This window comes from Cucumis melo, chromosome 9, assembly GCF_025177605.1.
Source record: "Cucumis melo cultivar AY chromosome 9, USDA_Cmelo_AY_1.0, whole genome shotgun sequence".
NCBI lineage: Eukaryota > Viridiplantae > Streptophyta > Magnoliopsida > Cucurbitales > Cucurbitaceae > Cucumis > Cucumis melo.
The window spans coordinates 7,975,367-8,047,455 of NC_066865.1; the positions used below are offsets into that span (position 1 = coordinate 7,975,367).

Here is a 72,089-nt window from a genome sequence, read left to right on the forward strand (position 1 = left end):
CCATCAAAATGAAGGGGCTATAAAAAGGTGAAAGAACTTGCTCATACTCTTTCTTTCATCGTCTTCCTCATCAATCGTTTATATCCTAGTAACTACTTCAACAAAACTGTCGCAATCGACGATCTAACTTGCATACAAAAAGATTTGAATCTATATTCATTTCGATCTATCTTCATCATCCACATATATCTAGCACAATCTATATCACATACAAAGAGATCTTAATCTATATTTATTTTGATCAATCTATATCTATCGCGATCTATCCCAAATACAAACATGTCTGTTTCTATATTGATTGTATATATTTCATTGAATATAATTTATATTAGTCTTCTTTTTTACAAGTAGATGGTGAGCAAGAATAAAAAAGGTTTGGGTCTATATTCATTTCGATCTATCTCCAACATCCACATATATCTAGCACGATCTATATCGCATACAAAGAGGCCTTAATCTATATTCATTTCGATTAATCTATATCTATCACGATCTATCCCACATACATACATGTCTGTTTCTATACTGATTGTATATATTTCATTCAATATAATTTATATTAGTCTTCTTTTTTACAAATAGATGATGAGCAATAATCAACAAGCATCGTGTAGCAAATCAATAAGGTGTAAAGCAAAAAGACAGAAGAAAGAAAAATAAAGAAAGAAAAAGGAATAAAGGTAACAAACTAGAATGTGAATATCTGTCTGTATAGCGTTGTATATTTGTGTATCTTTTTCTTTATAGCGCTCTACATTTGTAAATTTGTTTAAACTTACCCTTGTTTGAAACATACTATTTATTATGTCATCTAACAGGTGAAACACTATCCAAATGACATTATTATGGAAGATGAACAAAAAAACCTTAGAATTACTGTATACTACAGCTTAGAAACATTAAATCATATCAAGTCAAAAATAGACAAAAGAATTATCTCTCGAGTTTTGACAAACAATCCTTTTGGTAAATTTCTTAATATTAAAATGGCCAAAATACCAACACAATTCTTGAATTTTCTATTAAGAAAACAATGTCATACAAAAAAAAAAAAAAACTAATGTTCTTGCTTTCAACTTCAATGGACATATAGCAGAATTTGAGCTGAAAAAAATTTGTTTTATGACTAGACTAAAAGGTCAAAAATTCCCTGAGTTAAATCTAGGAGAAAGAAAAGAAAATAGTCTGGAAAATGCACTTTTCCGTCATGATGACTTTATAATAAGAAGAGATATAGAAAGAACTTTCATATATCCCTCACCCGCTTACTATGAACTACTTCCCCTATTCACCTTGTTCATAGCTCATGCAAACACTCTCCGAATGGAGTCCGCTCCTATGCACGGCCCAAAGCCCTGCATGAACCTCACGGTGTGAACTCTTGGGGCCGCTAGAGCTAAAAGTACGATACTTTTCTCCAGTTGAAGTGTTCTAAAATGATTTTGGATAAAATAATCAAGATTTAATTTAGACTAACTTAAACAAATCCTAAATCTAGGTAAAACATCCAAGTATAACATTTGTACTGGATTTTAACCTACGATGTTTAGGTGATAAACCAATTTTATGACCTTACATCTCTTAAGCATGCTCATAAAACTAAGTTAACTAGGCTCAAGAACCAATTATGATCTCCAGGTAGGAGGTGTTCCGTAAACCGTCAACTTAAAAACCTCCAATCCTTAGTCATCTTATCTAACTTGTTAACAAAATCAAATCAGGTGAGCTCTTGTAACATAGTTTTACAAGATATCGACCTAAATCTAATTTTGGAAGATATGGTATTAACCTAGGTGAGCATGCATCTTATCTTTGTTATAGATTTTAATGTCTAATTCATTTTATAACAATTATAAAACTCTTAGACTAACCTATAACCATTCATCTAGAAAAACAACAAATTAATATGGCATTTTAATTTATTTAACCTTTTAAATAAATCAATTATTGATTAATTTTATTAAATCATATTAACAAAATTAATTCAATTAATCTTTAAATTAATCATATTAATTTAACAATTAATTAATCACATTAATTAATTTCTTAACATGCATGAACATGTTAACCTATGGTGGGATTTTAAAACTATATGTCATACAATATGCACATACAAATTTAGTAATAATTAAATTATACATCACATGCAAGAAACACCCTAAAATAGATTGATTTTGGCTCTCTAAATTTAGTTAAAACTAAATTATTACAATAATAATTTGATGGAGTACAATAATCGCTTGAAAAATTTTGCACGATCATTGAGCAGTCAGACGACATTCACGGGCATAGGCGATTCGCATACCATATGCGATCGCTTAGCGAACCATATGCGATCGCTGATCATGTACACGATCGTTTATGGGTGCCAGTGACAAGCGTACCATACGCAATCGCTTAGCATGTAAACGATCGTTTAAGCGCTTTAGCGTTACACGTACCTTACGCGATCGCTTAGCGGATATACGATCACTTCAGAGGTAAACGATCGTTTAGCACTAGCATAACACGTACCTTATGCGATCGCCTAGCGAGTATACGATTGTTTCTTATGCAAACGATACTCGTACCTTATGCGATCATTTAGCATATAAACGATAAAGTCATCCCAACACGATATGCGTACCATACGCGATTGTTTAGCTGGTAAGCGATGGAGTCTTCTTCAAACAATATGCGTATCTTACGTGATCGTTTAGATGGTAAGCGCAATGTTCATTGGCCGAAGCGATACGCATACCATATGCGATCGTTGAGAGGGTGAACAATAGGCTTGATTCATCTCCTTCTGAGCTTCTTAAACAACATCATCTTCTTTCCGCATGAAAGATTTACAGCCTAATCTCAACTCTAATGACTCCAATAAATTACAGACTCTTTGCAAAAATAAATTAAGCCACCAACAGGGCTAATTACAAAGATTAAAGCAAATAAACAACTTAATTTAGAGCCAAAACCAAAACTAATCTATTTTAATTTAGCCATAACAATTTATCACATAAATCGTAAGAACCCACCATATGCATATGAGTGAAAGCTAAGCATGCTCTAATGCCACATGATGGAAAAAACACTAGAGACATGCAGAAGCAGAATTAAAGGGATCATGTTTTACTCTGTATGCATCTAAACGATTTAGAAGTTAACATGCATCTACTATGCGATGGACTTAAACGAAAAGCCAAAAGGTAAACGATGTTCTTACCTTTGTATTTCTAAACTTCTTCTTTAATCCAACGCTTCTTCGCCTGAATATCACGAACAAGGACAACCACCAAGCTGACCTACTATACTCAGGACCAAGAACGGAGTTGTGGGACTCGGTTATGCAAAGAGATATTTAGAGAGAGATGGGAGCGTATCGTTTAGGTGTTCCTTTTTTAGATAAAAAAACATCATCATTTCTCATTCGGTAATGAGAAGTTTTTATATGAAATTTACATACAAATTGCATGTAGATTATTTCATATATAATCAACACCTAATCAAATCATTAACTCTTAATGAAATTAGTGGCCTTTTAATTCATAATCGGTTGCCACATCGTCCACTAACATTTAGTATTTAAGAAATTAGTTAAAGGGGTATTTTGGTCATTTGACCAATCTTAAGTCAAAGTCAAACTTTGACTTTTCTTAGTCAAAAGTCAACTTTTTTACTTTTTACTATTTTACCGTCTTGACTAATTCTAACCTCCCGAATATGAATCCGTATTCATTTCTCGAAAATTCAAATCATATTTGAATATAAATCCAGTCAAAGTTCAAAATCAACAAGTTGACTTTTGACCGTTTTCTAAACTTTTCAAGCTTTTAAATATGAATCTATATTCATATTTATTTAAATCATATTTAAACACAAAACTTAAAGTTTATTTCTATCGACTTATATCTTATATATTTGTCAGTTTCTCTCTCTTATCTTTATTCGAACAATTCGAATTACTTCAACATATTTGTTCTTAGTTGAATCCATATGAGCTAGTAGGGGAACCTAATGGACCTATAGATCATGGGCTCCAACGATTCGAGATTAACTGGCTAAACTCTTTTAGACCAAAGCTAATCAACATTCGTTAACTAAAGAGTCATTCCACTAAAGACTCTTAATTGCACTCCCCTCACTATAGATATATTTCTGTCCACCTGATATAACCATAATGGGTAAGTCAATCTTTCACAGGTTATTCGTAATCTTGGCTAGGTCAAAATACCGTTTTACCTCCAAGATTACATCTTACTCCTTAACACCCACTGATCCACTATTAAACAATTGGTTTTAAGGTCCAACCTATAAACCAGAATCCTTCTCGGGCCAATGAGAAGGTGGGGCCCCTTGTTTAAGACTTGGATTCAGTCCTTAAGGGAACAACCTATCTATTATTCCAGAAGTGGGTAGGAGGAATTCCATCTTGCACTCTATGTCCTTAGCTATCCACTCGGTCTTACCCCTGAAATGCGAGGCTTATTGGGCCAGCGATGTTAAGCTGCCCTCACCTATGTAGATCTAAGGATACTATCGAATGAATAGAAGTTCATAGTTAGCTCAGGATTAAGATCAAGTTACCTAGGTCATCATATTTGAAATAGTCAGGTTATAGTTTACGGTGTTACAACTAAAAGTGCCTACTTCGTGGTTCCAGTCTTATGCAAATCATTTACATAGAATGCCCCCATTCCCATGTCTCTACATGAACCATTCCAGATTACATTGTTTATACTAACTACGGAGCGGACCAAACCCATAGTGTTTATCCAGAATAAGGCGTCCAACCTTATTCACACACTATAGACTATTTGAGCTATTTACTTGAACTTAATCCATGTTTATGTCTACATAAAGTTCAAGTATATTTAAAAAACTCAGTAACATAGCCTCAGGACCTTTATTTATTGGTTTTAAGATTATAGTATTCAATAATAAATTTTATTGAATCAAATAACAAAGTATGAGTTTTAAGACACAAATTCCAACAACCTTGACACTTATTACCTATCAAATGGAAGCTTTTCTTTTGACAACTGAGTTAAAACTTAACACGTTTTGCATGTCAAAGCTCTTTCTTTCAAATAAAAAATTGTAGAATTTGAGACACCCATATAATTATATTGCACAAGCTTTGAAGTCCAACAATGACACACAACCCAAATAACACATAAGTAATTCCTTTAAGGTTTCATCAAAGTTGCTAAATTACACATATTAATTGAACAATTTAAGTTTCTTAGATCAACACAAACTTTTCGTGAAAGAACTAACAAATTGCATATATCATTAAATCATACATATAGTTGGTCATTACATACTTACAATAGTCCAAAAATCTATCATATGAACAAATTATTCTACCTTTATGTCGAATATGAACAAAATATATATGTCTAGCCCAAAGTTCAATTTATCAAAAGTTTTACTATAAGAACATTCTACCCCAAATCAATATTTTGATTCACCTATATCCAATATCAACAAAATATATATGTCTAGCTAACCCAAAAAAACTCAACGAACCCTAAAAATATCATTAATTCACCTAAAACCAAATAAATATATATGTCCAGCTAACCCAAAAAAAAAAAAAAAAAAAAAACTCAACTATGGTGGCCACCCAAAAATTCAGCTAGCTTCATTCGCACTTCATCTAACTCGAATTAACTGTATGAGCTCCTTGTATCAATCTGATATAAAGCCTAAAATATTGAAGTTACTACTTTGTTTTGTTAAGTTATATACTACTTGAATTTTATAAAATAATTCAAATAATCATTAAACACAACATACCAAATCTGTAACTACTATGCTCCATTTAGTGATTATATCTTTCATGTCGTATCTCATCACATAGTATCTGCATTCAGTGGTTCTGACTTGTAAAGAACATTGTAATACATAAATTACCAAAATACTTAATGTTGCAAATAACTCATATAAGTATACTTTTAATTAACGAATAAATATGTTTACACTTACCTTCATTATTTTCCATATTGGTTGTTTTTTACCTTTATGAATATTTTTCTGGACTCGAAAGATCATAATAGCCCTACTGCCAAGAATCAACTACATGTTGTAATAAAGTGAACTTTAAGACAAAAAACATCATATGAAAGGAGCTCACACTTACATGTTTGTTACAAATTTAATATCTGCTCTAAATGTTCTTCTAAGTAAGTCAAGATAATAGACTATCTCATCGTATGTGTTTATAGCAATAAGTGCCCAATGACCACTACATAGAATACAAATAGGTTGTTTTCACTGTTAATGCAATGAATTTTTATGTATTGATTAGTCACTACAAGAAATCTGGCCTTTAATGTCGGTTTAAAACCGACATTAAAGGCCTTTAATGTCACTTGGCGACCGACATCTTTGTAAGCGTTATTAAAGGGCTTTAATGTCGGTTGGGCTTTAATGTCGGTTTATAACCGACATTAAAGATGTCTTTAATGTCGGTTATAAACCGACATTAAAAGCCTTTAATGTCAGTTTTCAACCGACATCTTTGATAGTGTTATTCAAGCCCTTTAATGTCGGTTGGGCTTTAATGTCGTTTTTAAACCGACATCTTTGATAGTGTTATTGAAGCCCTTTAATGTCGATTGGGCTATGATGTCGTTTTAAAACCGACATTAAAGAGGCCAATAATGTCAGTTTAAAACTGACATTAAAGGCTTCTTTTTGTCCATTTTTAGAAATTTATATTTATTTAATTGTTGTATTATTGTCCATTTTTTATAAACATTGAATCAATATAGATAAATATTTTTTTCTCGCTCCAACAAATTAATAAAATTAATATTATTTTAGAAACTATAATATTTATCTTTTACATTTGTATACACAAAATGAAAACTTAATATTGTGTTTATATATACATTCTACAATAGTACATAAAACAAGATCCTAAGACAAGACTTAAATAAGAAATCCTAAACGCCTTCTCAGTCTTCAACCTTCAACGATCGCCTGGCTATCTACACAATCGCTTAGCTTTCAATCTGATGACTTCAATCATCCTACAAGCAATATCAAAATAAACCATTTAATCTGATAACTTATGATTTCTATCATCTCCATTATTGCAAACAAACATGTCAAGCATAGTAGTAAGCAATTCTATAGCCTGTGGGGACTCATAGGAGAAATAAAGGGTCCCCTGAAAAAGGAGGAATTAACAGCCAAAATCATTGACTTTCATTTACACCACATACAGTACACACAGAAAGTTCAAAGGGTCTCCCAATCAGGTTCAAAACACAATGTTCAACTATGTTATGTCCACAAGTTCTTCACTATTTAACTAACCATCAGCATATGTTGCAAAAACATTTACTCTCAATGTAGTATAAGCATTAATCTATTGAAAGAATGTTCAAAGAAATTTTGTCATTTTCCTCCAGAATTTGGAATTACCTCACAATTCAATGGTACTTTGTACAGATCATCGATACCAGTAAAGCCTATAAAAGTTTGAAGAGATCATCAAGTAAATCTAAGGAAGATGATAACAAGTTGCAGTGACCTTTGATCTTCCTTGCCCATGCAAGCTTATACAGTCCTTTTGCATCTCTTGCTTCACAAACTTCAAGAGGAACATCCATGAACACCTATATATTTTTAGCAAATTTTTGTAAAATATATTTCAGATGCAAGGTAAGAAACCAACTCAAAATCTATAGTACGCAAAAATGAAGAGATACCTCAATAAAGTATCCATCAGACAAAATGGCACGACGGGCATCTCGATCCCTTCGATATGGAGATATCACACTAGCAATGCAAATAACTCCAGCGTTTGCAAACAATTTTGCAACCTCACCTAATTTATGGAAGAGGTATACTAATTAGAAATCATTAACAGAACAGGCTAGAGTGTTATTATAAATGATAACGAATCAAACTTACCTACCCTCCTTATATTCTCAGCACGATCTTCTGCTTTAAAACCAAGGTCGCGATTCAGGTCATGCCTCACATTGTCCCCATCGAGGATATAAGCTAACTTTCCTATTTTGTATAAGCTTTGACTCAAGGCACAGGCCACAGTGCTCTTCCCTGCAAATTAGCTAAGTATATTTAGAAAATTAGGCCAGGTCCAAAAAGTCCCAAACCCAACTTAACTATTTCAGGCCAAGTTATTTTCTATCCTTTTCACAAAATCTTTTAAAAGAATGACCTCAAAAATCACTCCCGACTTCATCTTATTCTCTGCAATAATGATACTGCATTCAAAAAAACCAGTAAAAGAGAATTCTGTTGAACTCAGTTCAGTTTTAAAGACAACTACGTCAATTTTATATGCAAATGCATACAAATAATAAGGGCAGGCAAGAGCAAATGAGCACCAGGAGAGCAGGGCATTTTTTATGTTGTACTTGATGTAAAGAAAAGTAAGCCTAATTACAGTATCATAGGCCTTTCAAGAGTCTAAGCATAATGAAATAAATAAAAAATAACAATAAACTTACTTTTCTTTAAAAAATGATGATGAACTATGAAGTGATGTAGTCTAAGATCGAACTCTGATCAATGAAGACCAATCAAAAAGTATAAAAATGCAAACTAAACCCCACAGCACAAATCAGGGCAGGCAAGAGCAAATTTCTCTGTTTTCTTTTTTCTCTTTCCAAATGAAAGGCAGAGATGCTTTTCATAGATATATTGAAAGGCTAAATGCAAAAATTACAGTCCCTCTTAGGAGTTCCAGAAAAAACTCCTACAGAAATTAATTGCTAAGAATAATAGTGCACATTGAGAAGAATAAATCATCAAACCATATGCATTTGGTTTAAGGCATAATCTCCCACGTTCTTCCCTGTTGTTAATGTAAATTTTGATAGTTTCTCTCCAAGCAAAGAATCCAAGATATTACTTCAACCGCATTAACTCAAATGATCTTACACTTTCCTTAAAAGTTACGTCATACGCTGGCATTTCTTTTGTAGTCTCACAACCGTATTAAGCCATCCATGGCATACCCACCAATTCACCTTGTAGAATTAGAAACTAAAAATTGATTGCATAGAGAGAACTTTGTGACTATGATAATGTAATTTTGTTTGCATAGAGGTATAACACTGACATGGGAGACGCGCGGAAAGGTACAACTAATAACCAATAGTTCTATTTGCTTTGTGAACTGAAATCATGTTGAAATTCTCATCTGCCAAAGAAACTATCAATGGACCTTCCTACAACAAGCAAGATACCCAAGATGTATTTACTCGAGGATTTTCTGTTGTAATCCAGTTTAGCGCTAACTAGAGGGCTTGAACCATTAAATTTGGAATTAGAGGTAAAGACAGAGAGCACCTCCAAAGTTATATTCAATCACTTTTTTACAACTTTGTAATCCAGCTCCAAACTTTAAATATATGTGAGGCACTGGGCTGCCTTGATATGAACCAAAATTGTGGCCCCACGCCCCAGTCACCACCTTTATCTTCCTGTATCATTGCTCCCAGTCACCACCTTCAATTCTTCCTTTATCTTCATGTATCATTGCTCCCTTTAATCATTTTCAACAAACAAAAATTTCATTCATTATAAAAATAAACTCAAATGATTTTCCATTTTTCTCTGTGTAACAACTCACTCTTATTCCAATCACAATAAATAATTAAATAAGAAACCTGTAACATGTAAGTGACAGTTTCAAATCCTCTATGTGTGGATGATCAGGAAACCCACCGGGTGCACTCATTACAATAACAAAATTTCAACTTAATTTCCATAACACAACATTAAATAATTAATTCAAAAATTTAGAGATTTGTAGAACTGGGGTTTACCAGAAAACTTATCAAGAACAAGAAATGGATCGAAGTATTTAAGCTCAAACCTGAAAAATAAAAACAAGAATAAGAATAAAGAAAGAAAAAATCCATTAAAATGGAAATAATAAAACAATTACGTCTGTCGATGCTTCTTCCAACAAATATGTTGCTATTGTGATGGCGGAGAATTGAAACCCGAACATGGCCAGCAATAGGCTAAGAACTGATCCCCTGCTTCTGTGTGCATTTCAAACCACTATTTCCTTCGTGAACACTAACCTCTGGCTTCTGAAACCGCCAAAAACCAGCGGCGAGTTTTCTCTCTGATACGATCACATGTCTTTCCCGACTCACCCGATGGAGATCTTTTCCTCCGTCCTTCGATTTCAACTTCTTCTCATCCTCGTCCATTTCACCTCTACCATCGACTCTATCCTCAACCTTCCACTTCAGAAGCAGAGTCTGTGGCCGGCTCCTCCTGTCGAATGGCGCTAGCTTCCTCTTAATCAACGAAATGTTTTGGATCCTCCGTCGAGAATCTTTACGAGAACTTGGCGTCTGTTTAAATCCAACTTTGGCGATCAGTTGACTGACTTAGGATAGAGTGAAGAGGTGAATGTAGGGATCTACTAAAGACTTACGATGGAAGATGGATGAGAATCAGCCGCAGCTTCGTCTCCATCTGATGGGAAGATGGATGAGAAAATTACGAGTGATTTGGGGGATTTGAAACCCTAAGAAACTAAAACCCATCTATATATATATATATATGAAACCCTAAAAAAATAAAAACTATTGTCCTTAATATATCCTTAATGACGGTTCTAAAAAAGTGGATCTTTAATGTCGGTTTTAAACCGACATCAAAGATGAATGATCAATGTCGGTTTTAAAACGACATCAAAGATCCGCTTTTTTAAAAGCGACATTAAACGTCTTTGTTCATTTTTTCCAACCGACATTAAAGCCCAATTTTCTTCTAGTGAGTAGAGTCTTACTTACCTTGGATTAAAAAGAGTCAGAACGGTTTGGTTTTGTTGTGAAGTCATTAATCTACTATATAAGTGGCAAGCTCTAACTTAATTCCTAGGTGTTGTGTCCAACTGATATAAGGAACCGGTCAATAAGAAGTAATTGTATAAAATCCTCAACTAGTGGTGCTAAGTACGTGCCGATGTCATCCCCTAGTTGCCTTGGACCCGATATCAACATTGATAATATCATGAACTTTCTTTTCATGCACAATCATGGTGGAAGATTATAAATAAGTATCATTATGGGCCAACAACTATATATTTAAAACTCCTTTCACCATGTGGGTTGATTCCATTTAGCTGACGATGCTAAACGAATATTTCTAGGTTTAGAACCAAAGTCTGGCCACTTCAAATCTACTAACTAATTCCAGGCTAGAGAGTCTACAAGATGTCGTAATTTCCCATCAACTACTCATTCAATAGAATGCCAAATCAAATCTTTAGCACAATCAATACTTTGAAACAATCTTTTAAAACGCGGAATTGATGGAAAGTACCATACAACTTTTCTAGGAATCTATTTTTTCCTTCGTTTCCATTATTAGCATACTTCGGTCACCTTGACTCACCACATCTAGGATATTCAGTTGCATTAGCATATCCTTTTTTGTACAAACAACAATCAATAGGGCATGTATGAATCTTTTCATAATTCATTCCTAGTGCACCTAAAGTTTTATTCGCTTCGTTCATTGATGTTCAGATCTTATCGGTAGTAGAAAAAATTTCCTTTTAAGTTTGAGTAGTTCTGAAAAGCTAATATCACTTCATCCACGCTTAAACTTTTAAATTATACAACTTGACTAATGTGGACAACTTGGTGAATTTTTTCCATCCTTCATATAATGATTTTTCGGCATCATTAAACAATTTCTCAAATTCATTTGGGTCTTTTGAATATTCCTCATGAGCAACTTGAATCATTTCATTATACTTCCAACATCGTTCTCTTCATACATATAAGTGTCAAACTTAGAAGATTCTTCGTATAATGATGAATTAGGTAGTTGTTCACCAAACCAGAACCAAATTTTATAACTTTCATCAATTCCATTGACATATGAGTGATCTCTAACATTAGTGTGACTTTGTTTTTCACAATTCCCACATTTCAAACAATGACAATAAATAAAGGCATCATTTGTATTAGAAAATCCAAAATTGATGAAGTTTTCTACACTCGATTCACAATTTTTTGGATAAGCTACTCTTGTGCATTTATGATTTATCATTAAGTGTAAGTCCTAAGAAAAGATCTTGAGTAATGGTTATCTATTTCAAATATAATATGAAAGAATACTATGACACATAGAAAGGAGAGAGCGCCTACTTTAAGTAATTGGAAAAAAAAAAGTATACCATTCGGCAATAATGACACAATGATAGTGTTTTCAATATTCAAACAAAGTCCGCATTAGAACAATGAAAATACTACACCTTAAATTAATATATGTGTCTTATTAACTCTTCAATTACTTCATTTATTTACTATCTATCAATCTCATATCCTTAAGCTACAGAAAATATAATAGAACAACATTGTAGCTTCTGAAAGCTAACAAATCAAACCATCAACGATAACAAGGGAGTAGTTCAAGTATAGATGAAAGGAATCTTTTCAAAAATATAAAAAAGAAAACGGCAAAATATTTATACTTTATAGAACAATTCCAAAAACGAAAAAAGCCTAGAGACGCACCGTGTAAAATACCAAAAATGTCCGTCAACCACGCAGTCAATAACGCGCGCGTAATATATTTGCGATCGTTTAGATTTGGTTATTGTTTGATACGTAATCGTTTAGATATGGCTACAATTTATACGTGATCGTTTAGATATGGTTATAATTTATACGCGATCGTTTAGATATAGCTACAATTTATACGCGATCGTTTAGATATGGCTACAATTTATTTTTTCAATTCATCGTTTAATTTTGTTACACGATCATTTACATTTAGGGACCCAAATCTAAATTCAAATCTAAATAATTTTTTTAAAAAAAAATTGGTACACGATTTTTTTAATTTTTTTGTTACACAATCGTTTACTTTTTACAAGATCGTTTACATTTGGCTATTCCAATCCAAATGATTTTTTTTCAAGATTTTTTATACATGATCTTTTATTTTTTTTACACAATCGTTTACTTTTTAAAAGATCGTTTACATTTGGCTACTCCAATCTAAATGATTCTTTTTCAAGATTCTTTATACACAATCTTTTATTTTTTTTTACACAATCGTTTACATTTAGCTACTCCGATCTAAATGATTTTTTTTCAAGATTTTTTATACACGATCTTTTAGATTTTGCTACACAATCTTATACACAGTTGTTTATATTTTGTTACCCAAATGTAAACGCGTAAAAAAAAAGACGATGGAAAGAAATCGCAGCGAAAAAAGAAGAGGAAAAGTAGAAAGACGATGGAAAGAAATCGAAGCAAAAAAACGAAGAGGAGAAGAAAAATGATAGAGAGACTAAACAGCATAAATAAAGAATTGAAAAATAAAAAACATCATGGAAAGAAACCGCAGAAAAGAAAAAGAGAAAAGAAGAAAGACGAAATCGCATGGAGACGAAATAACAAGAGCAAGACGAATCACGAGGAAGAAAAGAAGATGGAAGGGCAAACCTGGAATATTTAAAAAATGGCTAACCTTATAGGCTTTGTTATACGTGCCATAAATAATTTACAGTTTTGTTAGATTTATGTAAGTTTCCCTATATCAAAATTCTTTGAAATAAATTATATCCTGCTATTTTTCAAGAGATGAAGAAATGCACCATTAAAAAACAAAGAAACAGACATCTTTGTTAATATAATAATCTCCTAAATTTTAAGAGAGACACATATATTAAACCAAAAACCTCCCCCCACCCCCATTCAAATTAAATTAATAATTTTCCCAAGTATCTATACCCACATTCCCAACATACTTTCTTCCCTATATATATTGTTTTTCACACTTTATTTGTTCAGTTTTACGTTCATCACTACATTTCCTAAAGCAAGAGATATACATCTTGATCGAACAACTATTTTCTAATCTTGTATTCTATTTATCTTGTTCTATACACACTTTCATTTGAGATGAGGCTGGTCAAATTGAGTCTAGAGTCATTAAGTTGAAGATTGAGCTACATTTGTTTGTTTCATCTTTAAGTTTCCTTCGTATTTGCTGAATCTATTTGAATATATTATGGTTTTGTTGAAATTTTCGGAGTCGAAAAGACTTCTGTTATGTTAGTATCAAATTTATTTGAAAGTTTTCGTTTAAACTTTCCCTATTATGCTCTTGTGTTTTACCTGAATTCTTTGCGACCTTTTGTGGTTGTTTTTTATGAACATAAATTAAAGCTATGGGTAGTAGAGTGACAGATTTACTTGGCTATTGTTTAGCTTCAAAACAATAGACTGACAAATTTACTTTGCTGCTAGGAGGGTGAAGATTAAGAGGTTGCTTGTTGCTGAATTTATGCAAAATGAAACACTAGCTAGCAAAACACTTTATTTCATTGTAAGTTTATTCAATAATAATGAGCTATGAAATTGCGAATTTTAACATTGAGATAAATTGTGTGAAAGTTGTTACATGATTGTCCTCTTTGATCTCAACTTATTTTATGTAGTTTACTTGTTGAAGGATGTGTGGGAATATTTAACTGAAAAAATGTAAGTATATTGTGTATTTCAGATATCTTAATACAGTTTATTTTATTCTTTTGGATACACCTTTAAAAACTTTGCACATTTGTTTTGCATACTCCCTGTGTTTTCATTTCTAGTTGATTTTTTCCCACCATGTAACATTTCAAGTTTAAGGTAATTTTTAGTTAACGGGGCTTTTTCAAAAACATAACAAACCGACAAAATAGTCACATAGAATAATTTCGAAAACCAAAAATTCACACTTATAATAAAAAAAATACAAAAAATGCTACGATCAACACGCAATTAATTAGCTACACGCATGCGTGTAATTATTTTTCAGAATAATCATAATATGCGAATGTATACGATCATGTATCGATCGTGTAGAAAATGATACACGATCGCGTAAAAAATGATACACGATCGCATACCAAATATAAACGATCTTGGTTTAAGATCATATACCAATATCTCAACGATTTTTTTTTAAGATCTTGTTCCAAATATAAATCTTTTATATTTTTTTATATTTGGTACATAACCTTGTAGATTTCGTAAACTATCTTGTACCCAAATTTAAACAATCGTATATCAATATTCACGATTTTGTTCAAAAATTTTTATATTTGGTACACAATCTTGTACCAATATCGTTTAGATTTGGTATACACTCATATACCCAAATATAAACAATCGTGTACTAATACCTCAGTGATTTTTTCAAATTATGTACCAAGATTTCTTATATTTGGTACATGATTTAGATACTTTGAAAAAAAATAGTAAAAGATCGATTGATTGATTAAAAACAAAAATCATGATTTAAATATATATATATATATATATATATATATATATATATATATATATATATATAGAAATTGCAAAAGAAAAAAGATGAAAATGAAGAACAAAGAAATCGAAGCTGTGCGAAATTCAAAAGCGGTAAGGTTGAATCTGGAATGTTAAAAAAAATGACTAACTTCGTGAGTCTTTTGACTTTATTACACGTGTCGTAAATATTGTGGTGTTTTGTTATATTTTATAAAAAAAATAAAAATATATTTGTAAGTCAGAACTAGGTGAATGTGAAAACTTAATCTTAATTTCTAAATGTTTTTATTTATTTCTAATTAGAGAATTTCAGCTGAACTTTTACATTCTAATTCAACACATTTGAAAGTGTTGGTTTATATGCTTTTGTCCCAACAAAAAGATAAATGTAAAAGTTAGAGTGAAATACAAAAATAATTGCAACAATTAAGAAACTCCAAGATTAATTGATGAAATTAAAGTAACAGTTAAAAACATGAGGAAAGATTAATTTATTAACTGTTATTTTAATTTGATCGATTAATGGATCCAATTAAAAGTTTAAGAAAAAATGAGAAAAAGGTACGGGGAATAGTGTATTGGATTTGGCAATTAATCAATTGAAATTCTTAGACAACAATAGAATGACGTAAAAATTTCAACAAACCACTTTTTTCCATTTTATTAAAAGCTCATCCAACAAAACATACAAAAGGAATAACGTTATTTCACCTTCACCACACAAACAAACCAATACATGAGGAATAAAAAATGAAAGAAAAATGGGATACCATTTCTACAACCATAATCAATACCTAACCCACCTAAACACACACGCTAAAGGATACCATTAAGCAGCATAAAAAATCATAGCCAATGCTGTGATTTTGTGGCTCGACCAATGTTTTCCTTCACGTTAAGGCCGATGGTATACGTACTTTGTTCGAGGATCTACAATCAAGCCCTTCCCTCCATTTACTTCTAAGTCGTGCCTGCATTTATCACAAAATGAGGCGTCTTAATTTTTCTGAATTGTGTAATCTTCAAAATCTCAGGCATCAAAAAGGCAACTATGCTCTAAATTTGTGAATGTGCACAATTGTCCTAAGGAATTCACCTTTAATTGAATAGAAAGAACTAAATCATTGTAGAAAAAGAGTTTAACGTAAGCATTAACTCACTGAAATACAAAGTCGGGGATGGTCAACTGCTCACGAGGAACGTATTTGAATAGCTGCAGTAGCCGATCGATGTATACAACTTTGTTCCATACCTGTATATCAGTTACTTAACACTTGATCTCAATCGGTGCATTTAATATCAGAGGATTAAAACATCAACAAAAAACAAACCTACCACATTATCCACGAGCAATTGCATGGCCAATACTGCAGCTTTCAATCCAAAGGTTGGGTGAAGAACATATATTGCCTACAAAAATCATACAGATTGATAAGAAAGATCAAGGCAGATTTTTTGTGTGCAATCAATATATAATGGAATAAGTTGGAGTTCATACATGGAGATTACGCTGGTGTTTTCGGCCAAGAATCTGCTGCAATCTCTTCATCCATCCCATATCTGGCCGACTAACAGTATACAGACCATAAACATGGTCAGAGAAGTTGGATAATATCCGGATATACTTATATGATGCACCATCATGAACTGAATGCACACAATTAGGTTTTCATTATGAAGGTCAATAACAGTCGGCTCCAAAATGGCCATTTTTCCAGTATGGCATTTCATTTAATGATGGATTCTTAAATTTTACATTTTTTGAAGTTTGAATCCAGAGCAGAATTCTGAATCAAATATGAAGAATAGCATTTCTGATGCATTCAAACATTTCCCGTGACAAGGTGCAATGTAGAAAATTACGTTTACACCTCAGTTAAGTTTCCACAAAGAATAATAGCAAATAGTGGTTGAAGGTGGTGACAAAGCTAGAATTGGTTCGATAGGCCAAAGGCCAGTGGCTTAAGGGAATGACGACTGGTAAGGTTGCGATACGATTGCGATCTTGCAAATGTCCGAAATGGCTAGGGTTAACAAGATCCACTCATCAAATTGTATTGGAGTTCGAGATAGGATGGTCCCTCTTTCTAAGGAACTATTTGAAGTGTTGGAGGCATCAGAGTGTGATTGAAGATGAGTATTAATTTCACATGCGGTGGACATCCTTCAAGCCTTTCAATGGCATTTAAAGGGAATATTGAATTGGGAAAATGAATCGCAGTAGTCTACCTGTACCAACCTCCTTCATAAAGATTTTATTTTGTGGAAATTCACAGCCTTGCCTTCCTGTCAGACTCGTGATGTATGACAGGGTACATTCATATATCTAGTTCATTTGAAGAACCTTCTCAGAACGTTTTTATTGATAAATTGCACTTCCATTAAAAAAAAAAGGAGAGAAAAAAAAAAGAACAACGATAGCTCAATGACAGGAGCCTTAAGGAATATTTCTCACACCATGGCACATCCAGTTTATGGACCTAGACATGATGAAATAGGTCATTGAAACAGAGAAATGTGTTTACATAGCATCTCCTTTTGTAGAAAGCATTGTTATTTGTGACTAACAAGTAACGAGGGTTTTCGAACATGATATTCTAAAAACTTCTCATTCTCTGTGTTTTTTATTTGGATAATAGGTTTGTGTTTCAATTTTAAACAGATATCATCCTCTGGAGCAGGAAATCTAATTATCGTTTAGCTTTTACCAAGTTCTGACTACAGATTGTCAAGGCTGTCAAGGCTGTCAAGGCCAACGGTATGTTCATGTACGTTTGAGTAGTAAGGCCAGGTATTTAGGGTGGTTTTTACACTCTAGCTGATAGTTTTGGCTTCTTACTTCTTTAGATTATACAGTTCGATCATGACTTGGTTCAAGTTTTTAGTTTTCTTACTTCAGTCATATGTTATTTGTGCTTCCTTGTTATTTTCCATTTCATGAATGAAAAATTATTTTCCTTAAGAATTGAAAACCAATTGAAACATTCTAAACATCCACGCATCCTTAAGGTATACCTGCATGATTTCCAAAAACTCTTCATTGTCTAGCCTTGTTGCTTGAAAAAAAAAATGTGTTTCATCCCACAAATCCTTGGTCGCTCAAAAAATAAATAGTAAATAATAAAATAGATGGTCATTTCAAGTAGATATTTCTGCACTTACGGCTGCAAAGAAGCTGCTGAGTGGAAGTACACTATTGTATAGGGCTTCTGTATTAATGGCTCAAATTCCTGAAATTTAAAACAAGTCAGTACATAGACTGAATAATATCATAGAACAACAAAGAAATGACGTGCAAGACTAATAATTGAAAAATATATAATTCTTACTAAGACTATATTCTACATTATTTAATGTTAGAACTAATTGAATGAACAAACCAAAAAGTATCAATTGATGAAAGGTTTGTTAAAGGACCACACCATAACGTGGACAAAAAAAGGCCTCATTTTTTTTAACAATACCCTAACATCATAACTTTTTTCCAATTACTCTTACGTCAGTGGATACTCTATACAACTTCAGTATCTTGAATCGTTTGTATATTTTGGAATGTCTTGAACCATGTATGTATCCAAGATGACCTGACTTAGATAAGTGCTAAATATGTCCCGAGTATTATGACAATACTACTTTCTTTAACAATTCCCTTACATCATAATCTTTCTCTGATTGCTCTTACCTCCATTGATACTATATACCAGGTGAATTATCTTTAATAAAACGGAAACAAGACAATCTAATTGAATTAATGAAATAAGACCAATACTCGATGTACAAAGAAATAAACAAGGAGAAAAAAGACAACCCAAACTGAAAAGACAAACAACCATCCCTAGGTGAATTATCTTGAAGTGTGTACATATCCAAGATGACCTGGCGAGCTAAATATATCCAAAGTGTTGTGTCACAATACTACTCTTTTCCCTGTGGCGCTAGAATCTTACCAAAATCATGGCCAACCTTGAGGGTATCTCTATCCCCCAGCATTCTTTTCACGAGCCTTTTCCTCCATCATAGGTGAGTTCTCTCCACCTCAAACCAAGCTTCTTTTGCTTACTTTGCAAAGCCAACTAACGAAGCAATCTTGAACATCAACCCAAACTAAACTAGATGAACAATTGAGAGTCCTACTCATTGTCAAATTTGTCTCCACCAGGTGTTCGCAACTTCCGTGCATATCTTAACTTGCCTCCACAATACCCATCGCCCTTTTGTGCATTTCTTACCTTTCATGACTGCAACCAACTTTCCTCCTCTTCAGGCCAAGACCCACAGTGTTCAACATTGCCCCTACTCTATGCCAAGATCCTTACGTTCTATAGTATTATTTCTCATCATCTTGATTCTTGACCACTCAGCTGTCCTGTCCCACTTCTACAACACGTGAGGACCTAACCAGAATGAGTTCTAACCTTTAACAACGTCAAAACTACTTACAAGACTTGCTGGTACTACTTGGTGAGAGATCAAATAATTTTTTAGAGTTCTTTCCTTTCTGCGCTGATAGATTTGGATAGCCTAAAATTTTCATCTTGGATAATGTTTTCAAGGTGCAAAGCACATTCTATGGTGACAAATCTCTTAATTTCTTTAACCCAAGAAGCGAAAAAAAGACATCAACTTACTGAGTTAAGGGAGGTGCACTTAATAAAATAATCAATGATAAATTAAATAAATATCATTAATAATAGAATTATATAAAACAATAAATATTAAACATGAAAGTACAAATAAAACTATTGAACTTGCCACCACAGAAAAAAGGTGAGAAGTTATAAACAAAGGAAAACAAAAACAAAGCCAACCATATTTGTTACGTAACTGAAACTGGAGGCTTACACCCTTCAGCAGAGAGGTTATGGCATGGGCGTATCTCTTATGCTTCAAACAATTTTAAAAGCATCAATACACCACTACTAACAATTTATCAAAGCATGATTGAGAACAACTCATACTTGCATCCTTATAATGTATGGAAGCTTTGGAACAATCTAAAATATAGGAATGGAACAAGATCTATTCTATAGGTTGTCCAATTGTCCTTGAGTTCTAAGAAGTTCGTCAATACTATATTACCAGGTCCCATATCAATGTTTGAAAAATGGGTGAGTCTTCGTGTTCTATGTCCATATAATCCTGCTTCTTAGGAGTCTCAAGACAAAAATCTAAAATGAGAAACAAATGCATAATATTTAAGATTAAATTAAATTACCTTTACCACATAGAGTACAAATCGCTCAAGATCAAGACACCGCAGTAGAAAATGAGCTCCCACAACAACCATAACAGGGCGACCCTCACTATCTACTCCACCACGGTAACTGCAATATATTGTAAATATGCATCTCAAGCTAATGATATTTTCAGAAATAAATAAATCTCTCTTCTGATTTTTGCAAGCTTCTAAGTAATTAGCCTGCCAAAGAGAGACATAAACTTAAACTCAGTACATTCCATAACGAGAAACAACATGGCGTTTCTCTCATATACACTCCAATTAGCCACTGGCACATCAAAAATCTAATGAACAAAAGCCAACTTTCTTAAAATGTTCTTTCTCTTACCAAGCAACTCTAACAAAACCTCTTAAAAAGTAGTGAATAAAGAGAGAATAATAAGTAAATACTAATTGACCAGAAAAGATCCAGAACTCCAAGAGCAACTCACTTGGATAAATGATTTTAACAAAGGAAGCCTAAATTAATATATCCAAATAATTCCAAGGTTCTACAATTTTTTCCTTGTTTATGTCCATCTCACCTTTTGATTATCATTTCAGACCATTATATGCATAAAGACATGAAAACAAACAAGAAACTTGACACTCACACTATTTTCATCTCCGCAATTTCAGAGAGATTAAGAGAATTTGCTTTAGCAAGGTATCTTGAATGAAGTGAATATTCTTCAGCAGCAGATAAAGGAGGTCCACCAAGGTCACCAAATCCAAGCATTCTACCATAGTTCCATCCAGTCTGCGCCTGGGCAGTTTTTTCCCATTGTTCCTTGCGTCTTTGATCTGGGTCTTTGATTAAAGCCATGAAAGCAGGATCCAAGTATGAATCCAAATATGATGAGTTCCTAAAAATACCACGCACAATTAGTTAAGTTAAAATACCTATACAAGAAGCAGCATAGATTGAGGAGACTCAATCTCAAAGATTTCCAAACCATAAATATTTGAAAATAGAACAAACTATAGGAACCATGATTTTTTTTTTTGTTAAAACAACTTTCATTGAGATCAATAATGAAAGGTACAAGGGCAAAGGAGCCCCATAATGACCTCAGATTATGAAAGGGGTCCAATTATGAAAGGGGTGTTATCTGAAGGTAACAACGTTATCCAATGAAGGAGATTAAAAAGAAGTCTAGAAATTCCTGCAGGATCAAATCCGAACAATGGAGGTCAGTAGGTCACTAATCCAGTACTTTTTACGCTCCAAGACGCAAGAATGGAAAAACAAAAACAAAAAAAAAAAACCAATAAAAGGAGGGGCAAAATAGACTGACTTAATAATCTTCATGCCCAGAAAACAGAATAGTGTTGGAGGGGCTTGGATGCAGTTGTATGACACGGGTTACTGTATGAGACAGGGTTACAGCAATCACAAGATGACAGGAATATCTCATGAGGATTAGCTCTCAATTTGGTAAGCTATAAGGAACTTTGGGGAATATAGCATGCTTAGATGTTCCATCTTGAGGACGAAGTGACTGGTGAGAATCTTATGTCTTCACTCATAACGAACCAAATCTCATCAATGCTAGGGTATCTTTCAGAGAAATTTGAACTACAAAAATGTTTACATTGAGAGTCAGATGTATTTTCTGTTATAGAAGAGGGTGGCGAAGGCAGTGTGGGATGAAGATCGAGATCCAAGATAGCTTTTTGTCTGTGGTTTGAAGGAATCATAATATGGATAGGGAACACATCCAGCAGTTATACATAGAGAACAAGGGAAACAATAAAATATGTCAACTTCACACAAGGCTGGAAGACTACACAAGTTCAGTTGAGCGGGAAGTGTGTTTAACTCAGATGGATTCGAACCTTACAAAAAACCAAGAAAGCATTAGGGAGGATGATAAGCAAGAAGGGCATATGGTAGCTATCTCTCGCAGTGAGAGATGACTTCAACAACAACAGGAATTAGAAGACTGTAAGACCCCTCCCATATTGCATACATATAAGAGGAGGGACAGAAAAGTAATTCAGCTGGACAGGAATGAGGAAAAAGGGAAAAAGTGAGGGATCGTGCGTGTGGGACCCAGGGAGAGAGAAGGCTGGAAAAAAACTTATATATAGCAACTTTTGGGGATTGGGTAGGTAGGTTTTATTTTGATAAAAACTTGGGAGGGCGGCTGCTGTAGCCAAGGTTACCCTAGAGTAGGCTACATGGTGGTATGTTATTTGTTATTTCTTTTCTTTGAAGGTTCTTTCTTGTTTAAAGCTTATGACTGTATTTTGGCAATATAAATAAATAAACCTACAGAGAATACTCTGTTTTTCTTGCCATTAAGTTGGGTTCTTAGAGTTCTTTTGGGAAACCTAACAATTGGTATCAGAGCCTCTAGAAACTGGGGGTGATCACGAGACAAATGGCTCAACGACAGATGGAAGAAAGAGTCGAGGGTACTGAAAAGGAACTCCTGAGTCTGAAAGAGATGCTGCTTGAAATGAAGAAGGCTGTAGAACGATTGGCTGACGAAATGAAGGAAAATCATAGTTACAAAAAAAAGGAAGAATCAGGTACCACATCAGACGGTTCAGTGATGAAGTTAAAGGGGAAGATGGATGAAACCGAGCCGATGACTGAGATCAATGGAACAGTAACTGACCGGAGCAAGTACAAAAAACTGGAGATGCCGATGTTCCTTGGAGAAAACCCTGAGTCATGGGTGTACAGGGCTGAACATTTTTTTGAGATAAACAACCTGCCTGAGAGTGAAAAAGTCAAGGTAGCTGTGGTAAGTTTTGGCCAGGACGAAGTGGATTGGTACCGCTGGAGTCACAACAGGAAGAAGGTGGAGTCATGGGAAGATCTGAAGAGTAGGATGTTTGAGTTTTTTCGAGACTCGAGACAAAAGAGTTTAGGGGCAAGATTGATTAGGATTCAACAAGACGGATCCTATAATGAGTATGTCAAAAAATTCGTGACCTATTCAGCCCCACTACCCTACATGGCAAAAAGTGTGTTGGTTGATGCGTTTGTCACTGGTTTGGAACCTTCCCTACACGCAGAGGTCATCAGTAGACATCCTCAAACACTGGAGGATTGTATGAGGGAAGCACAGCTAGTGAATGATCGAAATTTAGCTTTAAAATTGTCCAAGATGGAGTTAGGAATGACAGAGTGGGAGGAAGGAGGATCATCTAAAGTCAAGAAGCTGGGAGATGCGGACAAGCCACCACCAAGGAAGACTGATTTCCAAATGAAACAGATCACCATACCTATTAAAGGTAACTTCAAGAAAGGGGAACCACCGGTGAAGAGGCCGTCAGATGCAGAATTTAGAGCAAGACTAGACCGTGGATTGTGTTTCAGATGCAATGACAAGTATTCTCCTGAACACCGATGCAAAACCAAGGAGAAAAGAGAACTGATGTTCTTCATCATGAATGAAGAAGAAGAGGATGAAGAAGGAGACAGCCACGAGGAAGTAGCCGAGGGAACCGTAGAGCTAAAGACTTTGGAACTTACCGAAGATGCTGCAATTGAACTGAAGACCATGACTCGTTTTTCCTCAAAGGGAACGATGAAACTTAAGGGATGGATAAGGCAGAAGGAGATAGTGATACTAATTGATAGCGGGGCAACCCATAATTTCATCCATCAATCCTTAGCAGTAGATTTAAAGCTGGGATTGGAACAACACACTCAGTTCGGTTACACCATAGGAAATGGAACACGCTGTAAGGGAAAGGGGATATGTCGAAGAGTGGAAGTAAAACTTGAAGAAATTACCATCATAGCAGATTTCCTAGCGGTAGAATTGGGCTCCGTCGATGCAGTCTTAGGGATGCAGTGGCTGGACACCACAGGTACTATGAAGATCCACTGGCCTTCCTTGACGATGAGCTTTTGGAACGAAGGTAGACAGATCATTTTGAAAGGAGATCCTTCCCTCATCAAGGCAGAATGTTCGCTAAGGACATTAGAAAAGACATGGCAAGAGGATGATCAAGGATTTCTATTGGAATGGGCAAACATGGAAGTAGAAATTGAGGATACCTACAAGACTGATAAGAAAGAGAAAGGAGATGAAGCTGATATCCCTATGATTCGGTTCTTACTACAACAGTACACCGATATCTTTACCACACCAAAGGGCCTCCCTCCAAAAAGAGATATCGACCACAGGATCTTGACATTGCCCAACCAAAGGCCGATCAATGTAACACCGTATAAATATGGACATATCCAAAAAGGGGAGATAGAGAATTTAGTGGCTGAAATGCTGCAAGATGGAATCATCCGTCCAAGTCGAAGCCCATATTCCAGCCCTGTTCTACTGGTTAAAAAGAAAGATGGGGGTGGCGGTTTTGTGTTGATTACCGGAAGTTGAATCAAGCTACAGTTTCAGATAAGTTTCCTATCCCGGTGATTGAAGAACTATTGGATGAGCTATATGGAGCTGCGGTATTCTCTAAATTGGACCTCAAATCGGGTTACCACCAAATTAGAATGAAGGAAGAAGATATAGAAAAGACAGCGTTTCGCACCCATGAAGGCCATTATGAATTCCTGGTGATGCCTTTCGGTCTCACAAATGCACCAGCAACGTTTCAATCACTGATGAATCAGGTTTTCAAGCCCTTCCTTAGACGTTGTGTTTTGGTATTTTTTGACGATATCTTAGTATATAGCAGTGACATAACTGAACATGAGAAACACCTAGGAATGGTTTTTGCTGTGCTAAGGGATAATCAACTTTATGTCAATCACAAGAAATGTGTATTTGCTCATTCCAGAATCCAATACTTGGGACACCAAATATCCAAGGCAGGGGTAGAGGCGGATGAAGACAAAATTAGAAGTATGGTAAATTGGCCAAGACCTTCAGATGTGACTGAACTAAGAGGATTTCTGGGGCTGACTGGTTATTACCGACGGTTTGTTAAGGGTTACAGCAACATTGCGACCCTCCTCACTAAGCTACTCCAGAAAAATGCCTTTAAATGGAATGAAGAAGCTGAAACAGCATTCATTAGGCTGAAGGTGGCGATGACAACTATACCGGTCTTGGCGCTCCCAGATTGGAGTATGCCCTTTGCCATAGAAACTGACGCTTCAGGCAGCGGCTAGGGAGCAGTTTTATCACAAAGAGGGCATCCCATAGCCTTTTATAGTCAGAAGCTTTCGCAAAGAGCCCAGGCAAAGTCGATACATGAAAGATAATTGATGGCTGTGGTATTATCTGTACAAAGGTGGAGGCATTATCTATTGGGAAGGAAGTTTTCTATCCTATCAGACCAGAAGGCTTTGAAGTTTCTGTTAGAACAAAGGGAAGTGCAGCCCCAATTCCAGAAATGGCTAACCAAACTTCTAGGGTATGATTTTGAAATACTCTACCAACCGGGCCTACTCAACAAAGCAGCAGATGCTCTCTCAAGAGTTGAACCAAGGATAGAGCTTCATGAGATGACAACTTCTGGTATTGTCGACATCAGTGTTGTGTGTGAGGAAGTTGACAAGGATGAAGAGCTACAAAAAATTGTGGCAAAGCTAAAGAAGGAACAAGAAGTGGGAGGAAAATTCGAGTGGAAGAATGGTAGATTACTCTACAAAGGAAGACTTGTACTACCACGGACTTCCTCCCTTATTCCTAGATTGCTGCACACCTTTCATGATTCAGTGCTAGGAGGCCATTCGGGGTTCCTACGAACGTACAAGAGGATGAGTGGGGAACTTTATTGGCAGGGGATGAAGAATGATATCAAAAAATATGTGGATCAGTGTGAAGTCTGTCAGCGGAACAAATATGAAGCTACTAAATCGGCTGGTGTTCTTCAACCCCTACCCATTCCAGACAAAATCTTGGAAGATTGGACGATGGACTTTATTGAAGGATTGCCTAAGGCAGGAGGCATGAATGTAATCATGGTAGTGGTGGATCGTCTAACTAAGTACGCCTACTTCATCACTCTTAAACACCCCTTCTCGGCGAAACAGATAGCTCTAACCTTCATTGACAAGTTAGTTAGACGTCATGGGACTCCAAATTCTATCATATCTGATAGAGACAAGATCTTCCTCAGCAATTTTTGGAGGGAACTATTCGCATCCATGGGGACCTTACTGAAAAGAAGTACAGCATTCCACCCACAGACAGATGGACAAATTGAAAGAGTGAATCAATGCTTAGAAACTTACTTGAGATGTTTTTGTAATGAGCAGCCACACAAGTGGGATCAGTTCATACCGTGGGCCGAACTATGGTACAACACTACCTTCCACGCATCTACAAAAACTACTCCTTTTAAGGCAGTTTATGGTCGTTCCCCACCCCCTTTGCTATCCTACGGGGATAAGAAAACCACTAACAATGAAGTGGAATTAATGCTGAAAGAACGTGATTCAGCTCTTAATGCCTTAAAGGAAAATTTAACCTTAGCTCAAAACCGCATGAAGAAGTTTGCTGATCTAAAGAGAAGGGAACTTAAGCTAAAGGTGGGTGAGGAGGTATATCTCAAACTTAAACCTTATAGACAACGCTCCTTGGCACGGAAGAAATCAGAAAAATTGGCTCCTAGATATTATGGGCCTTATAAAATCATTGAAGAAATTGGAGCAGTGGCTTACCGGCTGGACCTTCCCCCAGAGGCAGCAATACACAATGTCTTCCATATTTCGCAGCTCAAACCCAAGCTGGGGGCACAGCAAGTAGTCCAGCACCAGCACCCCATGTTGACAGAAAATTTTGAATTACAGCTATGGCCAGAAAATGTTCTTGGGATCCGTTGGAATAAGGAGTTAGGGGCTAACGAGTGGTTAATCAAATGGCAAGGCCTACCGGAGAGTGATGCTACGTGGGAATCGGTTTATCAAATGAATCAACAATTTCCTTCTTTCCACCTTGAGGACAAGGTGAATGTGGAACCGAGGGGTATTGTAAGACCTCCCATATTGCATACATATAAGAGGAGGGACAGTAAAGTAATTCAGCTGGACAGGAATGAGGAAAAAGGGAAAAAGTGAGGGATCGTGCGTGTGGGACCCAGGGAGAGAGAAGGCTGGAAAAAAACTTATATATAGCAACTTTTGGGGATTGGGTAGGTAGGTTTTATTTTGATAAAAACTTGGAAGGGCGGCTGCTGTAGCCAAGGTTACCCTAAAGTAGGCTACATGTTGGTATGTTATTTGTTATTTCTTTTCTTTGAAGGTTCTTTCTTGTTTAAAGCTTATGACTGTATTTTGGCAATATAAATAAATAAACCTACAGAGAATACTCTGTTTTTCTTGCCATTAAGTTGGGTTCTTAGAGTTCTTTTGGGAAACCTAACAAAGACATGACCTCTATCCTTCCACTTTCAACTTAGAGAAGTCCTATTTCAGTCTAAGCAGAAGAAGAAATTCCTTTCTGAAGTCATAAACTCCCCATCATCCATTCTTTATTGTCGTTTGAACACATGAGAGGGATTTGAGAATCAAAATCTTTATGACAAAACATTGACCTCCGTAATAATGGTAGTTCTGACAACTTCTAGAGGAAACTTTGTGCTTTTTGACAAAAGAACAATTTTGTAACTGTGAACTGCAACAAGACTGGCGGGACTCTGGCTTCGCTATAAAAGACAGGAAACAGTTACATGGTAAACTTATAGAAAGCTTTTAATGTTCTTTTTGCTGCTTCTTTTTTTTTTTTTTTTTTTTTTTGGTTCATATCTTGTTTTTTGTAGATATTACATAACCTGTTCAATGATGAGGCATATAATAACCAAAAAGCTAGCATGAGGCATATAATAACCAAAAAGCTAGCATCCCTTTTTACTTTATTCTTATAACAACTAGCATCCTATTTGACTTACTAACAGCTTGCTTGTCAAATAGAATATAACAAATGGTCTAATGCAATCAAGACAAACCCTTCCAAGTTGTAGAATGAAAGAAACTTCAATCTTTTGAAGGTTAGTGAGTTGATGAGGTGATGGATTTAGCTCGATGATTGACTTCTTCATGGTATACTCTCACTTTTTACCCAGATATTTCCTACTATATGTATAATCTTTTTTCCACCATATCACAGCACAACGACAAAATATGTTACTATATTCTCACGATTGGAGTCCACTTTTATAATCTCCAAAGCTCGTAGGGTGGATTGCTGACACCTTCGTGTATTTTCAGGTAACAGGTTATCATACAATTTTGTTAAGCAAAATAATTAATGTAGTGTCAACCTAGTTGAGATTCACCTCCTAACCCTGGGTTTATATGCTCATTGTATAATTCTCTTGGACTATGAGCTCCTACCCATTATTAATATATTAATAAAGACATTGTTTCCTTTTCAAAAGAAAAAAAATACAATTTTGTTACTTTCAGATATATATATATAACTCGATGGAAGTCTTTTTTTTTAAATGAAACAGCCTTTTTATTGATATATTAATAATGAGACAGAAGCTCATAGTACAAGAGAATTATACAATGTACCAATGTCTATGAAACTTGGAAGTTTTGATAACAGGTTACAATGTGTCAATGTCTATGAAACTATTAGGTGATATATAATTAAATTTGCCAACACCACATCAGTTCACGCCTCTAGGAGCTTTAGTAGTAACAGTTCTTCTGTTAAACATCAAATTATGCTATGGCATAGTAGACTAGGGCATTCAAATTTTTCGTATCTCAAAATTCTCTTTCCAAATCTCTTTAAGGGAGTTGATTGTTCTCATTTAATTGTGAAAATTGCATTTTCACAAAGTTGTTTCTCCTCTTTTTCACCGAAACCTTACTCTATCTTTTTTTTAAAACAAAAACAAGCCTCTTTATTAATGATAATAAATGAGATTAATGCTCAAAGTAGAAGAATAATATACTATGCGCAATGAGGAGAAAAATGAATAAAAGGAAAAACAAAATAACGATACAAACGCCAAAATCCTCTATAACTCAAACCAAAAAGGAGAAAGAATAACCAAGCAAAATAATTTTCTTCCAATAAGAAGCCAAATTCTGTGGAATAATTGCACACTAATAGCTTCGAAAAGAATGTAGATGGAACACCGATCGGAGACAAAAACGAACTTGAGCCTAAGAAGACTTGCTAACAATTTTCAAACCAACAAACTGCAAAGTAACATTAAATTCTTTGACAAGAGGAAACCATTCTTGCTCCCGATGAGAAAAGATGAAACGCAAACCAACTCAACCGAAATGCCGAAATCTAAATTATGATGCCCAAAATAAGCTTTGAAATGAGTGAAGAGGGAACGCCAAGAGAACAACTATCCTTGCTGAATCTTCACCATGATGAAAACCAAGAACTGCTAAAAGTATTAATTGTTCAATCGATTGGAAACAATTCTTAAGACCAGCTTCTTCAATGAATCTAGGGGGAGAACTAGTTCTGAATTAAAGGTTCAAGAGACTTGAATCCCGAACTCTTTCTCTGCACCCTTCAAACCTCACAAAGAAACCGATTATCGAAACAAAAAGTAACTAAAATCAGATCTCAAACAAAAACTAGTTTGCATTTTTCTACTATCGACTTTAAATGGGCTGGAATTTTGCAATGCCTAGACTGAGAGGGTTTCCGGAGGTCTGATTTCCATCATTCAATTTTTCTTCATTCCGAAAAAAATCATTGAGATCAGTTTCTAAGGGGTTCTTCAAAGAATGATCCTCTAACTCGTCTTCAAAACCATTTTACTTAATTCACAGTGATATTTGGGGCCCCACTAAATTTGTATTCCACTGTTGGTTCGTGACTTTCATTGAGAATCATACCCGTTTGTTGTGGGTCATTTTATTAACAAAAAAAATCCAAAGTGAAGGATGTTTCCACATGTTTTTACAATATGAGTGAAACCCAATTTTCAACAAAAATAGATATTTTACATTCAGATAATGGCATTGAAGATTTCAACGAACATCTGAGAGAGTTTTTTCAAAATAAAGGCATTATTCACCAATCCACTTGTTGAGACACCCCCTCAACAGAGTGGTATTGAAGAACATAAAAATAGGCATTTATAGGTTGCTCGAACCATAAGGTTGACTATGCATGTATACCTAAATACTTCTTGGGTGGGGGAGGAAGCAATTCTCACAGCTACCTACCTAATAAATTGAATGCCTTCTAAAGTTTTGAATTTTGAATCTCCACTTAGATGTTTTGAAAGTTTTTTTTCCATATACTTGTTTGTCCTCTAATTTACCTAAAAAGTTTTCGAGTGTATTTGTTATGTACATCTTCCTAGTCATTTTCTATCAAAATAGATCATCGAGCTCTTAAATGTACCTTTTCTGGGTTATGCCTCTAACGAAAGGGGGTAAAAATGTTTTTACTCAAAACAAAAAATCTTTATGTGAGAATGGACATGTCGTTTTTGGAAAACCAACCTTTTTCACCCAAAATTATCTTGGGGGGGGGGGGGAGAGAGAACACAAATTTTAGAGGATGATAATTTTTGGGATGTATCTGAATCTCTTCCAAATGTTATTTGTCCTAGTCTTAGTTCTTCAATACCAAAACATTGTAATTCTCGAGAATTACTACAAAAAGATTCTAATGATTTGAATCCTAAATTTAAGTTTTATGCTAGAAAAAAAATTCAATCAATTAAACAAGGACCAAATAGCTGACTCATCGCAATTCTAATCTCAAACTCTGAGGGACGATTCTGAAACTCCAGGTAACCAATCGTCAACTCTTGTTTCACCTATTATCATTGAAAATTCCACGTCTGATGTGTCTCCAACCGTGGATAATTTCTTACATGTTGTCTCTGATCTTGATCTCTATAATGCTTTGAGAAATAGTACGAGAGCTTGCACTAAATATCTATTGCAAATTATATGTTGTACTCAAATTTGTCAAATAGTCATTAAAGCTTCCACCCCTAGGATAGACAACTTATTTGTACCAAGAAATATACAAGAAGCCTTAGATGATCCAAATTGGAAAGTGGCTATCATGAAAGAGATGAATGCTCTAAGACATAATGGTATGTGGGAAATAGTAGATTTACCAAGAGACAAGAAACTAGTGGGGTGTAAATCAGTACTTGAAAGATAAAGCAAGACTTCTTTGGAAAATAACAATGCTAATGGTAATATTGAAAGATAAAGCAAGACTTGTTGCAAAAGGATTCACTCAAACTTATGGGATTGATTATCAGGAAACTATTTCCGCTATTGCTAAAATTAATTCCATTAGAGTTCTTTTATCACTAGCAGTAAATTTAGATTGGCCCATTCACCAGCTCGATGTAAGAAACTCATTTCTCAATAGTGATCTTGAAGAATAAGTGTTTATGAGCCCACCACCAGGTTTTGAAATTGATTTAGGGTGAACAAAGTATGTCGGCTAAAGAAATCTCTATACGAGCTCAAGCAATCTCTAAAAGCATGGTTGAACGAATTGGGAAAGTAGTTACTAGCTTTGGGTTTCCTCAAAGTCAAGCTGATGACACCATGTTTTACAAGCATTCTGAAAATAATAATAGAGTTGTGATGTTGATTGTTTATGTAGATGACATTATTCTTACAAGTAATGATGAAGCTGAATTGAACATGTTAAAGAAAAGGCTTGCTAGCGCATTTCAAATCAAAGACTTAGGAACAATAAAATACTTCCTAGGGACAGAATTTGCGAGATCCAAAAAGGGCATGATTGTGAATCAAAGAAAATAAGTTTTTGATTTACTTGGAGAAACAGGTCTACTTGGGTGCAGGGTAGCCAAGACACCTATGAACCAAATTTGAAATTGAAAGCTGCAAAAGATAAGGATGTAAAGAACAGGGAACGATACCGAAGACTTGTGGGAAAACTTATTGATTTGTCTCACACACGACTAGATATTGCTTTTTTAGTAAGCTTGGTAAGTCAATTCATGCACTCGCCAGGACAGGCCCACTTTGAAGATGCATATAGAATCTTGAGATATTTGAAGAAAACTTCAGGAAATGGCATATTGTTTAAGAAACACAAATATCTTCAGATTGAAGTTTACGCTAGTGTTAATTGGGCAGGAAATACAATGGGTAGAAGATCTAATTCTAGCTATTGTTTATTGGTTGGAGGTAACCTAATCACTTGGCGTAGCAAAAAGCAACTACAGAATTTAGACTTTTCACATGGTGTATGTGAAAAATATGGATAAAAAGATTATTGGAAGAATCGAAGATCTTTCAGAAGACTCCTACACGTGTGTACTGAGATAACAAATGATGCCATCTCTATAGCCCATAATCCAGTTCTAAATCATAGGACAAAGCATATAGAGGCCGACATGAACTTCATTAAGGACAAAATTGAAACAAGCAGTACAGAACAAACAACTGATGTGTTGTCTTGACTAAAGGGCTACCAAAAGTACAATTTAATAGAATGATTAACAAGCTGTCGATGAAAGATATACTTAGACCAGCTTGAGGGAGAGTCTGGGTTGTAAAAGTGTTGTAAAATCATTTAGGATTTTATTTTATTCTTATTAGGATACTTTCCTTTTTATGTATTTAGCTTTTCTCCTATACAAGAAAGCTTTGTATCTTATGGTTAATCAATAAGAATAAAAGATAGTCCATACCATTCAAATCTACAAAAACAGATTAATGTCATCAAATTCATGGCAACTCTGATCAATGTTATCAAATTTGTGGCAACTTTTACTCGTACAAGTATGCAATTCACACGAATCTACAATTTGAAGATGCAATATTTTTTTAAAAAAATTGTTATATTGCAGAAATCATTCCACTAACCTCCGTGTCAACCTTACATCACTAACAGGAGTATCATTGGGAACTGGGGGAGGCTTTGGAACATTCTTTTTGGGTAAAGGTTTTATCCTTATTTTCCGCTCGTCTATAATGGTCTCACCATTCTCATCTCCAACATCTGCAGGAAGCTTTGACAATGCAACTTCTTCCTCGTGTTTATCACGAGGAAAGTACAGAGGAAGCAACCTGCCTCAGAACATACAAAAGCAGATAGAATAAGTCCAACATGGATCATTATATTTATTACACCATGTACAACATAACCTCCAGGAATGGCAGGCCTCAGTTGCTTGAGAGTTGAGTACCTCTTGTATATTTCTGTATCTACTGATGACGTTGTACAAAATACAACCGCTTTAATTTTATCTCTCTGCTTCTCGAGAAAACGACGCACAGTTCCTAAACAAAAGAAAAAGAAAAATTAAATGGGGGATAAGACGTAAAACTTTTCTTTTCTTTCTTTTACTTTTGTTATAAGATGTTAATTAGAGTTCCAACATAGTCCATCAGACAATCGGAACAGCTACTTTGGTTGGATATCAATAAGTTGATCAGGTACACAGTCGTACACAAAGATTTACATTAAAGGAACCTTTGACATCTCAGATAATTTAGTTCGATCACTATGCTGATCTAAAGAATTCAAGTTGGTATTTGGTAACAATCATAAATGGTGACGACTAGATCTAAATGACCAAAACTGGCCAACCATCAAAGAAAAATAACAAAATAAGTGGTTGAAAATTTATAGTTGGCACCCTGTGCAGTTCCTCAAGCCCAAAAACATATTAGATCCGAACATACAAGGTAAAATTGGTAGTTAATGGAAGCCCGTAATTTATGAATGAATATCCACGGAATTTGAAATCAGTGGAATAGAGAAAAATATAGACAAATTAAAGGAACGTGTAGTTAAATATCTCACTTATTGCTACGTGTGCAGCAGGTTCACGGGGATAGTTTTTTGCCTCTGTATATATACAACCCATAGCAATGCTGCATTAAATGCCATTAATATGTAAGCTAAAAATACCAAGAGAATCAAGAGATGAGCAAATAATATGGAGAAAATAGAATGTAGCATCAGGCGTTCAGCAACTTTCACAACCTCTGAAGCCCATTTTCAATGAGAAGTTCAAGGCAAGAACGGTAGCAATGGCTCAGAGCATTCTCTGCAGCAGTATGGTATTTGACAGCATATTTTGGACCAACAGTATGTATGACCTTTCTGAAAGAACACGGTAAATATCAAATTGAAGTTGGAGAAAAATTAACAATAGTGAGGATCAGTTTTATGGGAAAATGTATAGGTATTCAATCTGGAGATCCAAACATCAACTACATACTCACCTTGCTGGAAGGTCATAAGCATTAGTGACTTTTGCCATTCCTGTGCGGCAACCACCCTTCAGGAAATGCAAGTATATCTAGCGAGTCAGGTCTTGACATTCTTATTTTCCAAAGAAGTGCTATAAAAGAAACTTTTCTAACAATCGTGAAATCCATATTCCATTTTATCTCCAAAGTATTTACATTTATCCTTTTTTTACATTAAGCATATGTTAATTTTTGGAAATTTTCAAGGGTAAAGCAATAAATAAAAGCCTAACTGAAGAATAAATAATCGCAGGCGTACAAGTGTTCCACATTCGTCTAATAGACCAGGTCCTGCAGCAGCATGCAAACCAGGGCTGCTGTGCGCTTCATCCAAGTTCTGTATAATGAAATGTACAATCAGAAGAAATAGCAGATACATAAAGTAGTTACCTATTTCATTATAAACTTAACCAAAAAGAAATTTTCTGATTTGCAGATCATTGATTATCTATAACATAACTTCATAACTTTCACCAAACAAGCTTTAATTCTAACAGGTTTTAAAGTCTCGTTTCTGTTCAAAAGAAAAAAAAAAGAGAGAAAGAAAAGAGAAAAAGAAAAAGAAAGAAATTGAGCATGCCATAGAACCCCTTCATATCTACAATTGCACTGTACTTTTTTTCCAAAGTACAAGAGAATTATACTAAGGGCAAAAAGAGTAATCACAAACAAAAGTACAGATGAATTGAACAACAAAAACAACACAAACAAAACCCTGAGGTAAACAGTAGAAAGATAAGAACAAAGCAAACCTAAAAAACTTTCAACATGAAGCCCAAAAACAACTGAAAGATTGCAGACTAAAAACTTCAAAATGGATAGGAGGAAAACACCAAGGAGAGCAAAAAGCCATGCAGCTTGTTGTTGAAAAAATATGCCTCCTAAGTAGTCCTTAAATCTTGAGTGAGTGACTCGAACCAGAATGTTTACGAAGAACTCTAGAGAGCCAAATAATAGAAGTATCCATCGAACTTCTAATGATCCACTAAAACAGTCTTCAAAAATAAATGGCTGAAAAAACAAGACCAGGTCTAAAATCTGTACTCAAACCAAAATAATTCCACATTTCTCAACAATGGACTTCAAGTGATCTGGAATTTCAAAGTGCTGAGCTTGTGAAGGAAATAAAGAGGCATGTTTCTCAATAATTAAATCCTCCTCTGTCTAAAACAAGGTACTCAGATCAGATTCTAAAGGATCCTTAATAGACTGGTCACCTTCTCCGTTGTCTTCAGCAAATGTTCGACTTCCTCGTTGCTCACACTAAAAGGAGAGTCGAAATCTGATACACTCTTCTTTTTCGATGAAGAGATTGAAGTTAGGGGGGAGAACCTCTCAAAAAATTTACCTTTGAATTAGGCACAGAGAAAACTGAGTATTTAAAAGAAGGATGAACAGAGCTCAGAGGATCTGACTTGTAAGATTGAAAAGGGGCTTGCAAAAGGGCACAATTTGCCTCCAAAAAATCAGGGTTCTTATCCAAAATCAATTTTTCTTTTGTAAGCTTTTTTTAAGGCCTCCTTTACCCTTTTCCTTCTAACAAAATGCTTTGGGAAAGTCTTGAAGGAATGTGGGAGAACCTTGATTTTAGATGTTTTTTTAGACTTAGCCTTTGACCCAGATTTGGTCGAGAAAGAGAGGGAAGAAGAAGAAAGAGCAGTGCAGGAAGAGTTGGAAGCTGGAGCTTTACCGGAGGGGATTTCAATGGGCACAGAACCAGCAATGGGAAAGAAAGAAAAAGACTTTGACGAAGTTGAGGGAAGTGAACTGCTAAGGGAGGAAGAAAGAGCGGCAAAAGTGTGGCCACACTTCCACTGACCTGCCTTTCCATCTGTACTGAAACTTATAATTCCAATTGGCAATTAAGAATGCTCAACCATAATAATCTCTTTCCTCTCTAAAAGTTCTCTTTGACTTCCCCTGCATTTTTCCTTTCATTTTTTAAGACCTTTTTTCTTTTTTCTCTCCTCTTTAGAAAAAGGCTCTTTAATGGCCCGTGACTCTTAGGCTTCCTTATAAGGGCTGCGAATTTTGAATAAGGCTTTTTGCGCCAAGAGGATTTGTGAATCTTGGACTACTTTCAAAACTGAGTTTGATCATTTCCCCGTGATTCTTCCATCGTCAGCGGGAAGAAAGCTATCAAAGAGTCTATTTTTAGAATCCATTGGGATTTGAATCTGGTTTTCTTTTTTAAGCATCAACATTTGAATCGGAATTTGAATCGGAAGAATCTAAATCGTCATCAACCAAAACTTGCTTTAGACGAGCCCAGTCGATTGGTTGGAGAAATCTTTTCTAAATAAAGCACCTTGAATTTTGACCAGGGGTTCCAAACATTCAATATCTCCAAAGTTCTGAAAAATGTTACCTTTCATCTGAAATTTCTATAGTAGATGGCGTAAAGCAACATAAATTTTTCTGAACTTGAATTTTTGCTTCAGCAACATTAACAACATTCAACGTTTCATTTGCAATCGATAATAGTCTGCCGAAATAAGATGCAATAGCTTCAAAGGTTTGCCGGCTCCAATAGTCTAAAGGTAAGTTTTTAATCGAGAACCACCCGCCATAACCCTTCACTACTTTCAGACGACCACGTAACTGCTTGTTCCACCTTTCAAATTTCCCTTCTTTTAGTACAAATGGATTGAGATACTGTTAATTCCTAAACAATGAGCAAAGCATCTCTACATTCTCTGGACCCGAGGATGACAACTGTACAAACAGTTTAAGTTATTCAAGTACACATCAATCACATACTCAAATGATTAATTTCCCCAGTACGATGAACATAGCAACCAAATAGCATAACATGGCTAGTCAGTCAGATTTTTGTCCACTTTCATCACTTGTTCTTGACTCATCTGCTCATTCTCATTTTGTCTGTGTACTTGATTGATCACCATGTGGAACCATTTCAAAAGAGAGTTATACATTTTGGTTTGTAATTCTATCCCCATATATTTGTTGAGTGGGTTACCATCAATCATCATACTCTAATTTTGGGCATCCAGATTACATTCATAATCATCACTATATAGATGGCCGATGTGACATGACCTATCCATTAACTAGTTACACAACTTGGCTCCAAGTTGATGACAATCTGGAGTTTGGCCTTGCAGATAAAGGATTCAATCAAGAATCCAGTTGTTGCTTTGATTAATCATGATGACATTCTGGCGTTACTTGAATATTTGAAATTTCTACACTCTTTGTAAAAAGTTAAAACTCCTTCAGAGTGGAACAGTAAGATTTAATATTATGCTTTGTTCCTATAAAGCCTCTAAGGCTATTTTTTTTCTCATAACCAGAAATATTTGCCTGCACTTCTTTTCATCTTCCTCAATAACAATTCCTATTCATCCACCAATATTTCGATAACACTCTAGCTCTAGTACACAAAAGTTTCCAAGTATATGTCTTGTAACAAAAGATCCTTCTTCAGTAGATCCAGGAGCAAGTGATGATCTTCCCTAGCTCATAATATAGATAAATAACTATGTATTTATCCTGCATAACGACCATGTGCTGGCTTGGTGGTCAATAAGGGTTAGGTAAACAATAAAGGCCCTAGAAACCTACCTAAGGTTTAATATGTATAACTTACTTTGGCAACCAAACGTAGTAAAGTCACATGGTTATTCCATAAGAATTATTGAGATACACACAATGTAGGTCAAACACTCACGGATATATCCTACTTTCTCTTTTATCTCATACAACCATTTGTCATTTCCAGCATGCTCTTTTATTCTATCTTTTCTACAACTACGCTTGAAGTCAATTGACTTGGTTGATGCGAACAATGTTCGAGACCTATGTCCTTTCCACTTCCTCAGACACAACTTCCAATCCAAGCTAACTTATGATGTTGCTTGAGTTCAGGCATTTAGCTTTTGGCTCCTTAGTATTCACATCATGAATATCTTGCCAAGAAACTCTTAGGGTTATAAGGGGACCACAATCTAGTTACATATTGCTAATGAACACAATTGCAAAAAGGCATCGTGATCCCTACGTTAGTTAGCGATATTTCACAGCATGTAAACGAGGCACTGGTTTCCTAGTCAATTAGGCATGCCAGTTAATAATCAACGAAATTTCAATTTCAACTAATTTCCCACTAATATATCCTACTCAAATGCTATGACATTAAAGCTGAACGAGATAAAAAGAAATGGTTGTGTGATAATTAGTACGCCCTGATGTAGCCCAAAACCAAAGAATTGAAATTCTTATTCGCAATTGGTTTCCCAACTTAAATTACATCTAGTTCTTTCTTCTTCTTCTTCTATGTAATGTACAAAGTTCTGGTTTTTCCTTCTGAATTCTTTTGGAGCTATTATTATGAAGTTCACGGCACTTTTGGCATCGGTTTACTTTTCCGTTGGTGTACGTGTGACGGTCTATTTAAGAAGGAAAAGAAGAGGATAGAGAAGATTAACTCTCACCTCGTTCGTAGAATTCACGACAGCATCTACCTCGAGATTCCATGGATTCCCCCTCCAGAGATATATTTTAGAATTAATTTCATGATCTACGGGAAATCTCGAAACGACTCCATTAGTCCCACCTTCGGCGTCAGATGGAGACGTGAGAGGATCAGGAAAGTAAGAATTAGAGAAGGAAGGATCTTCGTTAACGAACTCCAATGAAGACCTATGTTCTGCATCACTCCAACGTGGAATTTGATCCAAATTTACAACATAATCCAGGCTATCTGTTGTGGTAGTTGTGGCCGCAGATGTAGCCACTGTCCTGTACATTTTAACAACAACGCAACCAAACCCTTCCAAAGCTCATGCAAAGACCCACATTCATCAGAGAAATCCCTGAAACAAACGAAGTTCCATAGAAAATCAGGAACAAAAGAAACAATCCACAGAAAATCTCATAATAAAGCATAAGAAAAAACCTGTTTCAATTTCAAATAATACCATAGAAACGAAAACGAACTCGATTTCATTTTTCAACCCTAACCTGACATTTAACGAAGAACAAAAAGGAAACGGAATGGAAAAAATTCACAAAGAAAAAAAAAGGAAAAAAATGATGATGAGAGAAAGATTAACAACCTGCAAATGCAAATTCCTATGGAGATTTCAGAAAGTGTTCTTCCTTTCGTTTTCTTTTTCTGTTTCTTTTTTTTTTTTTTTTTTTTTCTCACGGACTTTTGTTGTTCTTCAGATAAAAAAATAAAATAAAATAAAAAAATGTCCAGCTAATTTCGTAAAATGATGAGCTAGCGAAAGCATATACGGATTCGGAGATAATTCCGACTTTAATTGTCCAAAAATGTTTTTTTCTTTTTTAATGGTTTCTTTTTGTCTTTTTCCGCCCCATATCGTTCGTTGCATTTCACTATCCAATTGTTTTCTACATTTTTTAAAACCTGCACTAAATTAAAAATAGATTTTTCTTGGGAAAATGACAAAAACGGCGACGTTTAGATTTTGCATTTTAAGGATAAAACACTTGTAAAAAACTTATGTTTTTGTTTTCCTTGGGCAATCTCATGCGCAATCGACCCGAAATTTCATGTTTTGTTTTTAACTTTCAAAATAAGAATATGTACAAATTACCAAAATACCATTTGCTCTCAAGATTGACTGATTGTTACACGACAAACCTTACGAAGTGTACCCAAGACGTAAATCTCTATAAAAGTAGTTAACTTTGAACCATTTGATAGTTTTGGGCTTTGTTTTAAGTTTAGGGCTTAAGGTTATTTGTGAAATCTGAGGCTGATGGGTTATTTGTGAAATCTGAGGCTATTAGAGTTGTTTTTTTATCTAGTTTTAAGTTAATGCAGGTGGTTTTGTTCGACGAATTTTAACAATTTCATCCATCTAGGCTCGTGTAGATGATGAATCTTCATCGAGATTGATGAAATTGTCCCAAGATTTGTTGAATGAGTTCCAAGATTTGCTGCGTTTTATTTGCATTATGTGAGGTTCTCGATATCAATTTCTGTCAAGATTAACTCGAGATACATCATAGAATGCATGTAAAACCCTAATCTCGTGGCATTATAGTGCAATGTAGCCCAGGTGCATCGTTAATTCATGTTATTCTCGATCGAGATTGTCCCGAGTTTTAGGACAAATTACTGATTTTGTTTTTTATGTGTTTTTTATTTGGCGGATGTCTTTTGTCACCAAAATCTGCAATGCAAACTTCTTCAAACTTAACATGTTCTTCACACTTAGAGAAGATTGTCTCGAACATTAAAAACAAGTTAACACCTAAGAAAATGTATATGTTTAGGAAAATCATGTGTTAAACGTTTCTTGGACATTAAGTTGGTTTTCAATGGACCCCTGTGCCATTGCATCTTGCTGAGAGAGGTTGAGGATGAACATAAGGATGTTATTAGCTTTAAATTACTAAGTGAAAAGGTCTCCTTCAGGTAGAAAGATTTTGACATTATCAAGAGGTTAATGTATAGGCTTAGACATGCGGTTGAAGTTGAATAGGGATAAAGCCCTTAGATTGTGATTGTTATATTTGGCGATAGGACGAATATGATATATTTAGGCGATAGGACGAATATGAACGATGTTGAGTTTGATAAAGATTATTTGAATATTTAGTTTGAGAGGACGAAAATGCAGTAAAGATATCCCTATTTTATTTCATCGAGATGGCAATGATGGAGAGCGAGAGGAGTGGCAATGATGGAGATCAGGGAGAGGAGGCAGCACATGGATTGGACTATGTTAGGTCTCATAGACGACTTGGGACATAAGGTGCAAGACATAATTCGCCGTTACCTACTTTAAGGTGAGTAAATAGGTTGTTTCCTTAAGAACTAAACCCAAGTCTTGAACAAAGGGCCCCACCCTCTAATTAAGCCGAGATGAATCAATTCATAGAATTGAACCTTAAACCAATTGTTCAATAATTGATCAGTGAGATTTAAGGATCAAAATGTAGTCTTGAAGGTAAAACAGTATTTTGACCCAACTGAGATTACGAACAACCCGTGAAAGGTTAACTTACTAATCATTGTTTATCTGGTGGACATAAGTATATCTATAGTGAGGGTAGTACAACTACGAGACTTTAGTGGAATGACCCGTTAGTTAACGAACGTTGATTAGCTTAGTCTAAAAGAGTTTAATCAGTTAATCTCATATGGTTAGAGTCCATGATCTATAGTTCCAAACTACGAGACTTTAGTGGAATGACCCGTTAGTTAACGAACGTTGATTAGCTTAGTCTAAAAGAGTTTAATCAGTTAATCTCAGATGGTTAGAGTCCATGATCTATAGGTCCAGTGTGTCTCTCTACTAGCTCATTGCAATAATAAAATTTAGAATAGGGTGACCGAAAATTCAAAATAGTTCAAATTAATTTCGTTTAAAATATTTGATATTATTAATGAATTTTTTAGAAACAAGTGATATTTAAATATCAAAAATTCAAAATAGTTTGAGTTAATTTTGTTAATAATATATGAATTGACAAGTTTTTAAGAAATAAGTGATATTTAAATAAGAATTAAATATCCAAAAATTTAAATAGAGATTCAAATTAGAACAATTGGGTTGATCGGGATTTGATTGATAATATGATTACTTTATTATTATTAACTAATTAGATTGATTAATATAAAATAATAAAATAATTATAAATTTAAAATCAAATAATTTGAAAATTGAATTAGTGAAATTTAATTTCAATTATTTTGGAAAATTATAAAAAATAGAACATTTAACAAAATATTTGCGCTTCATAGAAAAATCAAGTGCAATAAATTTTGTTTTTTAGTAGTTTTGTTATATGGACTATAAATATTTTGTCAAATTTTCTATTTGTGAAAAAATTCCTAATTGAAAATTCAACATGCAAAATGAAGATATGATTCGCATGTAACCTAGTTGAACCACCAAATTCACTTTGTTTTCTCTCTCTAACTAAATATCATTTATATGCAAATTGGATTTGTATATATATATATATAAAAAAAAAAAAAAGACTTTCTACCCAATATCAATTGAGCAATTGGTAGAGGATGTTAGAGTTTTTAACATAAAAAATGGAGTTAGTTCATTCTTCTGTTTTCTTTTAAATACACACCAAATCGATCATCGATTCAATCTCAACAATCGTGTTCTAAAGCTAGAGAATAGTAGAGAAGACTTGTGTGGTCGTCTATAGCTTGGAATCAACGAAAATGATCAAGAGTCGAAGAAGAATTTCGAATTCAAATGTTAATGTTTTTGAAATTATATTTTTGCTTAATTTTCAATTCCATGTTAATTAGATGAAATTAGAGTGTGTTGTTATGATTCTCTTCTGCTTTCATGCTCGTATTTCTATCATGAACAAGGGGCCTTACTCTTTCATTGGCCCGAGAGGGATTCAGTTTATAGGTTGAATCTTAAACCAATTATTCAATAGTGGATCAGTGAGACTTAAGGAATAAGATGTAATCTTAGGGCTAAAATGATAATTTTGACCTAGTTGAGATTACGAACAACTGGTGAATAATTAACTTATTAAGCATAGTTAGATCGAGATGGACACAAATATATCTATAGTGAGTAAAGTGAAACTACAGGACTTTAGTAGAATAACCTGTCAGTTAACGAATATTGATTAACTCGATCTAAAAGATTTTAAATAATTAATCTTGGATCGTTGGAGGCCATGATCTATAGGTCCATTAAGTTCCCCTGCTAGCTCATATGAAATAAACTTAAAACAGTACGATGGAATGATTCGAATTGTTTGAATTAGGTAAAGAGGAACCGACAAATATATGTGATATAGTCATCGGTTATTAGTTAGAAATTTAGCTCTCTGCTTAGTTGGTTTAAATATAAAAAAAATATGAATGTTGATTCATACTTGATACCTCAAAAATGATGGAAGTGGTCAAAATTTAGAAAATCAAAGGGTTGACTTTTGACTTTGAAATGTCAAAATTTGACCGACAATATATTCAAATGTATTTTGCATTTCGAAAAAATGAATGCAGATTCATACTCAGAAGGTTGAAATTATTCAAGACAAGGACAAAGTCAAAGTTGACTTTAACTAGAATGGTGAAATGATTATTTTACCCTTTGACCAAAGTTATTAGGAAAATCCAACATTTTGTTGGATAATCAAACTAACTCTTATTGGGCTATGTGGAGATTCATGGTAACGACACCCAGCCCACTAAGAGATAGTGCGTTATTATATAATTCCACTTCACTCATTAGTGGGCTAAGTGAAACTCATTAGTGGGCTAAGTGAATGAGTTAAGTGGAAGCTTATGGTAATTACACCAAGCCCACTATAAGTTTATGGAAGGGAAATCTGTGGAAATAGCAAATATGAGGATAGAAAAAAGAAAAATAGCAAACTGTAATATTATTTTGATTTATGGAAAAACTAACTGTCATAAATATTTTTCCACTTTTTTTGGCCCGAAATTACCCTTCCACGGATGACAATTGTCCATATACAAATATAGTGTATTTGTTGAGATTACAAAATGTCACATATCACAAATACAGTATATTTGTAAACACACTCACTTATGATAATTATTAACTAAATCAAAAAATTATTATATTGTTCCAACAATCCTTAAACATATGTCATTAGTTTCAACATCCCCTAATTATCACGATAAAAATTAACAAATTAACGAAAAATAACTTCAAATATTCAAATTTTTATTTTTCGAATTATAGATTCAAAATTGAATCCCTCCCTAAAATCATACAAAGATAATGCAATAATTAATTATTAGGATAAAAATTAAGAAATTAACGAAAAATAATTTCAAATATTCAATTTTTTATTTTTCGAATTATAGATTCAAAATTGAATCCCTTCCTAAAATCATGTCAAACATGCAATAATTAATTATTAAGATAAAAATTAAGAAATTAACGAAAAAGAATTTCAAAGATTCAATTTTTTATTTTTCGAATTATAGATTCAAAATCGAATCCCTCCCTAAAATCATGCCAAAAATAATACAATATCCATTAATTTCATCATTTTTTATTTTTAAAATTATTTACCAAAAACACATACGTAAATTAAGTAATTTTAGATTCAAAAGTAACATTTTGTATTTTTTTTAAAGTATTTACGGAAAAATTATCATAAATTAGTTAAGTTTAAATTCAAAATTCAATCCCTCTCTAAAATAATGGCAAATATAATGCAATAGTTAATTATTAGGATAATAATTAAGAAATTAAGGAAAACTAAATTAAAAGATTCAATTTGAAGTAACGGTGGAAAGCGATCTTAACAATTAACCAAAGGTGATCTTAACAAATGCAGAGAATATGAGAACACGAGATAAATCTTAAGAAGAAAACCTGAGGACGAGGTATTTTTTTATCTACTTGCAGAAGATGTGAGAATAGGGGACAAATCCAAAGAATAACTCACCGATTTGAAAATTGAAGATTGAAGGTATTGAAAACGGGGAAGCAAACTTGAAGATGAAAAGCGTGAAGATTGAAGATTCAGATGAATATTCGAAAACTCGAAATAATATAGCAAACCTGAAAATTGAATGTTGAATTTGAAGCGAATTATGTTGAAGGGAAACAAAAGGAAACAAACTGTTCCATACTTGAATGGAGGCCCGTGGAAAGCGATCTTAAAAGCAAATGGTAGAAAGTGATCTTAAAAGTCATCGAAACAGAGGAAATAACGGAGATGACAGCGCGAACGAAAGTTTGAAGCAACGAAGATGCTAAAAGAAACAAAGATATGAAGGAAAGGAGATGACACAAAAAAATTCTAGGGTTTTCAAAAGTGGAGAAGTAAATGCAGAAGATGTGATATGTTGCAGAAGATGTTTATTTTCTTTTTGGAGGGAAAAATTAGAATATTAAATGTGAGTGCATAGTTTGTATTAATTATACGGTATTTATGGTATCTATTACAATTGTATTTAAAAATCACATTTGTCAATCAGGTAGAGCATTTAGGGCATTATTATATGCTTTGCTATTTTATCAATTTAAAAATAAAATTGTCATTTATCTAAAGTAAATATCTAATTTTGCTATTTTTCTTGTCAGCCCTTAATTGGAAGGTAAGGTGTTGGACTTTGGTGAACTTAGGCAGACAATAGTTGCATGTGTTTTGTCTACTTAACGGGTTGTTTTTCAAATGTTGAAAAACTTTTGGCTCATTTCCATTACTTTAAAAAAAGATTCAACAAAGTATTATTTCCCAAAATCTTGACACATTCCTCCAAATTTCCATCTCTCTCCTTCAATCCCTTCACTCATCGAGTCCTACAACTTGATTTTAAGTACGAAGAATAGAGGGTCAACACTAGAGGTGGTATGAGTTTGTGTTCAGGTCAAGAATTGAGCAACTACAGAGCTAAAAAGGTGGGTTCCTTCAAAACCCTACCTTATGTTAGTTTAATGCCATTGGAGTAAAATTTGATTAGTTTAATGTAATTAGAATAAAATTTGATCCGAAATCTGCTGCGCATGTCTATTCTCCATCCAACTTAAGATGAAGGAGAAGAAGAAGAGCTTAAGATGAAGGAGAAGAAGAAGAGCTTAAGATGAAGGAGAAGAAGAAGAGCGTGCCGTGAATCGTCGGAAAATCGACAAAGAAAGAAATCTAAAGATTTGACGTAATCCCAAAAAAAGAAAACGCTTGATGGAAGAAAATGTTGAAGCCAAATAAAATTTAAGAAAATCGCCTTCTACTATTTATGAAAATTTAGAAAAGAAAGAAAGAAAGAAAGAAAGAAAGAAAGAAAGAAAGAAAGATATGTGAGAAATGAGAGAATAAGACTAAAAGACAAAACAAACAATTAAAAGAGAGAGAGAAAAAAGGGATTAAGGGGAGTATACATGAGATATAAAATAATGAACAAAAAGGATGGCAACTACCTTCATCTCTCTCATTTTTGTTAAAAAAAATTAAAAACAAACAAGAGTGCCTCTCTTCCAATTAAAAAGAAAAAGAAAAAGAAAAAGAAAAAGAAAATCCTTTTTACCTAATCTTTTATTTGGAAGTATCCGTTTCTTCTAACTCTTCTTTTCTTTAGAACTACATTATATATTTTTCATTACCCCTCAACCTTCAATCCCTCCATCTTCAATCTTCCAGTTAAAAGAAAATATTGGCCTACAATGTAAAAAACTATATCAAACAGTTTTGTGTTTGTATATTAAATTTGGACTCTATTACTTATTAAACATTTTTTAATACTGATTTAATTCCAATCTATTTATTAATGTAAATTATAAATGAGATTACTACGTTTTTGTAAAAAAGAATTAATTTTTTTTTAAAAAAGAAATCGTTTATTTATCTAAAGGATATAAGTGTAATTAATTAAAATTTCTAATGTTATAAGAATATCTCAATTTATGTCTAAGTTGCTCATATGAGGATCTAAATCACAAATATTCCAAATTTCTATGGACTAACATTTAGATTCTTGCATTTGTTTTGTGGTATGTTATATAAATCCAAATTATAATAAAATAATTAATAAATTAAACAATACTCATAAGGGCATTATTTGAAGATTATATAAACTTAATACATTCACAAATCCTGTGCAAGAAACCCAATTCTGATTTCGATATTCTTGTAAAATACAAAATCCACTATAATCATTAATAACTTAAATCATAACTCTTTCACGAACTAATTCAAACAATTTTGATCAATTTGCATGATTTTCATAAATTTCCATGATATTTCCATTTTCAAAGATATATATATATATATATATATATATATATATATATATATATTTGTAAAATCTAGAGCTTAACATTTCAAACCTACCTTACAATTTTTTTACCATATTTTTTTATCTTTCCTGACTAACACTTCATTATCAATTACCCAAATGCCAAAAACAACATCACATTTATAATAGTTATAAAAAAAATGCCTAAAAAACCTTATAATTATTAATTAATTAATTAATTAATTAGTTAATTAGAATAACTATTCCCTATTTATAAACAATAATTCATAACTCAACTAATGTAACAACCCAGAAGTTGATAGAAGGGCATTAGATTGAAGGCTTAGTTAAGTGTTGAAAAGTAAGCCTTTTATGAACACAATGATGAAAGGATTTATCACTGAGTAGATAGTGGAGACCTCTTTTTGCTTCAATTTCTTCACTCTGCTAATCCTTCCTTGTGATGAATGTGAAAAAAAAAACAACATTAAAACTGGTTGCTCTGAATCCCCAGCACAAATTCATTCATATTTCAGTTCAATCAATCCACTCCAGCCTTTTGCTTCAACATCGAGATGAATTTGTCCCTCTCCTCCGGCGACATTCCCTCTGCCGAGCAATCTCCGACTCCCCATTCGGCACCACGGATGCAATATTTATCAACAATTTTCTGACGGTTCCTGAAGTTTTGCACAACAACAGAGAAACAACGATTTCATTCGTTAACCAAATTTGGTATGAAACCTGAAAAAATAAAGAAAGAAAGAAAAACCTAGCAAATTCTTGTTTTACTTTTCCTTGTTCATCTTCGATCGCTCTAGAAGTTCCTTCAGCAGTGGAGATGATTTGAATCTGGCATCAGCTTCCGCGTATTTCTTCTGATTTTCTTCTGCAAACCAGTTTCAGAAGTTAGGTTTTTTATTGAAGGGTTGAACCTTTTTTCCTCCTCTTTATTTTTATAATAATTTGAAAGTAATCGAACCATTGAAGCGATTGAGAAAGTCGATTTGAGGCAATTCCGGACCAGGAACCGATTCGATTCCAGAGAATCCTGATAGAAATCCGGCATTCGCTGCAGACAATCGGCTAATTAAACAACTTCAGATTCCAAATAACAGGAATCGATTCTTGAATTTAGGAATATACAGAATTGTGGATAAGATAGTACGCAACTAATTTCGCAAACAAACATGGAAAGAAATGGTGATTTTAATAGAATAATGCAATGGTAAAACCTGGAGTGGGCCACATGAGAAGGGAAATGGAGGCGGCAAATGCGATGGATTTGCGAAGAAATGGAGAGTAAGTGGAAGAAGAGGAGAAAGACGGAGCAGTTAGAGAAGTTGGAGATTTGCCGACGACGGAAGCGAATCGGATATTGTTGTGAAGATTAGAAGAAATTTGAGAGGACTGAAAGGTTGAGGATGGAATCCGAGCAAATGGTTGGGGAAGAAGGGGAAGGGATGAGGAAGCCATTGACGCTCTCGTCTTCTTCCCTCCACTAAATGCCCGACTTGAAAATAAATAAATAAATAAATAAATAAATAAATAAATAAATAAATAAATAAATAATTGGTTTTGATAATGGTAAAGTTCTCAGGTTTACAGATCAACTAAATTTGGGTTGGCATTACTAGAAGGGAATTTGCATTGGCAAAAATCTTTTAATAAAATTAAGTCCTATCATTACTCTTTATTGTATTTTAAATATGACAAAAAATTATTAGCAATATTGAATAAATAAAAAATCACGTTAATTTATTTTTATAAGTACTAAAATTATCCTCTTTCTTATTTACACTCATGTCTCCCCAACCCTTCCTCCTCTTTCCCATTTCATTTTCCTCTTTCATCTTCCTAAAAATTTTCTTTATGCCCAACAAAAAATTTCCTCCTTCCAAACTCTCAAAAATAAAGATTTCCGAACAAAAATTGATGTCACTTCACTGGAACACTTTGTTAGAGCGATAAAACCTGCAAAACAAAAACTAGTTAACTGTTGGGCTGAGTTGCGAAACTCGCTTTCTTTAAGACGTTTCACGGCTTTGCTTTAGGTACTAGCAGTTGTTACAACCCTGTCGTCCTCAGGATAATACTTGGACCCACCGGAATACCAACACTCAAGATAAACACTCGCTACCTCCAAAACTAAAAAGTAATAGAAAAATAAATTCAAAAAGCTTTTTTTTTTTAATGTAGAAAAAGGGAAAATGAGAGTGAGATGAGAGGAAGAGAAGTTGTTTTATTGTGAAAAAAAGAGGGAGGAGTAGGGTTCTTATAGTGGAGGGATGATGGGTTTATGTAATAAAAAATCCAATGCATTGCCATAATTAATTCAACGTTCAAAGAGCCAAAATTGAAAGAGAAGTTCAAGTTCTTCACTTTGAATGAAGATCCAACCTATACCTTATTTTTGGCCAAAATATATTTTAATTTTTTCACCAACAATCTCCCACTTGAAAATTTTTTGAATATATTTTTATCGAGCAGTGTCTATCTGTGTAATATTGTGCTTAAGCAAAAGTATCTTACGACTTGAACCTTTACGTAGTGACAACGATCATAATATTGTAAAGTAACTCTTGGTTTTGAACTTTACCTCTAGTAGCATTGCACACAACATTATTCAAATGAAGTTCTAAAATGATCATGCTTTAATACCTCGCACTAATATCCCAGTTTAGTGGACTCTAAAGAATTTGCCTAAAATTTCATAGGAAGCGATCCTCACTTCCACATCCACAAAAGTGAATCTATAAAGAGTACTCCTGTAGCTAGGTACCCTACTTGACATCAAGTATAGAAATCATTAAGAACTAAGTTCAGCCATTTGTTTCGCTTCAGGATGTCATGCTAATCATAAGAATGGAACTCTCAGGTGTTCTAGCATGATTCTCTTCATATCACTTGTGATCAATTATTACCCACTAAACTTGATTCTTGGGATCTCCAGTCTTTCAAGTTGGGTTTGCCTTATAAGCAATTCAATCTCTAGGCTTAAGTCCCATTCTTTCTGAGGTTCTAAAAACCTTCTCTCTAGCTAGTCCTTTCGTTAAAGGATTAACCAAGTTATCATCAGTCTGTATGTAATCCACTATAACTACACCAGTAGTGAGAAACTCTCAAATGGTACTATGCTTACGACGTATCTCTTATATCTTGCTATTGTAATAATGATTCTGAAACTTTGCAATAGCTACAGTACTATCACAATGGATCAGTCTGGCTGGTATCGATCTTTCCTATGTGGGAATTTCTGATAGCAAGCTTTGAAGCCAACTTGCTTCTTGACTAGTAAAAGCCAGTGCTATCATCTTTGACTGAAATGGATCAATACAGTGTCCATGTTTGAATGAAATTTAAAACCACTGCCATATAGGGATACCTACAAGATAAGTGCTAAAACCATCAACAAAAAAAATTTAGTTGTAAAACCTTCAATATTTTTTAGTCATTTTTAAAGCAATAATAATCAAATAGATATAGTTATAGTTATCTAATAATTAATAATCTAATTAAAACTTGCAGAAAAACAGATAAAATGATTAGCAAATAGCAAATTCAGTCTGAAAACTAAGTTCAGACTTCTGCAAAATTAAAACCTATATCCTTTATCTTCTTCTTCCCTCTTCGTCTCTTTTTGGTGTCCTAATTCTTGAATGAATTGCAAGACTTTCTCAGAATCTTCTTCAGCTACGATAATCTCTCTCTTTTTCCCTTGCCTTCTCATTCCCATTATGACTTTGCACATTCTGTGCTTCAGATGTGTGTAACTCGACTGGAGGTTTACCATGTCATCCTTGTCGTCTATCGCAGGATTCAAATTAGTTAACCCTTTGTAAATCTCCTCCTCTTGCCTCATCCACTCGCTTGCGGATGCGATGAAATTGTGGCTTTTTCCAAAGGTCTTTATGTTGCTCTGACCCAGGTTTATCAGAGCGAACTTGTTAGTGGTTTCCTGTGGTTTTGGGTTTCTCCAAAAAAAATTCTTATCAGTGGTTTTGGCTTAAATTTTCTATAAGGATGGTTAAGGGTTTGAATGTGCATTCTTCCTTTTCAGGAATTGGGACATAAGAGGTATTTTAGTGTTTTTCTTTTATTTGTCCACCATGAGTTTGGTTGAAGGTTTGAAGTTTATGATGAAGTTTACGGTAAGGTTTATGGTGAGGCTATGCGTTTTTTGATGAGGATTGAAGGTTTTGAGAGAACGAGCAATTATATGCTAAATCCTTTTAGGTCGAGCTAATCAACATCCGTTAACTAACGGGTCATTCCACTAAAGACTCGTAGTTGCACTCTCCTCAATATAGATATATTTGTATCCATATGATATAACCATGATCAGTAAGTTAATCCTTCACAGGTTGTTTGTAACCTCGACTTGGTCAAAATACCGTTTTACTCCCGAGACTACATCTTGTTCTTTAAATCCCACTAATCCATTATTGAACATTTGGTTTAAGGTCCAACTTATAAATCTAATTTCTCTTGGTCCAATGAGAGGGTGGGATCCCTTGTTCACGACTTGGATTCAGTCCTTAAGGGAACAACTTTTCTACTAACCCTAAAACGGGCAGGAGCGAATTCCGCCTTGCACCATATGTCCTTAGTCATCCACCCAGTGTTACCCCTGAAATGAGAGGCTTATTGGACCAACGTTGTTGAGCTGTCCTTACCTATGTAGATTTAAGGATAATACCATTTGAACAAAAGTTCATAGTTAGCTCAGGATTAAGCTTAAGTTACCTAAGTCATCTAATTGAAATAGTCAGTTTATATAGTCAACAGTGTTATAATTTAAAATAGGATGCCCTCATGAATGATTCAGGATTACATCGTTTGTACTAACTAAAAAGCGGGCCACATCCATAGTGTTCTCGGAATAAGGCGTTCAACCTTATTCATACACTACAAACCATTTTGGCTATAAACTCAAACTTGATCCACGTTTATGTCTCAACATAAAGTTCAAGTCTATACTAGATAGCTTTGTGATCTTAGTTTATTGAACTCAAGATTATAGTATTCTATTTTCACAAATAAGTCATCAATAACCACTTTCTTGAATATAATATAATTTTAACTACAAATTACGAGTTTTAGGACATAAATTCCAACATCGGGATCCAAGTACTTAAAGTTTAGCTATGATTTTTATCTAATCAGTTTGTTTGCATTATAAGTAATTTATCCTAATTTAAAGCAAACAACCTTTCGATGCTTTCATCGCATACATTAACATCTCTGCAACTTTTGAGAAGGAGGAACTCAAAGATGGGATTGTATTGCTACAATCTCTTTGTTGCTTATTTAGTTAAATATGTGCTTTCACTTGTCAGGCGATTACTATCAATACAGTTATCCTCTTGAATGAACAATGCTTTGACATACGCGTTTAGCTAAACAAAACTTATATAACATACACTTTGATTCTCTAATATTAATAATACATTGCATTGCTTCATAACTAATTAAATAGATTGAAAACGAATAATAACAGAAAGATGGGAGAATGATAGAAGAAATGTACTAATTTTATAAATATAACCTTAGACCTTTCAGCCATGGAGTGCATATTACAAATTAATATAACAAAATCATAAAATGGTACACAGAGAAGTGTGTCGAGCCTCAAAGTATGATTTTTCATACTCTTTAGCTTTGATTTTTGCCTGAATCTTGAGAGAGAAATGGTAAGGGAAGAATTCTCTCTCCTTTTGTTCTAGGCTTTCATCTAAAACTTAAGGAAGAAAGGGCTGAAGATATTGAGCTTGCTCTTCGATCCAAAATTGCACCACTTGTTCTGAAGTAGAGTCTTTTATTTATAGGGGGATCAGTAATGTTTACAGAACATTCCATGCCTCATTCTGAAAACCTGTATCCTTTTTTTGACATTCACGACAACCAAATTTGTCTACTAGTGCATCAGATCGCTAGCTTATTATTATCGTCGCTGCGTAGGTTGGACGCGTCTCCTCGCTTAGCTTTCTATCGCCAAGCTCTACTTCTTTTTGTTTAATATCCTGCGATATGACATATAAAACGCAATAGAACTGGGATAAAGTTCTTTTGTAATATGTAATACACAAGTTAATCAAATTCTCTACTTTTTCCCTGTTTTGTTCTATTTTTATGCGATAAGGCTTCATTATTTTACATAAAAGGCTGTAATAAATTTTATTTCTAAAAGTTATTAAGATGTCTGATCGTTCTTAGTAGAAGTGGGATCGTTGACGATAGAGCGAAGGTGTCCAATCGTTCCTATTAGAAGTGGGATCGCTGATGATAAAGTAGACGTCCGATCGTTCCTAGTAGAAGTGGGATCTCTGACAGCAAAGTATATGCTAGATCGTTCCTATCAGAAATGGGATTGTGGACGACAGAGCGAAGGTGTTTGATCATTCCTCCTAGAAGTGTGCTTTATTTGGATTGTGTGTTTGGAATCAATGCTTGTTGGGAGTCAATCCTACATAATCATGCCTACAACTTGATCTAGTTGGTTAACTCCACGAACTTAGTGAGGTAAAATGTAGCGTCACACATGCATTATCTTAATTCTAAGCAACATTAATGATGCGGCTTGAAAATAGTGTTGTTCCTTATGTTGGTGTATTGTATGTGTATATTTCGCTCTTCACAATGTGTCATTGATTCAAGATCATTGCATGCAAAATGCTTCTTATGAATCTCTTCATTATGCGTTCAGACATGATCTTGCATGCAAAATGCTCCCAATGTCTCTACTCATCACATACTTCTAAGTCCTCATCGTGTACAAGTTTTCCTATAGCTTGCTCAAGTGTAAGCTAAACAATAAGTTTATCTAAGTGATCCAAAGTCAAAAACAGAGAATTGATATCAAAGCTTGGCTCTAGGGTTCACTAGGCGTTCAATATAAAAGAATAAACTATATAGTGTAAAAGAATGTAAGTTTAAACTATATCTATTTATCTACACTAGGCGATTAAGAAATCAAAGATCCTTGGTCCGATATAACTTAGTTAACATGCTTTCATCCACCATGTAGTTAATAAAAATAATTAAAAATTTCTAAATTTTCCTTGAAGTTTCATGAGATTACAAGATTTATCGAAATTTCAAGAAAATAGAATAAAAGCAATGTCGAAATTTCATCGATATTGAAATTTTTACCCTACAAGAAATTCATTATTCAGTGAAGAAGTTTTAGTGGCGCAACTAATTTTTGTGAGTAAAAGTTCGTATATAGCTAAAAAAATGTGTCACAAAAGATTATTATTAGCGATACGTTTTAAATTTGCGTCATTAAGAGAATTAATTAGTAACATTACAATAATATCACTAAAAATTAAATAGTTTTAACAACAAACATGAATGTTGCTAAAACTTTTCCAAAACTTTTTTCTTCTTTTAATCTCCCTCAAACTTTTTCATTAAACAATTTATTAATTAAAAATCCCCTTTCCCTCTACCCCAACCCGAAAATTCCCCCCAACTCGAAAAGCCTCTCCATCTCCACCTCCACCTCCATTGGTCGATCGACGAATCCACAACAATCAACCTGCTTGAACAGCCCCGAAAAGGCTCTCTATCTCCACACGACGATGTACCACGACACTTCTTGAATGGCCCCGACACCCATGACAATTCAGATCCGACAACATAAACAGAACTTCCCATACACCACGATGCTGCTCGAACGGTCAAACTTCTCATCGACGGTAACCCAAGACACATTTCGACCGACCACCTGCTCAAACGCTCATCTATGTTCCGGTGAGTTGCTAAAGTTTTAAAAATCTTTAGGACTTGGTTATATTGTTGTAGTTTGGTGTTAAACCTTTTGGGGAAGTTCTGTTTTTAAGTTTAATTTTCAAAACCTAATATAATTTAAAGCTGAAATGATTATCGACGGACCATAGTGTTTGGGTTTTAGTTTGTTGAAGATTTAAGATTTAGGTTTCAAATATCTTAGTCTCGGTTGGATTTTATTGGGGATACATATGTGTTTATATTTATGTATTTGCTTCATTTTACTGGGGATATGTTAAATATGTAAACAAAATATCTTAGTCTCGATTGAATTACTGTGATAGATTTGGTAATCTTCTTACTTTTAGAATCTGAAAGTAGGTTGTTGATACATTGTAATGAATAATACTCTGTGGACCATTTACTTGAAAACCAATGAAAGGATGACTTAATCGGTGGTTGATTTTAGTTAAATGGGTTTTGTTTACGTGTTATCAATTTGTGTTAAACCAACGTTGAATGGGAAAATCTATGTTCAGCTTTTCTCATATATTTAGCAATAGGTAAATATATAAAATGAAATATATAAAATGAAATATGTATGTATGTATGTATGTATGTAGATGTATGTATGTATGTAGATGTATGTATGTATGTAGATGTATGTATATATATACATATATATATATATATGTATATATATATATATATGTGTATATATATATGTATATCTATGTATATATATATGTATACATATATATATGTATATACATACATATAAAGGGAAAGAGAGAAAAATAATTGAGAGGTGAGGCAAGAAATAAAGGTAAGTACAATAATTATATTTTATTTATATATATGTTGGATATTGTTAAGTAGAAGGTAGTTTAGTTTTTTATATGCTCAGGAAGAACAGGTCCAAATTCTATGAGTTGTAAGGCTGCTCGTTGATTGTAAAATACTACAGTTCGATAAGTCCAAACATATCCACCCGAGTTTACAGCTTCCAACACATAAGTGAAAAGTATTTGGCCCAACCTTCGTCCCTGTTCCAACCCATTTATTGCCCTCTTGAACTGCAGTTTGTCGCCTGTAATTTCATTATGCTTTTCTGTTGCAAACCTTGCATATCCTTGCATTTCTTCAGAATCAATATCCTTAATTGGTACTAGAGGAAATTCTGCAATATTCATATAACTCATTGTTAATACCTTTAGATAGATAACACTTTGTAAGAAACTATGCTAATTGCTTTCAAATATAATGCTTGGGAACGAGTTCCATTTTATAGTAGAAGTTGAATGTTCTAGCAACTGATGACGTCGAATCTATATTTTTTTTTGAAGTAAATGAAGGAATATTATCTTGAGGGTGTTTAGAATAGATAGCTTCGAATCAATTCCTTTTGATAATTATATTGAGCTTAGTATTCATTCATTAAACTAATGGTCAAAATTTGACTTTTCCTTTATCTTGCATTCTCATCACTTTCTTATAAAAAGAATCACTTTGAGCTCGTATAGATTTGAGGGTTCTAGTTTGACAAACATTAATGCCTAATCCGATGAAATTAAAAATAAACTAGTTAAATTTGTATATATTTATGTCTCTAACTTTGTACTTTTCTAGTAATTTATATAACTTGTTATTAAGTTTAAGACTGATTCGAATTGTTGTGATTTTTAAAATTATTGATGGTTACAATTGTGCTTTAAGAAAAAAATCTACTGTTTTACAAAGCAAATTAGGGTTCAATAAACATTAGCTTTAAAGTATATAAACATAAGTAAATAGTATTTGGTAAATTAAACCAATTAAAACCAAATCTTTTTAGCTTAACTATAATCATTGAATTAGGTATTATTTAATTATTTATATTAAATTGATATTATTTATTTATTTAGATGTTTATAATTTAAATTACAAACTAAATTTGACCAAAAATAGATAAATTAGAAAAAAAAATCTTCCATTGGCAACATATTATATGAGAAGTTAGCAGTAAAAAAAAAAAAAAATCTTATATCACAAGATATTAGTAAACAAAAAACGGGGTCTTTTAAAAAATATAACAAAACGGCAAAATATTTACAATGTATAGAACAATTTCGAAAACCGAAAAGTCCACAGAAAAATACCAAAAATACCCCGTCAACCACATCGTCATCAACACGTGTAATATATTTGGTACACGATCTCATTTAGATTTGGATAGCTAAATTTAAACGATTTTTTCAAGATTTTTTGTATACGACTGTTTAATTTGGTTACACAATCGTTTAGATTTGGTATACGATCGTTTAGATTGTTGGAATTTATGTTCTAAAACTCGTAGCTTGCAGTTTAAATTATATTTTATTCAATAAAGTGGTTATTGAGGATTTATTAGTGAAAATTGAATACTATAATCATGAATCCAATAAACTAAGGTCCCAAGGCTATCTAATGTAAACTTAAACTTTATGTACAAACATAAATGTGAATCAAGTTCGAGTATATAGCCTAAACGGTCTATAGTGTATGAATAAGGTTGCGTGCCTTATTTTGGGGACACTGTGGATGCGGCTCGTTTTGTAGTTAAATACAAATGATGTGATCCTAAATTGTTCATGTAGAGACATGGAAGTGGGGGCATCATATGTAGAGAGTTTATGATGACTTAGGTAACTTAATCTTTATCTTGAGCTAACTACAAACTTCTATTCACATGGAATTATCTTTAGATCTGCATAGGTGAAGACAGCTCAATGGTGTTGGTCCAACAAGCCTTTTATTTCAGGGATAAGATTGGGTGGCTAGCTAGGGACATAGGGTGCTAGACGGAATTTGCTTCTACCCGTTTTAAGGTTAGTAGATAGGTTGTTCCCTTAAGGTCTGAATCCAAGTCTTAAACAAGGGGCTCCACCATCTCATTAGACCGAGAGGGATTTAATTTATAGGTTGGACCTTAAACCAATTGTTCAATAGTGGATCAGTCGGACTTAAAGAGCAAGATGTAGTCACGAGAGTAAAACAATATTTTGATCGGCCAAGGTTACAGACAACTTGTGAAAGGATTTACTTATTGGTCATGGTTATATCAAATGGACACAAATATATCTATAGTGAGGGGAATGCAAATGTGACTTTAGTGGAATGACCTGTTAGTTAACAAATATTGATTAGTTCGATTTAAAAAGGGTTTAGCTAGTTAATTTTGGATCGTTAGAGCCCATGATCTATAGGTTCATTAGGTTTCTCTGCTAGCTCATATGTAATTAACTTAGAACAATATGTTTGAATAATTCAAATTGTTTGAATTAGGTAAAGAGAGAGAAACCAACGAATAAGACGTATTCAAATTAAAGATATGAGATGACAAAATATCAATTGAAAACTAACTAAAGATTAAAAAAAAAAAAAAAAGAAGTAGTGAGTGGTCACTAAAAAAAGTGGCGTAAAGAAATAAATTAAAATGTTTTAAAAGAAAATACTTCAAACCCACGGATGAACTATGATAGTACCTCCCTAACAAATATAACATTTCTGGACAATTTAAAGCAAAATTCTATCTAACATAAATGAAAAGCTACTATTCACCCACTTTTAATTCCTTATTTTCAAATTGAATAGATTGAATAATAGCAAAATCAAAGCTTTATATTATTGGATAAATAGAATACTTTAATTTAAACAAATAAAATAGCAAAATAAAAAAAAATATGAAAAAAACCTACTGCAATAATGTTTTAAATGCCCTTAATATAGTGAAAACGAGCATTCTAAATATAATTATTCCACAAATCACAAATACCCAATAATTGAGTCGAACTCCCAAAAAACATCTATCTTTTAATTCTTTTCTATCAAGAGAATCAAATCAATTAAAACCTATCAAAATCCTAACTTCCCCTAAAAGTCGAAATCCATCTCCATCAAAACTCTAAATTCAATATAGAATTTGGACAGTCGTTTCATATTTACTTTAACTCATGTGCGAAAAAACGTTATCATACATTATTGAACTCTTCACCATTCAAACGTTTGATGGAAAGAGGTTCACACCGAAAAATATTCTTCAAACCTTCAAACTCTTCAAACCCAAAACAATTCCAGCTTCGTCCTCTACAAAAACGATTCCAGCTTCTAGCTTTGTCCTCTTCAAACTCTTCATACATTTGGAGGAAGGCAGAGAAGTATTCATGTTTTTCTTCTTGGAGAGGAGCTTCTTCATCAAAACGATTCCAACTTCATTCTCTGTAGAAAAAAGGTTTGTTTTCCTCCTTCCTTTGTTTGCTTGTGCTCCTGAGTGAAATTGATGCTTGATAACAACCCTAAAAAACAACATTTACAATAATAAAAACAAATAACATGGATAATGATATTTCAAATTATTATAAAAGATACATATTTTTGAAATATTTTTTTTATAGATAGATATAAATAACATACATTTTAAAATGATAAATTTTAAAATAATAAACGTATTATGTATATATATTTAATATATATTTTTTTTATTTGTTTCTTTTAAATAGATATACCACCAAAATAGAATCTTGAAGGTAATTTGCGCCGAATTTAAAAATTGTTGTTAAAAAAATATATTATGTATTATTTAATTATAATTACCGATATTGTCAATAAATGGTTAAAATATAACAAATCGAGAATCTTGTAGATATATTTGCCATTATTATATGGGAGGTTGTTGCAATTTCCTCTAGAAACAAAATTCTAGATTTAGTTAGGATTTACTAAAGTTGAAGGTTGTTTGTAAAATACATTGTCTAGCACGGTATCATGTCTCATGTTGGATCTATTAAAATATAAAGTACTTTTTGAATCTATGAATTAGGGATTAATATAATTAAACCATGCCCATGACAAGTCGTTCTTGGAACTACACTGTATTTTTTACTATACGAACTACATTTTAGTCAAGAGCATGTCCCAACTTATTACAGATAATGAGGATGTATTTAATAGTGTTAAATTTCAACACATTACTTAGGTACCAACGTATAATCTTCCCGTTCGAAATAACCAATTTGTTAGACTTACAATAATTGAATTCACAAAGACAAAAAGGTCTTTACTCGTTGTAAATCCAAAACAAAAAATTGTTATGATTCTACTATTGTCTTCGATAACTAATGCTAAAGGATATACCGTAAAGATTAAATTTAATCGAGAAAATATGTTAAACAAATAACATAACTTTTACAAATTTTAAAACTACTAATTTTCAGAATTTAGAATCTTAAAAGAAAATAACCGAATACTAATATTTCAAAATAATATAAAAATTAAATGCACATTTTCGGAATATTTTTTAAAAATAGATATAAATAACAAGCATTTTAAAACTTAAAATGCAAATAACATGAATACTTGCCACTACAAGAAATATCAGTTACAATAACATCAAAAAAACGTTATCGTTGATTTTCGATAGCGTTTTCGAAATGCTGTCGTAGTCGATGTTATTGAAGGTCCACGACTTTCATAGCATTTTTTCACCGCTATGCAAGATGCTATACTATGTCCCCAACAATAGCACAAATATGATGTTATAAATCCTTTTTATAACGTGAGAAAAAATGTTATCGAAACCTTTTGATAGCATTTATTATTGCATTGAAAAATTGCTATAAAATGTTTCAATAGCATTTTCAATAACATTAGAAAATCACTATAAAAGATATTTTATAGCTTTTTTTTTTTTTTTTTTGCGTTTAAAAAACGTTATCAAAACGTTTCAATAGCTATTTTAATAACACTGAAAAAATACTATAAACAATTTTTTTTGTAGCATTTTATGAATGTTGTTGTAGCAAAAAGTCATTGACTTTTAATATTGATTTTTGAAGAGCTATTAATAACAATATAAAAGGTAGATATGTTTTAAAACCATTTGGCCTCATTAACATTTCATAATCACATTATTAAAAGAAAAATTACTATAGAACTATACATATAATATCTCATTGAATAATATATATTATCTTGTATGCATTACAATTTTGTTTATAAAGGGAAAAAAATCCATTAAGAACAAACCTAAACAAAAATCTCTTGAAACTCTCTAATTTCTTCTCCTTCTCCTACTCTGTTTTTGTTATACTCTATTTTCCCCTCTCCCAACAAACAGAAGGGTGGTGATCTTCATCGGCATCGCCATTGTCTTCGTCGTCTACGTCCCCTGATAAATTCTAAAACAACTTAATAAACTAAATGTGCATACTAAAAACAACTAAAAATCACATGATCCCATAACCCACCCATCTTCTAAAGGAAGTATCTTTTTTGCAATGCTTGATCAATATTATACTATATACACTGTTCTCTAGTGTTCTCTTTTTTTTAAGAATATTCAAACAACATCATTGACCAACCTTTAGCATAATTAGAAACTTATGTAAAACTAACTTTTATTCTAGTGACATTTAAAGAAATGCAAACCATAATCTTCGTCTTTTGAAGGGTGAGCATTACCTTTGATATGTGTTGTTCCAAGGCTTCTGTGCACGCCACTACATTTTAAGGATATCCGCACGCCAATATTCGCAGAGATGCATAGTCAGTGAATCATACATTCATACTAATAAACCCAGAAACAGGCTATAGTGCAACAGAGAATAAAAATATAGAGAATCCAAAAAAAAAAAAAAAAGGAATTAGTACAAACCTGAACAAAATCATCAAGGTCACCATATGACCATAATAAATAGGAGAAACTCAAAGTTTGAATAATGCCCATACTTGACGTAGAAAATTGTCGAAAGGAGGAAGAAGACCCAACCAATCATCCAACAAAGCCCAAGATTTTGATCTAGTAGTCAACGGCCTATGTGCAAAAGAAAATTATATTGCGAGGGGAAATTGTTTGGTAGAGAGAAGCGACAAAAAGAGACAAAAAGAGAGGTGAATAGAGAAATGAAAGGAACTTCTATATTGAATGGAAGAGATGCACTAGTTCAATAAAATCGGGGAAAAACTTTGTGGCTAAAACAATTAAGGTTATTACGGTCGAATTTAGAGATAAACAAAAAAAAAAAACGAGAAATTTAGGTTTCAAATCTTCAGTGAGAAGATGGCCTTCAGCAAGGATTTCTGACCTCTTCGACCTTCGATGAGCAATTTTCGACTTTCAATGAACAATTTTAGACCTCCAGCAAGGAAATGGAGCCGAAACATATAGTGTATGGGAGAGGAGGTCGAGATATGAACGAAAAAGTGAAAGAAAAAAGAGGATATTTTCAATAAAACATGTAGCTCTTTTAAAAAATTAAAAATTGTGCATAGGTGATTCTGACAGAGAACTGTAGATGAAACAAAAGATAGCATGGATATAAAAGAGTTAGTGCATGAACAAACCTTTTTTTATCCCTAACAATTTGCTGATATATATATGAATAACCATTGATTGATAAGATGAAATGGGTCACAAAAGAAGTTTCAATTATCTCTAGGTAAAGACAAGTAAATAATAAAATTTAATTGTTCATCCACTTAAAACATGTGTGCATTACAATATATGAATTACACGAATTCCCCTATCACTACGAAGTCTCTTAACTTTTTTACTAAACTGATTTTCTACCTCAATTACAAATACCCTAAACATGTCAAAGGCATCACTATTATTTCTAAGTAAGTAAATAAAAGTAAATTTTGAACAATCATCGATAGACGTTATGACATATCTTTTGCTATTCTAGTCGACATGCCATCAAACTCACATAAATCAGAATGAATTAACTTTAGAGGCTTAGTTACCCTAGTTGCAAATTTATGCGAAGTTTTAGTTATCTTAGCTTGACTGCAACATGCACATTTTTTAAATTCATGCATACATAACTTTGGGATCATGTTTAACCTACTCATGTTGTTAATTAACCATTTATTCACATGACAAAGCCTAGCATGCCAAATATTAAAGGAAGACAACATGTAAGCATAAGATACTTTTTTTATTCATATTAAGATTTAATTTGGACATCCCTGTTGCATACCCCTTCCCCATAAGTACATTATTCTTCATTAAAGAAAAGAGGTCAGATCCTATAGTTTGAATGAAGTCCGCCTTGTTGAGGAGATAACCCTAGACCAGGTTTTTCCAGATTTCAGAAGTATCATGACTTCCTTCAGAATGAGTGTCTTATCATAGGTGAACTTCAGCTCCACTTCCTCGACGCCAGCTACCTTGGTTTTGTGGTGATCCCCCAAAAGAATATTTTATCCTTAACTTCATTATATTTTCTAAATAAACTAAGGTCATGACAGACATGGTGTGATGCATCAGTGTCTAGCCATTAAACTTCAGACCCCCTAATCACATTTATTTCTGTGATCACATAACTACTAAGTCCTCTTCTACCAGGTTCGCTTGCGCAACAAGACGATTTTCATTTCTACAATTGTTAGCTAAATGTCCAGGTCTATTAAATTATAACACATAATTTGTACTATACTTTTGAACTTGGGTTTCTGAGAGTTCTTCTTGTTGTTGGAACCTTTGTTCTAAACCTTCATCTTATTCTCCTTAGGCTTCAAGTCTTGTTTCAGGATGGCAATTGACTTCTTTTTAAGGATCGCATTCACCTCCTCCTCTTTTTGGTCATGCTTGTGGACCTCCTCCTCAATTCACAGTCGGGTGATCTGGCTCTCCAGAGAGAACTCCTTCATCTTATGCTTTAGGGTATTTTTAAAGTCCTTCCATAGTGGAGGTAGCTTGTCAATAATAACAGCAACTTGAAATTATTCATCTAAAGGCATACCTTCACTTATTATTTTGTGGGCAATCTTTTGCAATTTGTGTGATTGAACTTCAACTAATTTATCATCAACCATATGGTACCACAAGTATTGACTTACTGCATACTTCTTGGATCCAGCTTCTTCAGTGTCGTACTTCTTTTGCAATGCATCCCAGACTTCTTTCATTGTGGAGATAGTACTGTAATAATCATAGAGTTCGTCAGTAAGTCCATTAAATATGAGATTTTTACAGATAAAATCTGACTCTGCCCATGTGGTCTGAGCCTGGAGTTGCTCCTCGATTGGATCAATCTTGGGAACTTTTAGCTCTTTGGTGGTGCATGTAGTGGCAACCTTCTTCAGAGTTAAGAAAAATAACATCTTCTGCTTCCAACGTTTGAAGTAGGCTCCTTTAAAGCAGAATGGTCGGTTCAAATATGAGGTTAGCATGTTGGCTTGGAATGGATCGACCATGGTAGCAAAAATGCAACGTCTTAAAATTGTTGATGCTGCTTCGCTAGAATACTTTGTTAGAATGGCAAAACCTGCAAAACAGAAACTCGTTAATTGTTGGACTGAGTTATGGAACTTGCTTTCTTTAAGACATTTCGTAGCTTTGTTCTAGGTGCTAGTAGTTGTTATAGCTTCGTTGTCCCCATAATAAAACAATCTTCTTCATTTATGGAAACAACACTTAGACCCACTAGAATACCAATACTATATATATATGTGTTACTGTGTACACACACATGCATATAATTAACAATATTTCTACTAAAAATTTCAAATCCTTAATTAAATTAAATATACACCCAAATATATATTTAATCAATTTCAATCTCAACATAATCAATTAATTTTACTTCAAAATAACACCCATTAAACTCAAATACAAAAAAAAAAATGACAAAAAAAAAATTAAGATAATTAAATTCAAAATCACCTTAATTTTTGGGGTGTTACATGGTCGATCAATTTCTGTTCAACAACCCTATCCCAACACACAGGATACTTGCAACTCTTACCATACAAGACTACAAATGATGCCATGTCAATAGTAGCCTAATAACTCCATCAAATGCTAGTGAGAGTCCTAACTCCTTGAAAACTCTAATGCACAAGCATGAAGCATATCCTCAATGGTTTGGTTTAAACGTTTCGTTTGACCATCATCCGTCCATGGGTGAAAAGTTGTATTGAAATTTAACCGTGTGTCCAATGTCGCTGAGAGGCTTTTCCAAAAATTGGAAGTGAAATGAGAATCTCTTTCACATACGATTGATAAAAGGACTCTATATAATCTTACCACCACCTTCATATACAACTTTACCCACTTGTTCGTTGTATAATTGTTGAACTTGCTAATTATGTGTCTTGGTGTGAGCAGGAGTCGATTGAGTTTTACTTGGAGACTGAAGCCCCTCTGTAGGTTGAGCATGAAACTAGACAACCTAGTGAACCTTTATTTTGTATGAATGTGTAATCGAGTAGATGCCAAATGCTCACCTCTCATCCTCTGTAGATAGATAACATGTCTAGTGCAGGTTCAATTACTTATGTCAGCTAGCTTGATCCTTATGACCATTAATCAAGGTTCCAATCAATTAGGTAAGACATGAGCAAGGTATTTATGTTATATGTGATAATTTGATGATCTTAATGACATTGAGTGACTTCATCCTCTAAGCTAGGGTATCTCGGTTGTTTACACATCTATCTAACTTTATTGTACTTTAATTTCATGCAATTTAGATTTCTTGTTAACCAAAAACCAAAATCCCTATTTTTTACTATTTTTCCATAGACCAATTTAACATTGAGAGATTCCATCTTAAGCTTCATGTGGTTTAACCTTGGACTTACCACATTACTACATTTTAATAGTAGTAGTTATGTAGTCTGGTGAATACAAAGAGCATTTCTTTAGTCATTTACAGACAGTAAAGGGCTAGACCAAGAACCAACTATGAATTCAAGAGAATTCCATAGGTCACCTTCAGTCATGTGTTTCTTGAGATCTTCATCGAGATCTTCATCGTACGAACAAGCAACCTGAGAGAGGAGCAAGCTACAAAGCCTATTGCGTAGCACTCTAATTCATCTTCCTATCTTTCATTTTCTACTATTTTACTGTTTTAATCTTTAGTTGTATTTGTTTTTCATATTGGTAAAGAACCATTTTCCATATTTACTATACAACATGATTTTCATTTCATCTTCTATCTCAATAACTTTTTTTTCTATTACCATGCCTAGCTAAACTCTTAAGTGAGTTGGAATGAGATTGATAGAAAGCACGAGACATGCGTAGTGGAAAACAAGATCAATTTTACCCTAATTGTATCTAAACTATTTAAAAATTAACATGCATAAATTACCCTTTTTAAACGAGATTGGGGTTAATCTAAAACACACCTTCGAAGTTAATTTTTCGATCCTCGTAATTTGCTTATGAACATGAACCCGATACCACCACTAAAGTTGACCTGCTATTTTCCAAACATAGAACCAAGTTGAGGGGTACGATAAGTGAAGGAAATTAAAAGAGAGATGGAAATTGGAGGTGGAACTTCGGTTTGAGATTTAAGAGAGAAAATTAGGTTGGTATAATTTTGTAATTCAAAACTATAAAATTTTGCAAAAGTTTTCAAACTATCAAGAAATGTTCTTTAAATAACCTAATTTCATGAAAAATTGCATGTAATTAGTTCATCAAATCTCAACATCTAACATTCCACTAACCATTTGTAGAACTTAGTGGGCTACATGTTTACATCTCATGTAGCCACTTATCCCACTAAGTGTTAATAGAATTATCGAACAAAATGTTGGTTTTTTCCACTAACTTTAGTCTAAGGGAAATAAGGTCATTTTACCATTCAAGTCAAAGATGAAACTTTAACTTTTTCAAGTCAAAAGTCAACGTTTGACTTTTTTTACCATTTTGTCCATCTTGACTAATTTTGACCTCCCGAGCATAAATCTGCATTCATTTTTTCAAAATTCAAATCATATTTAATATAAATACGGTCAAAGTTTGACTTTTTCAAGTCAAAAGTCAACATTTTGACTTTTTACAACTTTAACCATTTCCATCAATTTTGAGCTTTCAAATATTAATCCCCATTCATACTTTTAATATTTAAATCATATTTAAACATAAAGCTTTATCTCAAACTGATAATCGTTGGCTATATCACATATATATATATTTGTCGGTTTCTTTCTCTTTAACTAATTCAAATTATTCCAAAAATTTCAAATTATTCCAACATATTGAAATTTATGTCTTAAAACTCGTAGTTTGTAGTTTAAATCATATTTTATTCAATAAAGTGGTTATTGAGGATTTATTAGTGAAAATAGAATTCTATAATCTTGAATAAAATAAACTAAGGTCCCGAGGCTATCTAGTGTAGATTCGAACTTTATATATAGACATACACGTGGATTAAGTTCAAGTATATAACCCAAATGGTCTATAGTGTATGAATAAAGTTGGACACCTTATTCTGGGAACACTATGAATTAGACCCATTTTGTAGTTAGTACAAACGATGTGATCCTAAATCGTTTATTTAGTGACATGGAAGTGAGGGACCTCTAATTTAAAAAGTTTACATAAGACTGGAACCATGAAATAATCACTTTTAAGTTATAGCATCGTTGACTATATAAAACTGACGATTTTGATTATTGATGACCTAGGTAACTTAATCTTAATCATAAGTTAACTATGAACTTATGTTCAAACGGTATTATCCTTAGATCTGCATAGGTGAGGGTAGCTCATCAGCGTTTGCCCAACAAGCCTCTTATTTTAGGGGTAAGACCGGGTGGATGGCTAGGAACATACGGTGTAAGACAGAATTCACTCCTACTCGTTTTAGGGTTAGTAGATAGGTTGTTCCCTTAAGGATTAAATCCAAGTCTTGAACAAGGGGTCCCACCCTCTCATTGGCCCGAGAGGGATTCAGTTTATAGATTGGACCTTAAACAAATTGTTCAGTAGTTGATCAGTGAGACTTAAGGAACGAAATGTAGTCTTGGGGGTAAATTGATATTTTGACCCAGCTGAGGTTACGAACAACCTGTAAAGGATTAATTTACTGATTATGGTTATATAAAATGGATAGAAATATATCTATAGTGAGGGGAGTACAACTGCAGAACGTTAGTGGAATGATCCATTAGTTAACAAATGTTGATTAGCTCGGTCTAAAAGGGTTTAGTCAATTAATCTCGGATCGTTGGAGAGCATGATCTATAGGTTCATTAGGTTCCCCTGCTAGCTCATATGAAATTAACTTAGAACAATATGTTGGAATAATTCGAATCGTCCAAATTAGGTAGAGAGAGAAACCGACGAATATATGTGATATAGCCATCGATTATAGAGCCTTATGTTTAAATGTGATTTAAATATTAAAAATATGAATACAGATTCATATTTGTAAGCTTGGAATTGATGGAAATGGTCAAAGTTGTAAAAAGTCAAAATATTGACTTTTTACTTTGAAAAGTCAAACTTTGACCGGCTATATATTCAAATGTAATTTGAATTTTGAAAAAAGATTACGGATTCATGCTCGCAAGGTCAGAATTAGTTAAGACGGATAAAATGGTAAAAAGTCAAAATGTTGACTTTTGACTTTGACTTGAATAGTCAAATGACCATAAATCCCTTGGATAAAGTTAGTGGAAAAATCCAACATTTTGTTGGATAATCCCACTAACACTTAGTAAGATAGGTGGCTACATGAGATGCAAACACCTAGTCCACTAAGTTCCACTAATGGTTAGTGGATTATTAGGTGTTGAGATTTAATAAACTAATTATTTAATGGTTTCTTTTCAAAATTTTGAAGACTTTTGGCCAAATTTGATTTTTTGTTACAAAAATTTTTACCAAAATTTTCCTCTCTTCTAAATCTCACCTTCCATTTTCCTCATTGCTCTCCATATTTTCTTCACTTAACGGATCCCACAACCTTGTTCTAAGTTTGAAGAATAGCAGATCAACTCTAGTGGTGGTTCCAGGTTTGTGTTCATTAAGAGATATCTAGGATCGGGAGGCTTTAAAGGTGAGTTTTTCAATTATCCCTAATTTCGTTTAATTAGGGTTCATTATGCATGTTAATTACTAAAACGTTTAGTTGCATATATCGTAAAATTTGATTCTTATTCCGCTGCACATGTCTACTGTTTTCCATCAAATTTCATATGAGCTAGCAAGGAAACTTAATGGACGTATAGATCGTGGACTCCAATGATATGAGATTAACTAGTAAAACCCTTTTAAACCAAGCTAATCAATATTAGTTAACTAACGGGTCATTCCAATAAAGTCTCGTAGTTGCACTCCCCTCAATATAGATATATTTGTGTCCATATGATATAATCATGACTAGTAAGTTAATCCTTCATAGGTTGTTCGTAACTTTGACTGGTTAAAATACAGTTTTACCTCTGAGATTACATCTTGCTCCTTAAGTCCTACTGATCAACTATTGAACAATTGTTAAGTCCAACCTATAAACTGAATCTCTCTCGAGCCAATGAAAGGGTGGGGCCCCTTATTCAAGACTTGGATTCAGTTCTTAAATGAACAACCTATTTACTAAGCCTAAAGCGGGTAGGAGTGAACTTCGTTTTGCACTCTATGTCCCTAGCTATCTACTCAATCTTGCCTCTGAAATGAATAGAAGTTCATAGTTAGCTCACCTATGCAAATCTAAGGATAATTCTGTGTGAACAGAAGTTTATAGTTTGCTCAGGATTACGATTAAGTTACCTAGGTCATCAATAATCGAAATAATCAGTTTTAAACAGTCAACGATGTTATAACATAAAAGTGATTATTTCATGGTTTTAGTCTTATGTAAGGTCTTTACATAAGATGCCCTGACTTCCATTTCTTTACATGAATGATTCAAGATCATATCGATTGTACTAACTACAAAGTGGGCTGCATTCATAATATCCCCTGAATAAGACGCCCAACCTTATTCATATACTATAAACCGTTTAGGCTATATACTCGAACTCGATCCACGTTTATGTCTCTGGATAAAGTTCAAGACCACACTTGATAGCCTCAGACCTTAGTTTATTGGATTCAAGATTTAAGTATTCAATTTTCACTAATAAGTTCTTAATAACAACTTTATTGAATAGAATATAATTTAAATTACAAACTACGAATTTTATGTCATAAATTCCAACAGAGACAACCTTCATTCCAACAAGCTTATGAGGAGAGCATTCATAGAAGAATTAAGCAGAGCATTCATAGAAGAATTAAGCATACTTCGGCTTGTAATGCACTCCAAAAACTTGTATTATAAAAAAAAAAAAAAACTACCTTGAGAGAACACGTTTATACAAATTGTTTGTTAAATATTTTATGCGATTACTTCAGGTAGGATGATAGAGTATATTGTTTTAATGCGAAGTCATATTGAAACTCATTTAAAACAAGTCTAAGGAAAAGTAAGAGACAATCAATGAGTGAGACTTGACTGACATTTGGTTAGCAATATTTGTTGAATCAATGGTAAGAATATTGAGTTTAAAAATTAAGATTTTCTCAAAATGTACATTGTTGATGGCATGTTTGTGTGTATGGAGGAGTTTAAGATTTGATCTTTGACATGATATACTATATCAGATTTTAGAGAAATTAATATTAGAGAAATTGCAATAGGCGGCAAAAGGAATTATGAAATTTGAAGCTTGTCCCCTCCTATTAGCAAAATATCTTAGATTCAAATTTTTTTGTTCTCTCTATTCCCATTTTCCCTTTTTAACAAATTTTGTTCAATGCCTAAATTCTTTCTATTTTTTCTTTTTTTTTTTTAGGTTTTGATTTGTTTTCAAAGACACGTACACTTGGATTTTCTGAATTCTTTGTCAAATGTTTAAATTATTTTGTAAAATGAATATAAGAAAATGAGATGTGTGATTCATTTTCGTCAAAATAAAAATAACGTTGAGATCTCAATTTGATTGTCATGTGATTGCTATATTATTGTATTATATTAAGTACGTTATGAATTCTTTTCAATTTCTATTTAATTTTTTAAGTTATTTTCATTACATATTAGGTACTAAACTTACGGTTTAGGGTTTCACAATGTTGACAAAAGAAAACAGAAGTCACATGATGTTAAGGAAACGAATAAATATATATATACAATCTATATCAAATAATATAATCAAACATCAATAAAAGAACCATAAGATAACAAATAAATATACAATAACAATTAGACAACAATCAATATCAAATAGCAATTAAGTGTCTCAAAGAATAGAACTTGCAATTAGAAGGCAATCAAACAATATAAAAAAGTTATTATGACAAAAAAAAAAAGTAATAAGATAATAATCTGTTGGGGTTGATGCCCTAAATCTCGTGGTCTTGTAGTTTGTAATTGTATATGTTATACAAACTTTTTATTTATCTAATAAAATAAAGTGTTTTGTTTTATTTGACATTTAGTTGCATTAACCCACAAAACCAATAAACTAACATCCAAGGTTATCTTCTCTTACCTAAACATGTATGTAGAGACATACAAGTGGATCATGTTTAAGTGATAACCTAAATGGTCTGTAGTAAATGGATAAGGCTGGATACCTTATCTTGGTGACACTAGTTGTTACAATTGTTCTAAAGTGCTACAAATGATTTGATTCTAATCATTCATGTCGAGACATTAGAGCGGGGGTATTATATACAAAGAGTTTGTATAAGACCGGACCATGAAATGAATAGTCTCTTTTATTAACACAGTTACTAGTTAAGACTACATTTCACTAGGATGACCATAGGTGACTTGACCTGAATACTGAGTGAGTTGTGAACTCCTGCCTATGAAGGCGGTCCTTTGATTTCCATGGGTGAGAGTGGCCTATGTCGCCGACTCAATATGCCTACCATTTTGGGGATTCGTCTGATTTGGGAGCTGGGAACACAGCTACACAATAAAGAATTCACTCATTCTCTATAAATAGAGTAAGTAGAGAAATTGAGTAAGTAAAGAAATTGCTCTCTTAAGGGCTGATTCCAGAGCTTAAACAATGTGGCGCCACACCCTCTCTTGGTCTAAGAGAAGTTTAGTTATAGTAGGACTATAATTATTGTTCATTAGAGGAATTGGTGATACTTAAGGAGTTAGATGTAATTGCAAGGGGAAAACGGTAATTTTTGGCCTAGTTGTACTTACGAGTAAGAAGAGTGCAACTATTAGTTTGTAGTGAAATGAC

General features: G+C 33.5%; 2 protein-coding genes and 1 long non-coding RNA gene across 6 annotated transcripts; all 3 read right to left on the minus strand.

The window, feature by feature from the left end:
- Positions 1 to 6,892: 6,892 nt before the first annotated feature.
- LOC127150918 (uncharacterized) lies at positions 6,893 to 8,804 on the minus strand. Of its 2 annotated transcripts, none has more exons than XR_007823498.1 (4): positions 7,913 to 8,804; positions 7,704 to 7,822; positions 7,417 to 7,610; positions 6,893 to 7,019 (listed from the first exon to the last, which is right to left on the minus strand). It is a non-coding gene; the product is annotated as an uncharacterized LOC127150918 (long non-coding RNA). The 2 variants fall into 2 exon arrangements; XR_007823499.1 differs by lacking the exon at positions 6,893 to 7,019 and having other exon boundaries at positions 7,063 to 7,610; positions 7,913 to 8,058; positions 8,180 to 8,804.
- Positions 8,805 to 15,943: 7,139 nt separating this feature from the next.
- On the minus strand, positions 15,944 to 39,984 carry LOC103503322 (uncharacterized). Of its 3 annotated transcripts, none has more exons than XM_008467475.2 (15): positions 39,724 to 39,984; positions 39,100 to 39,480; positions 34,905 to 34,982; positions 34,619 to 34,674; positions 34,377 to 34,496; positions 34,194 to 34,264; positions 33,574 to 33,667; positions 33,251 to 33,454; positions 21,141 to 21,392; positions 20,524 to 20,632; positions 18,471 to 18,538; positions 16,807 to 16,876; positions 16,644 to 16,718; positions 16,469 to 16,560; positions 15,944 to 16,279 (listed from the first exon to the last, which is right to left on the minus strand). In XM_008467475.2, exons 2-15 carry the CDS (start codon positions 39,412 to 39,414, stop codon positions 16,204 to 16,206), a joined length of 1,680 nt encoding a protein of 559 aa, XP_008465697.1. In that variant the 5' UTR covers positions 39,415 to 39,480; positions 39,724 to 39,984; the 3' UTR covers positions 15,944 to 16,203. The 3 variants fall into 3 exon arrangements, with proteins under 3 accessions (XP_008465697.1, XP_050946205.1, XP_016903466.1); XM_051090248.1 differs by lacking the exon at positions 39,724 to 39,984 and adding an exon at positions 39,629 to 39,713; XM_017047977.2 differs by lacking the exon at positions 39,724 to 39,984 and adding an exon at positions 39,564 to 39,682.
- Positions 39,985 to 47,661: 7,677 nt separating this feature from the next.
- Positions 47,662 to 49,065, minus strand: LOC103503323 (uncharacterized). The gene is made up of 4 exons (XM_008467478.3): positions 48,581 to 49,065; positions 48,328 to 48,417; positions 48,138 to 48,234; positions 47,662 to 48,025 (listed from the first exon to the last, which is right to left on the minus strand). Exons 1-4 carry the CDS (start codon positions 48,819 to 48,821, stop codon positions 47,887 to 47,889), a joined length of 567 nt encoding a protein of 188 aa, XP_008465700.1. The 5' UTR covers positions 48,822 to 49,065; the 3' UTR covers positions 47,662 to 47,886.
- Between the last annotated feature and the right edge of the window lie 23,024 nt (positions 49,066 to 72,089).

Coding starts and splice junctions, on each gene's coding strand:
- LOC103503322 (XM_008467475.2), bottom strand. CDS start 39,414: ATGTACAGGACAGTGGCTACATCTGCGGCCACAACTACCACAACAGAT. Junction 34,497..34,618: donor GCTTATGACCTTCCAGCAAG/GTGAGTATGTAG, acceptor GTGTTCTTTCAG/AAAGGTCATACATACTGTTG. Junction 16,561..16,643: donor AATTGCTCGTGGATAATGTG/GTAGGTTTGTTT, acceptor ACTGATATACAG/GTATGGAACAAAGTTGTATA.
- LOC103503323 (XM_008467478.3), bottom strand. CDS start 48,821: ATGGCTTCCTCATCCCTTCCCCTTCTTCCCCAACCATTTGCTCGGATT. Junction 48,418..48,580: donor TCTCATGTGGCCCACTCCAG/GTTTTACCATTG, acceptor GATTGTCTGCAG/CGAATGCCGGATTTCTATCA. Junction 48,026..48,137: donor TCGAAGATGAACAAGGAAAA/GTAAAACAAGAA, acceptor GCAAAACTTCAG/GAACCGTCAGAAAATTGTTG.